This window comes from Eptatretus burgeri, chromosome 4 (genome assembly GCF_056783735.1).
Source record: "Eptatretus burgeri isolate ZD-2024b chromosome 4, Ebu_testis_v1, whole genome shotgun sequence".
In the NCBI taxonomy this organism is placed as follows: Eukaryota; Metazoa; Chordata; class Myxini; order Myxiniformes; family Myxinidae; genus Eptatretus; species Eptatretus burgeri.
This window is the reverse complement of record NC_140964.1, coordinates 34,789,856-34,857,355: the sequence shown is the minus strand read 5'-3', so window position 1 is coordinate 34,857,355 and position 67,500 is coordinate 34,789,856. Positions and strand designations below refer to the sequence as shown.

The 67,500-nt window shown below is 47.2% G+C and overlaps 1 protein-coding gene across 2 annotated transcripts; it reads right to left on the bottom strand.

The window, feature by feature from the left end:
• Window positions 1-8,939: 8,939 nt before the first annotated feature.
• On the bottom strand, window positions 8,940-52,861 carry LOC147027789 (uncharacterized). 2 transcript variants are annotated; one of them, XM_085877366.1, is made up of 13 exons: window positions 52,842-52,861; window positions 52,628-52,705; window positions 48,446-48,469; window positions 47,956-48,128; window positions 46,219-46,370; window positions 30,213-30,304; window positions 29,858-29,992; window positions 28,705-28,809; window positions 18,760-18,975; window positions 17,350-17,421; window positions 15,531-15,620; window positions 12,847-13,641; window positions 8,940-10,901 (listed from the first exon to the last, which is right to left on the bottom strand). In XM_085877366.1, exons 2-13 carry the CDS (start codon window positions 52,641-52,643, stop codon window positions 10,765-10,767), a joined length of 2,007 nt encoding a protein of 668 aa, XP_085733492.1. In that variant the 5' UTR covers window positions 52,644-52,705; window positions 52,842-52,861; the 3' UTR covers window positions 8,940-10,764. The 2 variants fall into 2 exon arrangements, with proteins under 2 accessions (XP_085733492.1, XP_085733493.1); XM_085877367.1 differs by lacking the exon at window positions 52,842-52,861 and adding an exon at window positions 52,814-52,832.
• Between the last annotated feature and the right edge of the window lie 14,639 nt (window positions 52,862-67,500).

The following is a 67,500-nucleotide window of genomic DNA, read 5'->3' as shown; positions in this document are numbered from 1 at the left end:
AATAAATAACCTATGGGCTGAGTTACTAACTAAACAAACCCACTCATTCAGACAACTTAAATAAAATTTCCGGCGCAAAGACACACATGCCGGGGGCGCACTCATATTTACAGTACATCTTAACTTACAAATTTACACTAACCATGGCCCAGGATCTATGGACTCTGCAGGCAGAAAACGTCAAAAGAAAACCGGTGCACAGGCCGCTACTGCAGGCCCGTGTTGTAGCTGCCAACAGGACAGTCCTTGCAAACCTGAACAATCCCGGCGCACATGGAAATGAACGGGGGGGGGGGGGCAAATCAAAACAGAACGGAGGCAAAAGATGACGAGGGCAGTAGGCATGGCATGGCAAAGGTGGACAGGCAAACAAAGCCGGCAGAACCAGGCCGCTGCAGGCAAACACAGCCGGCAGACGATCCGACCGGCACAGGCCTTGAAGCAACACAGCTGCTGACGATCCAGCCGGTACAGGCCTCGCAGCAAAACAACAGCCAGCAGACGAAGTTGGCCGGTTTTTCGCCGTGCAGTGCAGGTTGGTGGAGGGAGTGCGGTGGTGCTGGCCATTCAGAAGGCAGGCTCGGACCTACCTACCTGTCTCCCTCCCACCCTATCGCCTTTGCCTGTCACTGTACCTACCCACTCTCTTAATTTGTAACAAAGCCAATTTAGCCCCAGCTTTTTTTTTTTAAATTCCCCTCTATAAATCGTCCCCAAACCACTTTTACTGTCATTGTTTGGCTAACCTATCGTTTCCTAGCCTACTCCCAACCCCTACGTTCCCTTCCTGGAGGGAAATAAGGGAGAGCACGCGTCCAGTGTCAAGGTCCAACTCAAGCCTCAGGATGGCCTCCTCGGAGTTCAGCGATCTTAACCCAAAGTGGGTCCAGCGGCCTACAACGAGAGCGAAGGGATGGATGGTACGGAGGGGTACACCTCCGAATCTACCCTAATATTTATTGCTTAAACTACCCCGGGGCTTTCAACAAGCGTCTCTCGCTTAAACTATCGGTTCAAACAAACAAGATTCCCGTCGCCTGTGTTGGTGTCCTCGCAAATTTCGGGCCTTGCCCCCCCAATTCTCCTTCCGTGCCCTCACACGGTTTCATGGCTGGGACGCGTGGCTCCCTCGGCAGGCACTACCCTCTGCCGATTCTCCAGCTATAGCACCCCCGGGCACCACACTGCCTCCGAGCCTACCAGCTCCCTAAACACCGGGGAGTGCCCTCCCTGGTGACTCCCCTGAAACGCTCACGTTGCAGGCTGGCGCCCCGGGCCCCTTCCCTGGGTGCCCGTGCCCAATGCACTGCCCACGCGGCTTATGGCGCCTGAGCCCCCGCATCATGCGGGCGCACCCGTGCCCACTACGCTATCCCGGCCCCCCATGGGCCCTTGGCCTACCGCGGCTGACTAGCCCGGGGTACCCACTCAGCGATACTCACCTTTCGCAGCCACGCTCCCAGCCCGTCAACAGGGCTCCTGCACCCCTCCAAACAGGTATCGAGCCTACACTCCCACCAACAGCAAAACGACCTCCATTTTTCAATTTCGCTAACCCACTAACTCACTCTCCACTGACCCCGGGGTCCCTTGGGTGGGAATCACTCCTTCCCACAATCACTCATCGCACCATGCATTTCCCATTCGCTCCATACACACAGGCTCGCTGGCCTCACTCACTCATCATGTACTTTTCCCACTTCACTCTTCAACTCTCACACATCGCCGAACTCTGCCATCCTGCTGACTACCTCGTGCTCCCTCGTCATCTCTTAAACTATAGCACGTTCCATTTAACCTACGTAGCTAAGCTACGTCACCTCTACACATTCACAGTCTGTCACTGTCCTCAAAATGTTCCATTTTTCCAACCTAAATCTCACCTAAAATCCCTCGAACTAATCCATTCCACGGGCCCCATGAAGCCGGTATAATTAACACTAACCCTTCCCCCTAACGAGTGATCATCCTGTGCCCAGGCAAGGGGGTCTTCCACCCTTTGCCTGGGAATCCTGTTCACCCGAAGTGAGGCTTGCTTTTTTTTCAAATGCGCATCACCAGCGTGGCAACTCGCAACCTGCGCACCAGCGCGGTAATTCACAGCCGCGCACCTTTGGCGTGATGTCATGGCAGCTGTTCGTGTCCCTCGTCCCTCTTGGACGGCACCATCTGGCAGGGATTCATCCTCCTGCCGGATTCCAACCCTACACGCAGCAATGACGCCACTCTGCGCATTAAAAAAACAAGCCCCACGTTTCGAGGGGTTCCCCACGCGAACACATGTGCTCTGCCCGTTGGAGCTTCACACAAGCACGCGTGGAGAACCTGTCCAGTCCAAATCCGTCATCCAGCCTAACCTTTGTCTGTCCGCGGGATCGACAACATCCATCGCTGGCGTTTCCGGACCGGGTTTCACTCCCGTAAGCGCACACGTGGCGGCCTCGTGCGTACTACAGCACGGACCTCGCGCTCGCCGCTGGGTAAACCCGGCGCGGTCCCCGAAATAGCTACGGCCGCTACTCGGCCTTTGTCCCTCTGTCGCCGTCGTCGTCGTTCCACGCACACACTCCTGCGTGTTACAACGCTCAGACTCCACTCCCTGACATTCACCCCGAGAGACGCGGCTGCATGTTCGCACATGCCCACCGTCGTCTCCCTTTCGTAACGCTCTCTTACACACACTGTCTCCCTCACACGGACCCTCTCACTCACACAGGGGGTCTCACTCGCACAATGCGTGCCGGAAAGCACGCATCTCCGCACACTCGCAAACACACACACCTGCACAACCACACTGGGGATTCGTGTCCCCACAAGGGTTCCCGGGGCCTCTATACCCCCCAAGCTGCACGTGCACCCGTCAACAGCACTCGCCCCCTCGAACTCGCTCGACACGACCGAACCCACCTGGTCGTGACCAGCTTCAAGGGAGAATAGCGTCTCCCTCCGTTCCCGAAGGAGGCTATCCAGCTGCTTGCACCGGGTCCCCACACGTTCTGCCAGCTCGCCCCCATTATCCTCCACCAACTCCATGTATGTGTGTGCTCGTCCCCAACCCCGTCCTTATCGTGCAGTCTCTCCTCTATTTTTTCTATCTCCCGAGTCTCTATACATTTTATTTCTGTTGCCTCTTCGTGTCTATTAGTTTCTTCCTGGATCTTCGTCTCTGTTTCCTCCTTCGTTTTATTTAATTCATTCTCGACTCGGTCTATCTCCCGTGTCTCTGGCAATACTTCTACTTCCTTCTTTGTCTCTGTTGCTTCCCTCTTCTCCATTTTTATTTGTGTCTCCTTTATTAGGGTTGGTCCCAATTGTTCCTTCATCCGACGAGTGGTGTCGATCAAGTCCTGCACCACCGACATTGCTTCTTGTGGTGCTGTCACACATCCCACTTTATTGCGTTACTTCCTGGCTCCTTCTGAGTCGTTCCTCCTCTCGGAACTTCCTGAGTTCTTCGTTCTCCCTCCAGAGTTTTTCAATCTCCGTGGAATCCAATCTTGCTCCCCCCCCGTTTTAGTTGTTCAATTTCAAACTCACATTGTTCTTGTTTTCTACCCCACAGTTTCTCTCGTTCTTCCTTCTCCAATCTCGTTGTCTCCTTCAAATCGCCTGATTTATCCTTCCTGCTTCATTCCTTGCTCCTTCACTTTCTCCTCGTATTCCAACCTATTCTTTTCCTTTTGTCGCTCAGTTTCCAATTCATACTCTTTTTGTTTTCTATTCCACCGTCTCTCTTGTTCCTCATTCTGCAATCTCGTTATTTCTTTCAACTGACTGATTTCTTTCTCCTGTCTCATTCCTTGTTCCAATCTGACCTTCGCTTCCAGCTGTTCGATCTGTACAGTGTGGTTCCTTAACGTTTCATTCTCTGCTGTCGTTCTTTCTTCTCTCACCATCCTCAACTCATTTTGTAATTCCGTCTCTTTGTCTGTAAAGTTCCTGTAACTCCAAAACTTTTTCCCGTCTTTCCCTTCTGGCCTCATCACCAATTTTGCATGCTTCCTTCCAAAATTCGGTCATTTCCCTATTGGATTCTTTTAGTTCTTCCTGCCGTTCCTTTCCTCTTTCTATCTCCTATTCCAGGCTCTTTTCCGATTGCCTTTTTCTACCTCTCGCTCCAGTTCGCTCCTTTCTCTTTTTAACCCATAGGTACTCCGCCCAACTCTCCTCCTTTCTCTTTTTAACCCATAGGTACTCCGCCCAACTCTCCTCCTTTCTCTTTTTAACCCATAGGTACTCCGCCCAACTCTCCTCCTTTCTCTTTTTAACCCATAGGTACTCCGCCCAACTCTCCTCCTTTCTCTTTTTAACCCATAGGTACTCCGCCCAACTCTCCTCCTTTCTCTTTTTAACCCATAGGTACTCCGCCCAACTCTCCTCCTTTCTCCCTGTAGTTCTTCGAACTGTCTTGACTTTTCCAATATTTTTTGCTTTAGTTGTTTTCGTTCCAAATCGTGCTCCTTTTGTTTCTTTTCGAGCTCGGTTTTCCATTCTTTCCGCCGATGTCCACCTGCCTCGCCCACGTGGTTTGAAACGGCTGTTGGGAGCGCTCGCCTCGTTTCGCGCCATAAATAGCCGCTCGCTCCGTGCTGCGCTGAGGCGCGACTGCGCCGCCATTATGCGACTCCATTTGCCGGCAAAGTCCGTGCTCAGTAAATGGGGTTGAGCTTCCCCTTTGATTAAAATTACAAGTACCATCCCGGGCCATGGATTCTAAATTATTACACATACCTAATCCACCCGGCACCCGCTCGCTTTGAAACGCCATCTTATTTCACGTAAGCGGATTAAATTTAACTCGCTCGTAATTTGGAGGGAATCGGGGGTCGCTCCACTCACTCCTGAACCGATTCCCGTGAATTTAGTTGGAGACGGGGTGGATTCGAATCTCACTCCCGGACACCAGTGTTACGAGGAGGGGGATGACTTCGTATCCCACGACCTGACGCCAATGTTGCGAATTCTCGCCCGCCGGCGTGCGAGCGGCCGCTTGACTCTAATGGCGGCCGCCTCGCCCACCGGAACGGACAATTCAATCGTGACCCTCCTGGAACTACCGCCAGAAACCAGTCACGGGTGGGGGTTTAACCCCACCACCACCCAGTCCACAGTCTACCCGCGCGACTCGCCGAATGTCGATATACCTAAGTACCCGCGCGGGTAATCTGCAGAGGGATGGGACCACGCCACAGGCCGACTCCGGACACGAACCGCATTACAGGGATAACCGAGCGGAGTCATCGTCAGCCTTGACGGTTCCGATGAATTACCGGGTGTTTTAAAACCCACTATTAATCCCTTACGTGATGCAAGATGGAGATTCAACAAAGGAAAGGACGCAGCGAAACGGGGAACAATTGGACAAGCACACTTTTATTCACACTCAGACAAGCACGTATATCACTGTCATACAATCATGCAGTAATACAAAAGAAACAAGAGCAAAACGACGCAGAGTTAATACTGAATAAGACTTACACAGTTCTACTTTACAAGACTGGCACCACACACACACATTTACACAAAACCCAAAACACAAGAAAGGACTTCCCTTGGTGCGGCCGTCGAGTCCTCCTCCCACGACCTCAACTCCAAGCTTCGTCTTCTTCGCCGTCCTCCACTGCCGACTCGACCCGACCCGATTCGACGACACAGCTCGACTTCAACGAGCTCCTCGGGCTCCGCGAGTTACACGAGCTCCACACCGACGCAGAGACACCCAACCACGACGACACGGCTCGGCGACGACCCAACAATGACTTCAAACGGAGGCGAGTTCCACGAGTCAGGCGAGTTCCACGCCTTTTGCCGATCGCTTGCACGCACCAAGAGCCTTCAGCCTCCAACTGGGACAAGGGAACAACCAACCAACAACAACGACTCTTCACGCCCACCCTTTTGTCGGGGCCGGCTCCACCCTTCGCTCCGCCCCGCCCTGTTCTTGGCTCCTCCTTCCTTCGAGGCGTTTCCAGAAAGCTCTCGAAGGGGGGCGTGCCCCCACTCCGACCGCCTCACGCCGTGCATCCACCAATCGGGAGCGAGCTGCCACACCCTCCCCTTCACACCAAGCGTGGTGGGGGGGGATTCGGGCGGAAGAATCAGACGGGGAAATTAGGCGGGAAAAGCCCACAAGCGTTGTTGGTTTTTGTTCTTGCACGCACCCGCACGGTGCTCGTTGAATGGAAAGTGGCGAAGATGTGGTAGCGTAGTTGTGCAAGGTGGCGTCGTGTAGTGAATGGCGTGATCGTTGAGATGTTGGTTGTGGCGAGGTTCGTTGTTGTTTTTGCACCAAATTAACTACAGCAAAAGAAAAATGGCTTACTGAAGCGTCGCAGCCCGAATGGATCACATATATTCCCTCTATACAACGGGTTTGGGCTAACTACACATGAACTTACTGATATATCTCACCTGAAGACCCTTTATGGTGTAATGCGAATTTCCACAACCATAAGACTATATCTATATCTATATATATATATATATATATATATATATATATATATATATATATATATATATATATATATATATATATATATATATATATATATATATATATATATATATATATATATATATATATATATATATATCTTCTTCTTTAACGGCCACAATTATTCATATGTTGTTGTGGGGTTGGTCAAGGTTTGTTTGTTTTTGACGCAAGCCTTTCATGCACCAGCTGGCCATGCCTGACACTTGACCAAGTAATTGGGGCAAAAATTTCTAATTTGTCCATGGTGCCAGGGATAGCTCGCCTCTTCTTCAAGAACGACACCGTGGGCTCTTTTAGCGTCCGCCAACTAATGATGGCAGATGGGACACCAGATTAACGTCCATCCGTGGGCTGGCACACACATTGATGAATCACCGTGCCTGTGAAACACGATGACAGTTTATAGCTAGGTCGGGATTCGAACCCAAGCTAGACAGCTTAGACGTGAGTGTGGGTCCCTCTTGGAATCCAGGTCATGCTGCCAGCCCAAAGTCGATGAACTGATATCATGGATGTGTGGTATTTATATAGTGCAGGCGTGATGGACCCAACAGCCTTCTTCAGCGTCAAGGTTCTTTGATCGTGTACATGTGAAACACCATGTCCGATCACCCACCGAAGGTTTTTCCCTCGAAAATGGCCGATCGTTCAAGCAGTGCAGTGTAAATCCCGTACTGGGTTTTCGGTCTGTGACGGAGCTGGTGGCAATTCCTCCTTGCAGGTGTTTCGAAAATCGTGCCATTTTCACCGCAATTGCCACGGAAGGAACTCAAGCGGGACACGAAAGCAGCAAAGATCTGCCAAACTTAACGCAGCATCAGCTACAAGTGTGTGTGTGTGTGTGTGTGTGTGTGTGTGTGTGTGTGTGTGTATGTGTGTGTGTGTGTGAGTGAGTGAGTGAGTGAGTGAGTGAGTGAGTGAGTGAGTGAGTGAGTGAGTGAGTGAGTGAGTGAGTGAGAGACAGACAGACAGACAGACAGACAGAGAGAGAGAGAGACACAGACAGAGACACAGAGTTTCAAGGTAAACAGAATTTCACTAAAGATAACATTCCACCATAAATGACTCAAAGCAGAAGATTCCACATATGGGAGAAAAAGGGGGCAGAACACCATCTCCTGCCTTGACAACCCATGATCTTTTCTACACCCAAAAACCCTTCCTGGGGCAAACAGAATAGCTGAGAAATAAGCGCACTCACTTTTAAGCCCTCCACCTGGGTTGAAATCCCAACCCAGCTCGAAACCATCGTAACGGTGTTTCATCAATATGGGTGCCACCTCTCAGATTGACATTAAACTGGGAATCACATCTGCCGGTATTAGTTTGTGGCCATTAAAGATCCCACGGTGTCCTTCACAAGGAGTCGGTGTGCTTTCACTGGAACCACAGCCAAATTAAAAATTCCAGCTCTAACCTGCAGGGGGCACTACATCAGTGGCACAGCCACACTCCCAGCAAATGAAAGAAAGAAATAGAACCCTTACTAAATATGAACACGATCTTACGACCTGCTGGTGTTTCCTCCTTTCAATATTAACTACATTACTTATCCCACTGCTCCACCATCAGTTCATTGCCTTTTTGCCCTCATCACCTCGCTCTTCAACAACCAACATTATCGTATACAGGGTACAAGGTGCATAAGAGGTCTGGATTCAGGAATTGAAAGTAAGGCATCACTCAAGGCTGTATTCAGATGGGAGAAAGCCACAACCAAAACAAGCATGGCCTCCACCTCTGCGTCCTTGGATATGCATTCGTTCTGAGCATTGGACTGCACAGCTTTAAAAATGGCAGAGAGAAGGAAAGGACTCCAACCCAAAGTGGGAATCCATGCTACATAGTGCTCGAGAAAAATTAGCTTTCCCTGTTAAACAATTTTACATGGCAAGTCATCAATCAGTGCAACTCCATCAGAGAAATAAAATAAACCACCATTGTTTGGAGAGGGGGGGGGGTGGATGCAAGTTCTTCATTCAACAGTAAAAGTAAAAACAGAATGTGGATGCAACAAAAAATGATGCACCAAATGGACCTTTCCACATCCAGATTATCCATTCAAAGCATCACACACATTCCACATCCCCCCCTCCCCCAAAGAAAGCCTGAAACATGATGTGGGGACCTTCAATTTAAACAGTCAAGAGATGCATGATGGCTTAATAATAGCAGCAGAGTACCCACCCTATGGGAGATCTTCTTCCAAGCGTGCAACTCGTTTTTCTGACACATCCATTTATTTTGGCAGTGTATAGGCAACATACCGCTGCCTCGATTACTCAAAAAATTAAAATCAACCCTGGTTACGTACACGACGTAAAAACATCCGTACTGCTTATGTGCATATATAATGCATCGTGGTTATATAGCTCAGATAATTCCAATTACATGCACCCCCCTCACCCCCCCCCCCAACTCTTCCCAAAGGAAGAAAATGTCAAGTCGGGAATTTTTTTTATTTTTTTCAAACCTCGATGGAATCAAACAAAATTTGCACATGCACAACTCCAGGGTGTCCTCATTAATTCCTAAACGTTTCAGCTTCCTCGGTCAAATCCTCTCGGAGGAGTAGATGATACATACACACATGCATACTTTTCCTCGATGAAATTGAGAGATACCGAGTCAGCAGCCACTAATGCACAGCAACCCACGTTATAACCAAGTGCACCCAAAAAGCATCTCAATTTGAAGAAAATAAAACAAAACAAAACGTTTACCAGAATAGATGCTCCCTTTCGAGCCAATGCTCCTCGTTTTACCTTCCTCGAGGCTTAAGGTTGTTTGCCCACAGACTTACTCGTCAATGTGAATTTAAAGCTTACAGAAAAATAAATGAATGTTACAATGCAATCAATTTTGTTCATTCATTTTATTAACAAAAAAACAAAGAAACACTTTTAAAAAAGCATACATGACAAAAAAAGAAAAAGAGAAGAACACGATTTGAAACCTACACTACATACACATATATATTTATAGATAAATAACACATTCACTTCAGACTTTAAGTTTTATAACTAATAGACTGTTTTCAAAACAAAGTTTATGACATAGTCATTTACCAAACAGAGCAACACCCTGTCAAAACAGAAGGCATCATGGTGTGTTGTATTACACATGTACAACCAAACGTACAATTCATATATTCTCTGAAATTCAACAGTCTTTGCGATGCAATGGCAAGCCCCATCCCAACCCCTGCCCATCGCCATACCATCTTTGTTAGCAAAATATATTGTACACAATACAAGAAAAAGACGAGACCCATTTAACCTCAAGTTGCATAGTTAATTAAAGTTGATGAGAGAAATTCCACAGATACTCATGAAATTAAATTGGTAATAAATAAAAAAAACAAAAAAAAACTAAGCGGTTCCAGAGACTTATGGCTAAAAATCTGGAGGTGCCCTGAAGCAGAAGGTTAGGGTCAAGTAGTTTGAAGCTTGCAAGTCCCATGACCACCACTCACCGTTGAACCAACAGCATTGGCCCTCGGTCGATTCGGCCTCTGTCAAAAACTTTGGGAGATAGTTTCAAAACGAAAAGCCCTCGTCAATTGAAATAAGAATTAATTTATTTTTTTTTAAGAAGAAAGTGCTTTGTTAAAATATACTCGACTCGATATCAAAAGGGCAATCTCGAAAATAATCGAAACGAAGCATTGACATTTCGCATTCCTCCCTTCATCCCTGAAAAATAAAAAAATAAAAAAAATACCCAAGCAGAAATGGCTTAAGAAAATACTGCCCCCCTCATAGATGACAATCCAAAGCCGAAAAATGCAGTAAATTCGTTTAAAAATGAAAATAAATGATTACATTTTTAAAAGCAAGGCAAAAGGCCTGACTTCACAAAATAAATCCTCAACTTTTTTTGCCAAGCAAGGCTTTTTTTTCTCTCCTTTCTTTTCTTTTTACCAACGCAACATACAAAACAGGGTAACACGTTTATCCTCTACCACTTTAAACAAGTGTTGAAATGTTCTCAGTAATATGAGACAAAAACAAAATGCCAAGGCAAGAGACGTGGTTTGGAATTGTTAGACAATTTTATCCAAAATAAAAATAATAAAAAAATAAAATAAAAAGAAGACCTGGCCCGGTTTCCACGTTTTAAAAACTGCTTTGTCCTTTCTTTGTCCCTCGTTTGATGCGTTGCAAAGGGAGCAACAAACTGTCGTCCAGCTCTTCCACAGGCCAAGAAGCGTGCAATCCGGAAACAACGAAACTAGGCTCGGCCAAGGCCAAAGCTTTCGCGTGCTAAGAGACCCCGTTGCCAGGACCCTGATTACTAAATGGTGCCTGGCTAGAAGTTGGTACGTTGCCCATGGACCCTTCTGTTCCCTTGATCAGCCGTTCAAACTCCTGGCTCGTGAAATCCACCGGGGGGTCACCATCTAGAGCAAGAAGAAGCAGGAGATGAAATGAGACATGGATTAAGGACCACGCACAAAATACCTGATAAAACCATGCAGTTACAAAATTTTTAAAAAGCCATACAACTTTATTTGGCAAGTTGCAGCAATATTAATGTGCAGGGTGTTTCAAAATCTGGAATCATAGGAAATATTTTTGATGAAAAATTTTTTTAGAACTTTTTTGGTGCAGATGGAGAAAAAGAGAATGGCAAAAAGTAGATCAGTTTAGGGAGCAAAGTAGGAGGAAAAGAGGTAGACAGGTTAAGATGGGGAGATTTTGTGAGGAGAGGTATCAATAAGGTGGGCTGGTTGGAAAGTGCAGATAAATGGCTGACGAAAGGGGGAAGTGGAGGAGTACTGTGGTCGAGGCATGGCAGAAGCTTGGTACCGCTGCACTTCACCACTTACAAAAGGGAAGAGAAGGAGAAGGAGGATGCCTTTGAGGTGTATAGGACCTCATGGACAGACAGAATTCCCACTCCTTAGTCCAGATTTAATACCACTTGACTTTTTTTATTTGGGATACCTGAAATCATTTGTTTATACCAAATGACCACCTACTATTGAAGATCTAAAGAATGAAATCAAACGAATGTGCTAAAAACCGATGCATCAATGTTAAGGAACGTTCAAGGAAACCCATAAACAACTTGAAGGGCACTCGGAAGAACGCATACCTCCACCACGTAATGCCTGATCCACGAGAACATATTGGGCCCAATACATTTTTGAGATATCATGCTATACAGTACTATATCGTTTTTGGCCCAATCTCTCAATGGTGGAGAATCAATTTAAAAATTAAATAATTATCATATTCAGATCCGGATTTGGATCTTCACCAAAACTGAATCAATTTGTCCTTGTCACACACCCAACCTGTCCACCAAGTTTCATCCGGATCCGTCCACAACTTTTTGAGACATCATGCACACAAACAAACAAATGAAATTGCTCGTTGAGCAAGGAATTGCCGGAATAAACTTTGTCATATCTCCATGATCTCTGAAAAAACAAAAACCTGGAAATCAATTTGGTTCTTATAAGTCGATAGATAGTGCTACTGTTTAATGAGTTATAGCACTTAGTTTGGTCATGATCGTAACTTGGAAGTCAATCGGACTTGAAATGGCGTTTCTATCGCAATTTGAAAGTTTTGACCCGACCCCCCCTGACATTCGACCCCTGACCGCTAAGAAGGGTGTTGGTGTGACACCCCAATGAGACATATGGTGGGATGCAGAATTTGAAGATGCACATTTTGGATTTGGTTTGAAGTCGATACGACCATTTTAGCGGACGTGACTGCGAAAATAAGAATTTCGTTTTTTTGGTGACCTGGACCTTGACCTTTGACCGAGATTCACCAAAGATGACAAGTGTCTAAGTTGGACCATGGCCGACATCTGTACCCATTTGCGTCATGATCGCTGAAACGGTGTGGCTACTACAGGGTACACACACACACACACACACACACACACACACACACACACACACACACACACACACACACACACACACACACACACACACACACCCGACCAAAATAATTGCGGAAATCCGAAGGATTCCAGCAATTAATAAACAGACACAGGGGTGAAAACATAACCTCCATCCCCCTTCGGCGGCAGAGGCAAATGTATATCCCTATCATTCCAGACTTTTGAAACCCCCCATCCTTTATAATCAGAGGACGAGTTTCTGTCAAAAAAGCTCCCAACGTCATACAAAAGGTCCAAAAGTGAACAATGAAGTTTGTAGGAGTTTCGGCTTACACACTCCAACAAACCATATATTCAACACTCTTTGTACAATTGCTGGATCCTTGAAGCCAACACACCTATTACACTCGTTAAAATTTCAAACACAAACCACAGACCTTTCAAATGCACTTTCAGCAACAGCACACCAAATGCCTTACCCTGCGGCTCTCGCATTATTATTTCCCTCAATTCTTGACTAATGGTGGTGCTGTGGACTCTCTCTCCAATTGCAGCATTGGGCATCACGTGCTGCCCTGCTCGAGGTTCGATCACAGTCACATCTCCCGTGTATCCAAAAACAGGTGCGCAAACTTGGGGCACACTGTACGCGGAGGTACCAGAATACGGCAAGTACATCGGTGCTGCACTGGCAGGGATGGTGGCAGCCTGCACAGCTGAGCTTTGCTGGAGTGGGGATGATATATAGGTTGTCTGGCAGCCGGTGAAAAGTGGATAAGCAGAGCAGGCTGAAGGAGCAGTACAGTTCGGTGTTCCCAATGCTGTGACCATGACCCCTTCCAGATCACTGGGCAAACGACTTGTGGTTCTGCTCTTGGCAGTGTAAGGCATGGGTACATTGCCCCCATGCCTACTGCAGGGCTCCGTCTGAAAACTTGGAGCAGGTTCAAGCTTGAGGAGCTCGGTGAAGGTGCCCTCAATATTGAAAGACATGCAGGAATCATTCTGGGCCGAAGACCCAGTGCCGGTGAAGGCTCTCGGAACCTGTGGCTCTGAACTTGGTACAGGGGTTGGTTGAATCCCTGTATAGACGGAATTCATATGGCTTGCAGGTGGCCCAGGCATAGTGGAGCAATCCCCTCCAACTCCTGTTCCCATTCCAGGCACATTGTATTGGGGCATTGCGGTATGTTGGGTATGAACAGAGTGGATGTCGGGAGTGGGGTTCGACTGAAAGGTCATTCTTGGTGGCATGGGGTGTATATCAAATGTCACTGCAGCAGAAAACAAATGAAAATACAAATAATCAGAAGCACAACACAGGATGATGTGGTGTACCCAATAAAGCAACAACATACAGGAAATATTTATAGGTGAGACCTTGAGCAGTCTCGTCTGGATTCAGTTCTCGTCCCGACCACAAATGGTCATCCCCGTGCTTTTCAAGCAGGGCGTTGCATCAATCAATGAGTGTGCCGTCCTTTGGAGGGACGTTAAAGCTCAGTGTCCTCCAAGTTGGCACTCGCTTGAAGTTTAAAATCCCACTTTACCTTTCGAAAAATAAATCAGGCCATTGTGTGCTGTTACCCTGGCAAAATCTTTGCCCTAAGGCCAAAAAAAAAAAAAAATGTTGCATTGGCGTAACGGGTCACTGAAAAATAGGGTAGGTCGGTCGGGATCTTTTTATTTTTTATTTTTATTTTTTCCTAATAAATCCCTCCCAAAATCTCCCCCGGCTCGAGTACCACCCTTTTTGTCGGCGGGTTCTGTCCGAAACACTTCCGGGTTTTTGCGATCGCGATCGCAATCAACAAGATACTTGAAAACGATAGCAAAACAACAAAAATAGCAATAAAATAGGGTCGGCAAAATTTTTCGATAGCAAAAAAACAAAAAAAAAAACGTAGGGTCGGCGGAATTTTTAGGGTCGGGCGGGTTACGCCAATGCAACATTTTTTTTTTTTTTTGGCCTAACCTTCAGGGGGTACTGCATCACAGCAGCATAACAGTGTTCCATGTAATGCATCAAGAGTTCAAAATCTAATCTCTGTCAAACTTGTACTTCCTATACATGGAGATCTGAAAGATACAAGACTCAAGACCCACTATTTTATACATGGTCTAGGCTCATGAAAGAGCTCAGACAAAGAACATCAACTCAAACTGGTGAATGAATACAGACAGTGATGTTTCAAATCAAAGTGGAATTAAGAGATCAAAATATTCTCAGGCCCATTGGAAAACGCTGTCTTCTCCATTTCGGTTGCAGGTTAAAACAAAAAGCGTAAAAATGATGGTATTAGACGGAACACAATAGAGCGGGACGCCGCTCGATCATGCATCTTTGTTTCAATGTATTGAGAAAAGATTTTAAACATATAAATAAAATAAAAAGCTATAAACATTTTGGAAAAAACAGCACAAAATATTTTTTTGTTCCCCCCACCCACCCCCCCCCCTCTCCCATTTCACCTGTGTAAGTGACATGCACAGGTGACCTGAACAGTGCTCTCATCAAACCTCACCGACTTATTTGTGAATCAGCACCAAATCTTTCACATTTTCAACGACTATCAAATACCGCCCCCCCCCCATCCGGGAACAAATTCTGATGTAAGAAAGATCTTCCACAATGCCATGTGGGGATCTCTCACTCTTCTTATTTAAAAAAAAAAATCAAACTGGTTTTAACCCCTTTCCCCCCTCATAATAATCAGCATCACGTTAAAAAGGACTTCAAAGTGTAGTCACACCCTCAGGGGGCAAGGGCCAAATTTAATTGTGTCCATGGCTGGTTAACATGTAACCCTTCCCCAGCACATGTGCAAAACTTGCTGGAAACTGTACAAGTGGATACTCCAACCATTATGCTCCCTTTTTTTGAGTGATCCTCTAAGACAGATTTGGATAAGGCGAATGGCACTTTCATACAACATTCTTGTAAATTGAAAGGTACGACACCACTCCATCATGCAGATGTGTTCCTTGCTCGACACTCAGCATTTAAAGGATACCCCCCCACCCCAAAAAACCCACACCAAAATAATGTTTAATTTCCAGAATATTGTAGTGCAACTCCAATGTCCCTCCCCCTCCATTAACTCAGACGCAATAATTAAAATTCCTAAAACTCGGTAAATCTCCAGTGGAATTCTTTTCTCACCTGTTGGTTTGGCTGGATTCATCGGGGAATGACTTGGTATGGCCGGGTTATCCATTGGCCGTCTGACAGGTAGCTTTCTGCATAAAGGACCTGCAAAGAAAAGGAAGGAAAACAGATAATCGACCACATTGTTACAATTTCAAGTAAAGCGGAGAATTAAAATCAATCCCAAATCCCGTAGCATGCAAACAATCGCATAATTACACAATGTTGTAAACAGCAGAACAAATTCTCAGAAGCATGGGTGTGCGAGTTGTATACACCACCGTTGAGTCAAGGTCCGTTCTTGAAACACGTTTTCTCAAATACCCCCACCCATGACTTCATCTCAGCCACGGCTACAAGATGAAAATGACTCCCCCCCCCCATAAATACCTGTGACAAGCAGCACAGGCCATTCATCCGGCTGCATCATAACCGAATACAGGCAGCAAGAGCACTCCAAAATTCATTATTCACACATTGTGTACAGCTTTAAGGGCCTTTCCACAATTGGTGTGCTGCAATATAAATACTAGAATGGTACTTGATAGAGCGCATACCTCCGCCACGCAATACCCGATCCATGAGAACATATCGGGCCCAATACGTTTTTGAAATATCATGCTATACAGTACTATATCGCTTGTGGCCCGATCTCTCAATGGTGAAGAATCACTTTAGAAATTAAATAATTCGCATATTCAGATCCGGATTTGGATCTTCACCAAAATCTAATCAGTTCGTCCTTGCAACACACTCAACCAGTCCACAAATTTTCGTCCAAATCCATTCACAATTTTTTTTGAGATATCCTGCACAGAGACAGACAAACAAACAGACAGAAAGAGGTGAAAACATAACCTCCTTCACCTTCAGTGGCGGAGGTAATTAGCATTTCAAATCCATCACTGCACCCCATTTAGGAGTATTTAAATTGTTGGGACAGGAATCAGACCACCAAGGCTTCGGAAGGGCCATCTACACTGAAAACCCATCTTTCTACGATGCACATGGAATGACTTGTGATGAAGATCAACACAGCCGAATGAACCGACCCAAATAAAGGAAATCAGAATTCAGGAAGAGGCTGTCTACATATTACGTGGTACATGCAACAGAAGGGAGGGAAGGTTGTAAGAAGAGGAAATATTGGACAGACTGGTGTGAATATATGCCTGGTGTTGGCTTTAAAGGTTAGGGTGGTGGGCTTGGGATCCTGTGATCCTGAGTTTGAATTCCACTCGGCTGTTGAATTAATACCAGGTGGAATTGACTCTGCCTGTCATCTTTCTGAGGTCATCAAAAAGAATGCCCACATGCTGGCATACTGTGGCGACCCGTCCAGGATTGTACCCAATAGCCAAGGAGACTGCTTAGGCAGCACCAATGCTCTGCACAGAGTATGGTCCCAATGGATGGATGGATGGATGGAAGGATGGATGGAGCGAATATCACCATTTCTGTGTATACAAAATATTCTGATGGACTTCGATGCAGCTTTCACAGCCGATGTAATAACCAATGTTTAAGCTGTAATCCTCCAGAAGTTTCATGTTTCAAAAACTTTGAGCTACCACTCCCCCCCCCCCCGGAGTGATGGACTTCCCAGAAATTGTACAATTGTATGTAACGAAACAGAAACCACATGTCCAGCTCAAACCCAATGGCTCATTAAACAGCGATGGCATGGATCATCCACATCTGTGAAACATTTTGGCATGACACTTATGAAAGGAAAAAAAAAAAAAGACGAAAGAAAACTCAAGGCTCAAGTTTGATGCATCCCAAGCAAAAGTAAACAAATAAATAATGTACTATGGAGATCAACTCTACATACCAGGCATATCTTCAAGCCTCTTGGTGAAATCAATCATCTTCCGTTGGCGCTTTATGCCAATTCCAAATGGATCTATAGGCATACATGAAAAAAAAAAAGAGTATCCACCACAATTCCATGGTGTACATTCGTACATGACACCAAGGAAAAATAAATAAATTCATTAATATTACAAAATGTCAAACACATTGTGAGTAAAATGGGCCAAAAAGCCAGAAAAAAAAGAATCTTTTTTTTTTCATACGCAGCATAAAGCTGTGGAGTAACATCATTGGCCGAGGGCCGATTCAATGCCCTCCGTAGGTTAGGGCAGGATTTTGTAATTTCTTCAGGGTGCTGGCAATAGCTCGCCTACTGTTTGCAAAGGACACCTTGGGATCTTTAACATCCACCAACTAATGTCGGCAGACGGAACGCCCGGTATAACGTCCATCTGAGCGACGGCACACACCATAATAAATCACCCTGCCTGTGAAACACCGGGATGACAGCTTTTAATGAAGCCTGGATTCAAACCCAGGGTGGACAACTTCGAGGTGACTGTGTGTACCTCCAGGCCATCCTGCCAGCCCCAATAAAAGAACAAGAAATAAAGAACGTTTAAGGACCGTAGTAAAGGGGTGAATTTTTACAGCAGCTGATTGGAAAATAATTACAGGGGTGGAAAATAACGGTCAGAGCCGCTCTCGAAATATGGCTCCCCACTCTGGGCTGGCTCCGTTGCTTATAATCCGAGCTTGCGTACCTCCAAACGCTTTCCACTTATTCCAAGCTACTTGTACCCTAATCCATCTGCTCCTCGACTAACATCAAAGATGTACCTTAAAGGATAAACAACTCAGACGTAGAGGTATTCCCGAGTCTTCCACTTCCCTCCAAGAGTTCAATTTTGATGTCCATCACCTCTTGGACTCTCCCATTTTTACATCCACGGGTACAATACCCCCCTTTCATCTGCAACTTCTCACTCATGCTATTATGAACCTCAATACACAAACTTAAAAAAATTAAATGTGATTTAAAAAATAATCATTGAAAATAATAATAATTCATTAAACAGGTGTAATGTTTTAGCAGCAACTGTCATCAAATTTATAAAGCTAGTCACATTTTAAATCGTAACCACCAGTTTTGTTTCCATTTGTAGATGCATTATCTCACTCCCCACTCAGATGCAAATTAACTTATCCAGCTGTTGAATCATTTGCCACAAACACTCAAACCTAAGCCAAAATTAGTCTGTTATGATGCAATCATTTTGTTCCACTGCAGCATTTGAAACTTGAAAGGAAAATTTCCCCATTTTCAATTCAATTGAAGAGGTGGAGAAGGGGAAGGGAAAAATAATGTTACAATTACTTTGGAGAACAACAACAATAACTTGTACAAAAGGGTAGTGCGACGGTTCACCTCGATCTCTGGGCAGGTAACGGAAGTCAACCGACTCGCTAACCTCCCCATCAGAAGGACGTCGCAGCTGCATGCGTACTGTCATTTCATTATAAATGTTCTGGTCATGGAACGGCGGTGTGCAGAACACAATGGCCACCTGACGATGTACGTCTGTCTGGGAGAACGAACCCTTCGCTTCCCAATTGTCTATGGAGAAGCGCACCTCAATGTCATCTGCACACATGTGGAAAAATGTGAGGCACCTCAGTACTTGAGTATTTCACAAAAAAAATAAAAAAATAAAAAAGACATGATGATAAACGAGATTACAACAAAGCAGTAAATGACGAAACATTATTCAGATCCTGCCCACCAGTGAAGGAAACAAAGCACTGTGTGTTCACCACCAAAACAGTGGCCTAGCTAGGTATGAAATTGTGGAAAGCTACAAGATAAGTACCGGTGTACTGGTCGACCGACAGACAGACACACACACACACACACACACACACACACACACACACACACACACACACACACACACACACACACACACACGCACACGCACGCACACACGCACACACACACACACACACACACACACACACACACACACACACACACACACACACACACACACACACACACACACACACACACACACACACACACACACACACACACACACACACACAATTATACTACTTGTAGCCTTGTGCTGCACACGGAGAAGGAAGAGCATCCTTCAATGGCTATTAGTATGGCGATCAAGTTTTGCTCCATCTTCTTTGTAGAGACTATGCTTAAGTGCCATGTGCCAATGCAGGGACAACACACCAACACACACTCTCCTTTGCAGACACTCGGGCAACTTGCTTTTCATTACATTTCTGAATTTTTCAAATGCTGCCCCTCCAGCTCACGTACAGCTATTCACTATTTCAGTCGTTTGTATACTTGTACAATACATTGAAAATAAAAAAGTGAAGTTTCTTGAACTATTTAGTTCTCACTGAGAACTTATAAGTTTCTTATATAAAATAATTATTAGAGAACTTATATAATAAATTAATGAGTGCCAATGCAATGCCAACTGGTGTCCATTATAATGAAAAAGTGATGTTCTGATAGGGATAATTACTTTACTGTGGAGTATGACACAAGACCTCAATGTTGAGACCTCAATGTTAAGACCGCATAGTGACTTCAGGATGATCAACTCTCCTGAAAATATATGGTCTGCATATGAATGGGACTGACGTTTGTTGGAGATCGGGTGGGAGTGCTTAGTCACGCTCCACACATTTTGACCTGCATCTCCACCTGATGGCACTTGCCTTACAGTTTTTTTTTGCTTTGCATTGGCGGGAACAATTGTCTGGGTGGCAGACAGGCTTTTGTTCTTTGCAGATTAGGTTTGACTGTGTGAGACAATCTGCGGCTAACGCTCACCACTACAGCTAGAGGGTGCTAATAACATTTTAATATTTTTTTCTTTCACAAATGTATATCTTCTTCTTTCGGCTGCTCCCGTTAGGGGTCGCCACAGCGGATCATCCGTATGATCCGCAGTGATTTGGCACATGTTTTACGCCGGATGCCCTTCCTGACGCAACCCTGGTCGCCTCTTACGACACAGGGATATTCTTTCACAAATGTATATATACATGAATAAAAATAAATATATATATATATATATATATATATATATATATATATATATATATATATATATATATATATATATTAAAACACACACACACGCACGCACGATGGGCAGGAGATGCAGGAAGGACTGAGGGAGTGGAAAAGGGCATTTGAGAAAAATAATGGGCTTAAGATTAGTATGGAGAAGATTGAGCTGATGTGGGTCAGGCAGCAGAGAAAAGAAATGAATATTAGGTTAGAGGGGGAAAGAGATCAGGCAGGGAAATAGGTTTGAGTACCTGGGGGGAACGGTGACCAGGGCTGGTAAGCCAGAGGCAGAGGTGTGGAGGAGGATTCAAGTGGGTGTGAATGTGTGTAGGAGGGTGGAGGGATTAATGGCAGACAAAGATAAAGAAAATTGAAAGGGAAGGTTTTGATGTCGTGTGTAATGCCGGCCTACCTTTACGGCCTGGAGATGATGGTACTGACAGAGACAACAACAGAGGCTGCACGTTTGCAAGAACAACTGGGTCAGGAGGATTGTGGGAGTGAAGAGGGTTATTAAGAGGATGGATGAACTGAGGGAGGAGATTGGTGTGCAGATGAGCTTGATGGGGAGATTTGTGAAATGCCAGCTGAGATGAGCTGGACACTTAGTGCAGATGGGGGAGAGAGAATGGCAAAGAGAGCAGATAGGTTGAAGGAGAAAGGTAGGAGGAAAAGAGGTAGACTGCGGTTGAGATGGGAGGATTATGTGAGCAGGGATATCAGGAAGGTGGGTGTGGTTGGAGAGTGGACAGAGCTGTATGAGGACAGAGGGAAGTGGAGTATCGTGGTCATGGCAGGGCAGAAGATTGGTGCCACTGGACCTCACCCCTTATAAAGGGAAGACGAGGAGAAGAAGAAGGCTTTACAGAGGAAAGGTGCTGCTAAAGCAGTTTCTTGGTTGGTTTGCTATTCTTGCTTGGCTGGTTGGTTTGCGATTACCTTCCTAGCGTTATTTGTACATGTGCTATCCTTTTAAATGCTGAGTGCCAAGGAAGGAAGCAGCATGTACCATTAAAGTCTTTGTTAAGACTTGGTCGGAGTTTGTTCGTTCTACACCATGGGATCGGCGCGTTGAAAGTTAGTCCTGTTGAGTGATCAGCGCAGTCTGGGCATGTGCTGAGGGTTCATCTTGTTGGGCTCGTCTTGGCGGTCGCCATCTTGGTCGTCGTTCTCTTCCTCCTCCGCGGATCGAGCCGCTCGAAGGCCGCACGAGGCGGGCAGGTCCGAGACAGGCCCTGGCTTTCAGCTCGCCTGTCCCTCCGAGCTGAAAGCCCTATAATAGGCAACAGCCACCATTTCTTTATGTGTGTGTGCGTGCGTGTGTGGCGCCAGTCTGGTAAAGTAGAATTGTTGTTAAGTGCCTGTATATACTTGCATTCCGAATAGAACTCGGCTGTAGGCTTTTTGCTCATGCCCTGCCCCCATCCCCCCATTGACTGCTTACGTGCCGAGTGGAAATAAATGTCCCCATTGTTGAATGTCACCTGCTCATTGCGTCCCTTCCTACATTGACTGCCATGGAACATTCGGGATATTAGCTGGCTGATTACAAAGCCGATAAAATAATCTGGTCCGACAGGACTTGGCGATATATAACCGCTCGGCATTCGCATACGGAAAGTGGCTCGTTTTCGTGCAGGTCCCGTTGAGGTATAAACTCCCGGTATCTCTGTCTGCGCGAATAATTAGGTACATTGACAATTCGGCGATGGACTCTGTAGCGCGTGGACAGAGGGATTGGCTGGTTTATGGTGTGTTAAAAACACCCGTAGCTGGGTTTCGGCGTTGATCCGGAAGTGTCGACTGGATTGCGCGTTCGGTGGGCACGCACGGCCGCAATTGGGCTAAGGTGGTCGTCCGCATGCCGAACGGGTGGAAATCTACAACAATATATTTACTCTCCTTTAAGAGAAGCATTATGTCGTGCACAAATGGCTTGAACCCCAATTGCCACAAATCTTGGATCATATTGCCTACTGATCCAACGATCTTTGAAAGTTCATGATGTGAATCAAACTTTAAGATAGTGCTCCACCCGAACTTGGTGAGTTGCACTTCCAAGCCAAGCAAGGTTTTCCGTCAACTCGGAAAATAACTCTGATATTTTCCTGTCACATGAGATGAAATATGTAATTGCAGTATTTTGCAAGTGCGTGCGGTAAAATTGTGCATCATTATATGAATCGGATGTGCTTTGAAAGATCGTGTTGCTTCTGTGTGAGTTTTTAATACAAAATGTTAATGTAAACGGGCACTGTAACTGTTACCCGTCCAGCTAGCTATGCTATCTCAATTTCGTTACTTATTTATTTATTTAAAACATGGTCTAGGCTTGTAGAAGAGTAATTACACAGAACAAATCAGACCACAATATAACAAAGGGAACAGCATGAGAAAGGGGAAACACCAACAGCAGGGCAGAGGGAGAAAGTAGACGGAGACAGACAAACAAAGGATGCAGGCAACGATGAGAGGTAGGGGAGAACACAGGCGGTGGACAATATGGATACAGAGGCAAAATTGTGCTTGACCAGTTTGTGATTTTGTCGAGGCCCGAGGAGAGAGAAGAGGCTGCTGCCTGTCTGTCAGGAGGATGAGAGATGTCACGGCAGAGAGTGGAGTCATCAGCAAAGAAATAGAGGATTTTCCAGAGTGAGTGAGATCAATGATGAAGGTTAGGAATAATATGGAGCTTTATAACACTGCCTTGGGGTACTCCAGCCTTGACAGGGAGAGGAGATAAAAGGGTTCTGTTGAGAGCCACACGTTGTCTATGAGTGGAGGAAGTCAGGAATCCAAGAGTGGAGTTGGCCTTGGATTCCATAGGCAGACAGTTTGCAAAGCAAGGCAGGATGCCAGACTATCAAAAGCTCGAAATATGTCCAGAGATGGCCCTGATCTTATGTCTGATATTGAGGACCTCCACCATTGTTGGGAGAGTCAAAGCAGCATGTCCAAGGTAGAGTAACCAGGTCTATATCTGAATTGATGATCTGAGATGAGGCTGCTGGAGAAAAGGAATGATTTTATGTCAACTGCAATGATGGATTCCATGACACTGCTGATGATTCGAAGTACAGTAACCTAATTGGGCTGAAATTAAGGGGATCCGTTTTTGTTCCTTTTTATGCAATTCTGTGACATTGGCCGATTTCCAATTTCCCAGGTGGATATAGGAGACCAGTCCTGAAGTGTAAATAAATAAGAATAATTTTAAAACGCGAATACACGAAGCACAAATGGAGAAGCAGGTCATAATTTATGATCCGTGAATACGCAGGTTCTGCGAATAATGGTGTCCGACAGTAGTGAAGTTTATCATCACCCCATCAAAGCAGAAAACAAATAAACAAACAACAAAAAAACGCGATACAGTCGACCAGGTCGATCAATTACCAAGCAGCTTGTTAGCGCTTGCCAAGCCAGCAGTTTCTTATCAATGCTTTTGAAAGGAGTGCTTGCTTGAATGCTTAAAGGGGAACCCAAACAATGTTTTTTTTTCTGAAAACCATTGAAAATCATTAGTTACGGTCTAAATGTGAAGGTCACATCTTGAAGCCACCTTAATCCAAATGGCGGCTTTACATAGAGAATCAGTGCAGGTCGAGCTCAGGTTCCGATCCTGATTCCACAATCATTAGCAATTATGAAGATTCTCAGTATGTTGAAACTGATCAGTGGGATTTTGAATAAACTATTAGGAACTGAATTAGTGATGGGAACACTTTCAGGGGAATTGTGGAGCTGTATCGTTTTGAGCCCTGTGCGAGAGATTCAGAGGAAGGCAGAGGAAATGTTCGTGAAGATGAAAACGCTGGTTACATGTTCACTACAGATTGGTGGGTTTTGTTTTTCTGTTTAAATGACGGTTTATAAGGGAGGGATTTTGTCTTAATTGATAAATCGGTTTATACATTAGTCGAGCAGGAATACCAATCATCGCCCAACAGCCGACACGGCCCAGGTGCACTCAGACACCGTGGACAAAATGGGTGACAAATGCTTTGTCCCACCATCACAGGCTGACTTGGTGTCTTGTATGTTACGGGATTGTCTCACTTTCATGTCCGTGAGGTGTCGATGTCCCGCCCCAGTGGAGGGAGAAGTGTTGCTCGGGAGGGGGTGGGGGTGGGGGTGGGATGGTGTTGGGTATTGTTGATGGGGAGGGGGGGTGGTAGAGAGGGGGTGGGATGGTGGGGGCAGAGCTGTGGGATGGTGGTGGGTATTATGGGGGTGATGTTTGATGGGGGATTGTGTAGGGGGTAGGAGGTTGGAAGGGGACCCTGAAAGTTTTAATGTCTTCAGAAAAATCCTCTCAGAGGAGTAGATGATGATACATACAGTATTTTCTCTCCACTGTAAAAAGACAATGGTCCATTTGATTTGCAGATGTTTGTGTTGGTAAGAGAATTATTTTCAGGTGCTCTTGTGGTAACTGCTGGGCAATGGCAACAGGCGTTTGATTCACCGCTCAAACCGCCCGTATGCATGTACTGGTGGCTGGGTAGAGACGGTCTTACAGTTTTGAGCGACGGCTGTTTCTTCTGCTAAATCGTGGGGATGGCATCCTCTCTCAATCGTGGCAGATAACCACAAGATCTAGCCATATCTGTTGTTTCATAACAGTCCTCTGTAAAATGGCTCGAGCACAAAAGTGAACATTTTGTGTAAATTTGAACATTTTGTACCACACAGGTATTTTGGACAAACCTCATCCAATTTCTGGCAAACATAGGGCCTTTCGGTCATTGGTGTAGCATGAAACCATCTCGGTTTGTATTACTACAACCACCAAAGGCGCATTAACTCGGCATACTTGTGGAAATCGAAAATTATTCGCCGTTTTGAGTTAGATCGTACCGCAATGAAACTGGGAGAGAGTACGGATACAACGGTCAACTTCCTGATGCGGCGTCACAGCTAATCTGAAGAAGAATAAGAAGATTGACTTTAATTTCAAAATTACCAACTTTATAATTTGGAAATCGAGAAAAGACATCATATTTATATTGTAGTGTACTAAGGAGTAGATTAGCGTCGAGGTGGTCTGAGCGTTTGGGTTCCCCTATAAGCCGCTCGGCAAGCGCTCTACAAGAAAATTGGTAACTGAACACAACCCTGGCCTGAGCGGTGAAAATGAAGCTTTTCTCTCGACGCCCTTGTCACATCCTCACGGTTCAAGAGCCGCGTCCATCCGTCGTAAATCCACACCATCTGAGGTGCCAGAAAAATCTCTTGGCTTCTCAAAATGTCAAGCATTCAATTCCTTGCTTTTGCAAACCCTTCTGTGACATTTCCCAAGTCAATGTTCAACGTACCAAAAAACAGGAACAAATCCATGTCCTAATCGTCGCCGTGATGCATCCGGCTCTCAATGCCCAACAACCAATCACAGGATGCCAAATCTTTGGTGGAACATGCAAGTGAAAATTCAGGGAGGAGAAGTAGTAGTTTACCTTGCATAGCATCATGGCTTATGTTACCCTATCGAGCAGTTCTGGTGGGAAGAGGAAAATGATTGTGCGAACAATCAACCAAAAGATTGACATATATATATATATATATATATATATATATATATATATATATATATATATATATATATATATATATATATATATATATATATATATATATATATATCTTCTCCTTCTTCTTTCGGCTGCTCCCGTTAGGGGTCGCCACAGCGGATTATCCGTAATGATCCGCATAGTGATTTGGCACATATTTTACGCCGGATGCCCTTCCTGACGCAACCCTGGTCGCCTCTTACGACACAGGGATATGGTACACCTATTTTAACCGGGGTATACACCGGCCCAGTACACTGGTACTCACTTCGCCGACCTCAGAAGGATGACAGGCTGAGTCAACCCCCTGGTGTATTAATTCAGTGGCCCAACGGGGCTTGAACTCAGGACCTTTTGGATCCCAAGCCGCTGCCCTAACCACTGCGCCAACACCAGGATATATATATATATATATATATATATATATATATATATATATATATATATATATATATATATATATATATATATATATATATATATATATATATATATATATATATATATGAGACTGGAGAAGGGAGACGATAGAAATACGTTGAAGCGCGAGTACAACGTTGGATCGTCAACCATCTCTGACACCAAGGCCCAGGAGGACAAGTAACTGGAATTTTACATCAAGTCAGAGATAGACAAAGCTGCTGACAAACAACGTACTCCACACATGCCAAAGATGGAGCAGCTAGATAAAGTTCTGTATGAATGGTTTGCTCAAGTGTTCAGAGAGAGAGCGCCAATCTGATGATCGATGTTAATTGAGAAAGCAAAGTATTTTTATGATCACATGAGAGTCAGCGGAGTCCAACTCTACCAAGGGCATGGAGAAAGGTTTTGCCAAGCATTATATTCGTGGAAGGCTCGTCAGATGAGGGAGATTTTATCAGTTTCAATATCCCAAAGGAAGACATCTAATTGCAAATAAATTTCCAGTATGGTGAGGCAGGCAAGTGACAATAACCGAAATTGAAGAGCGGCGTGAAGTGGACCGACATGTTGAAGTGACCCGTGTTTTGACCGACTCCAAAATAATCGACAGTGTTGTTAGTCCACAGAAGGAAGTTGAACAAGACGACTTTTCAACTGAACATATCACTTGGTCCCATGCTGGTAACGGTCTTGACATGCTTGTGAACTTTGCTGAAAAGGCAGAAAGCTTACAGCACCCAGGAAGTGGTGCAGCTGCACCTCATACAAGAACATTTCATGAGGAAGAGGTAAGAAACAATGCAGCAGTCCAACATAAGGAAACTGTTCAAGAAAGCCTCTGGAGTTCGACAAGATGATGAGCCCGATGAGTCTGAGAAAGTTGACACTAGAATTTAGATCGTCCATCAACTTCAAAAGACGAGTTAACATTTTAGAATACAGGTACGTTATTGTTTTGCACAATTCATTGGTAATTACCTTTATACTCCACTGTAATAATGTTATTATTCAGTCTATTTTTTTTTTTTCACAGGCAAAGTTTAATAAGTTGCTCTTTTGTACCATTCTATGTAACATTTTGATAACAGGCATATTTGATTAATCGGCTGGGGAAAAGTCCCTTGGGTGTCGGATAACACAGCTTTGACCGCATTCTGTACTCCTGTGTCCTTATAAAGGGTCCCTGCTTTGGTAGAACAACAAATACTATCGTTCGAACTACTGCATGAATAAATCATGGGCACTTCTTCTTCAAACCCTTTTAAAACAGGCAAGTTTACGATTGAACAAACAATTTTTTTGTTCCAAGTAAATAGATTATTATCTTTCCAACGGTACCTTTGTAGAATTCTACAACAGCAGAAACCCTTTAGAGTTTAGAATGAAGTGCGACGGAAAAAAAAAAAACTCAGCTCCTTTTATCCCTAGCTGAGAGGAATGGAAATGAACTTTGCACGATCAAGTAAGTAATTCAACACGGTCATTTCCTGCGTAGGATATCTTTGTATTGTAATGCGAGCGGTGCTGTAACCAGCTGTACATGTCAAAGCAGCTTAGATTGAGGGCATGCGACTTACATAGGCTTGAAACAATGCAAACATCCGAGTTTCGAGCCCATCCAGGACCCAGCAATCTTTTTGCCCAAATTACCAAGCCGGCTCCTCCTCCAACTCCACGGATTTTCAACGTCTAACATGTCCCAAAACCACCGCTGGGAAAAGCTCACTCAACCAGGCAGTGCAGGGTATCTCTCCCACTCCCACCCACCCCCCCCCCCCACACCCGGGTAGCCCCTGTTTTTACTGTCTATATATAAAGCATAATTACACAACAATGGTAGGACAAAGCTTACGAAACAAATAAAAAGTGTACATACCATAAATTATTATTTAATGCAAGCCACAAAAGCATTCCCTGCATCTGTTATCCAAACCCCTCCCTCCAGTCCTTCATGAGTGCCACCCATTGCCACCTTATGCTTTATCTTATACCCACCATTGCCCTCTTCTACCCTTGCTAACCCTCCCCCCCCCACCCCACCACCACCCTCCTCCTCCAGCTGTTTTCCTTCCTGCAACTCAATCAACTCATGCAATTTCTTGGTCTCTCTCATGTACCTTTAATCATCTGCATACTTGGAAAAAAAATAAAAAGCAACATTCACATACATCGCTGGATTAGTAGAGGGTAGTCTAATAATGTAGCCATTTGCCTACAAGGACCGAACAGTTGAATAAATGAGCAGAGTGTGCAAAGAAAGAAAAGCATTCACCTCTCTGAACCTTATCACAGAGCAGGAACACTTCGTCCCCACCCTGCACGCTGCCCACGCTCCGACTAACGCGGCATATCTTCAACTCGGAGGTACTCGTGGCACCTGAGAGAGAGAAACAGCAGTCTGCTACACCATCCACCTTCCTTAAAATAATGCCACTATCACACACCACAAACAAACTCCTCCCAAACATCATTTACTCAACCTAAATGCCAGTGTACAGCAAGGAATGTGGAAGAGTCATGTCATGTGAGTGCTCCATTTCCTTGATCTCTCAAAATGCAAGTTTTACATTTCTCAATTTCTATGGGAGTGTATGGCAAACGACAAGCTCGTTATGAAATTTAATTGTCAAATACTGTCTCTAAACATTTGTTGAAGAATACAGCTCATCTGTTACCAAACAAAATTACACTCCTTTTCAAAAGATAGGACCACCTGTCCTGAAGCTCACCTAGATCAGGAGCAAGTCACTCAAACCCCCCACAGACCTCCTGAGACCGTGAATTTTTTGATGCGGTGAACAAACTTTGGTACATCATGGGTGATGAAGTTTGCAGTCAAGTTTCATCGAAATTGTGTGTGTAGTTTTCAAGAAGGGAGCAAATACCTATTTTTTGGGGGGGGGGTCAAAACCCTCCCATAGACCCCTTTATGAGTGCAGATTTTTATGCGGTCGATAAACTTTGCTACATCACTGGTGATGAAGGTTGTGGTCAAGTTTCATCAAAATAGTGCGTGTAGTTTTGGAGAATAGAGCAAATAGCTACATTTTTGGAGGGGGGTGCAAAAAACCTCCGTAGACCCCCTTAATGAGCACAGATTTTGATGCGGTCAATAAAGCTTCGTTCAGCCTCAGATATGACGCTTGTGGCCAAGTTTCATCAAAATTGTGTGTTGGGTTTAAGCAATCATGACTGAAGTGTTGACCAACTGACTAAAGTCCAGGTGAGCTAAATAACGATTGAAAGTAAGCATGGACAACAACACAGTGTAAACACATGTAACAGGTGCGGACACAAGAACACCTCCAAAAACTGAAGTGGTAAAACCATTTTGATGGTCAAACGCGACCCTTGCCGAACATCTCAAAGAATCATACATATGAAAAGGTAACAGCCCAGTATCCGAGAGTAAAGGATGAACATACGTCGATCACGTATCTCCTGTGTGACGATGGGTGGTAGAGCGGCCATATTGCCAGTAGCATCAGTGATAAAGGCCTCAAAGCAAAGTCGAACCACATTGAGGTCAATGTCCTCAAGGTTTAGTGCAGCATTTCCCACTACAGGCAAAGAGCAAAGCACGTGAAAGTCATCAACTTCAATATGTGAAACACTCGAAGCAGCAACAACCCATTCGTTGATGAATGGTGTGGGTAAAATTGTGACATCAGACAGGCTTTTCACCCACCTTGTGGTTAGAGTATATCCCTTCAAAGAAAAAGAAAAATCAAGAAACTGCAAAATTTGTGTCGCGCAGTGTGCGACGGTGAGCACACCCACCTTGGAAAGGATCGACATTCCGCTGTAGACGCAATCTCAACGAGTCCAAAATTTCTCGACGACGCACACACTGGATGCCCAGGTTAGGAAAACTGCAATGAGAAAAGTAAATAATTACAATGATAACAATAATAATAATAATATTTATAAATTTGATGTACTATGCTCCTGAAAGGCACTGTCACACCTTGATATTTTAGCCAGCAATGGCAACGTATAAAAATGTATGTAAAACGTTGGCTTACGCTGAAGTTTTGAGGATTTTTTTAAAGTTTTGGTCGTATTCATAACGTGTTGGTCGTATGCATAACATATTAGTAACAGGCACAGACCGTTTCGTTGTCTTATAGATAACTTATACCAACGAATGTTTAGCCTGTTGTCAGCGTTCACAACCTATGCCCAACGATAGTTTAACTTAGGCATAGCGCGCTGCACGTATCGCCGACGAGCTCGTGGTGTAGCCTGTTAAAAAGCTGCCGCACGCCGATTTAAATCATAACCGCCTGAAAATTGGAAGTGTCAACATCGCAGTCACACCTTGATGATTTAGCCAGCGTATGCCGACCTATGAAAAATGTCTAAAACGCTGGCACACGTCGAATACGGTATGGGTAAGTTGTGTATACGTTAGGAGCACGATGAAAAACAATGAAGTACGCTGTCATATTCCGTGGTACGTCTAGTACGTCGTGAAATTTCAAGCATGCTAAAAATTTTACGACGTACGGCTCACAAGTTCCGCATACGCTGGCATAAGTTTTCGGCACGCTCCGCGATCGTTGTCACACGTCGGACACAGGTTACTTGTAAGTTACTCATAAGTCGAAACACGTCGAGGTAATGTTTAGCATACCTGAAACTTAATTTTTAACCCATGAGTAACGTGCTTTGAACCTATGAGTAGCGTGCTTTGAACCTATGAGTAGCGTGCTTTGAACGCACATTGTCGTACGTAGACGAATTTGATTGATGTCTTCCGGACGACCACAGAACTTACTGAACGTGTTTCAAACTTACATCTACCGTATAATGGCGTATTGGCAGCGTTTAAGGGAATTGGTATATACAAATGGGCTTCACAAGAGGAACCCGTCAGTGTTCCAGACTCCATGTTGAGTAGATGTCAATGTCAGTAGTATCAGTCGTTGTAGTATTAGGTGAGCGTGTCAGTAGTATCAGTAGTAGTATTAGGTGAGCGTGTCAGTAGTATCAGTAGTAGTAGTATTAGGTGAGCGTGTCAGTAGTATCAGTAGTAGTAGTATTAGGTGAGCGTGTCAGTAGTATCAGTAGTAGTAGTAGTAGTAGTAGTAGGAGTAGTAGTGAGCGTGATTGGGGAGGGTGTGGGTGGTGATGGATCCTCGTTGCGTCCACGAATAGGAGACTGCTTTGCACCATTGTTCGATGTTCTTTTTGGCAAATTTTTTTTTTTTCTCATTCCCACGATGAACTATTTTTTTGTTTCAGTTTTTAAAGTATTCAAAACAACTTGGACAAATGCATAATATACTAGTAATGAACACAGAACGCTTCGATAACTTATAGATAAGTTATACCAACGATTGATTAGCATGTTTTAGGCGTCCACAACCTATGCCCAACGATAGTCTAACGTATTGTTGCGAATTCGCGCCCGCCGGCGTGCGATCGGCCACGTAACTCGAATTGCGGCACGTCGCCCACCGGACGGACAAGTCAGTCGTGACCCTCTCGGAACAACGCCGGGAGCTAGTCCCGGGTGGGTCTTTCGACCTCACCACAATCGTGCCAATCGGCCACCCGCGTAGGATAGGGTTGTTCGCCAAACTCGACCTACCTAAGTACCTAAGCGGATGGTTAATCGGGCGATCGTACCTCGCCGCAGGTTGACTTCGGACACGAACCGCTTAAGCGGTTCGTTCCGTACTGCAGAGATAACCGAGCGGAGTTATCGTCGACCTCGACGGTTCAGATTAGTTACCTTACACCCACTACCAATCTCTTACGCAATGCAGGATGGAGAGTCAATAAAAAGAAAGGAGACGAAGCAGAGCGGGAACAGTTCAACAAGCAAGCATTTTATTCACACCACACACACACACACACACACACACACACACACACACACACACACACACACACACACACACACACACACACACACACACACACACACACACACACACACACACACACACACACACACACAGACTAGCACGTATATACAGCCATACAAAAATGCACAAAAAGCAAATGTAAGAAAAGCAGTTAAAACCGAGTATACGCGTACACACAGCAACACACAGCAAATAAGACTTACACACGGCAACACTTACACAGTTCTACTTGAAAGACGGCGCCACCGCAAGCATTTACGCAAAAAGCAAAGGAAGAAAGCCACCCTCACAGGCAAGGAGGCAGACAGGCCCGTAGACCAAACGTAGATCCTGTAGGATCCTGTAGGATCGGTACGTGGATCCTGTAGGATCCTGTAGGATGTCACGTGCTCCCACGTCATCCCATAAACTACAGCACGTTCCTTTTAACACTACGTAGCTAAGCTACGTCCCCTCTACATATCCAGAGTCTGTCACCGTCTCCAAAATCTTGAATTCGCTGGGGTGGGGGGGATTTCCATCCCTCCCTAATGGGCTCGTGAACTCGTTGCAAGGCTCTGCGAGCCTTGGGCCTCTGCGGGAGCAGCTGTTCCAGCACCGTCTCCTCCGGCAATACATGTCCATGAGGGCGTAAGGTCGCCCTTGTGAGGTCTCAGGCGGTCCGCGTGGACTATTCGGGGAAGGGTCCATGGTCCCATTTTAATTCTCAGGACCACGTCACTGATTTGCGCCAGGACGACCCCCCGGGCCCTGCCAAGGTGAGGTGAGCTTCGGGCATCTGCCCTTCCTCCGCCGGGGGTTGAAGAACCAAATCTTTGCCCCCGGTGGGTACTTGCTCACCTGGCTCCGGTGGTCATACCTGCGCTTCATCTTTATGCCCGACTGTTGGAGCTGGTGTCGTGCGAAGGCATGGACCTTCTCCATGCTTTCCTCCAACCGATGGGCATAGCCCTCCCTCGGGGGCCTATCAAGCCGCTCAGGCGTCGGACCGCACAATAAATCGACGGGGCTTCTCAGCTCCCGTCCATACATCAACAGCGCCGGACTACACGCGGTAGACCCGTGCTGGGACGCGCGATAGGCCATCAGGAGGTGTGGGAGATGTTCGTCCCAATCCTCCTGGTTAGCGGCGGTGAACAGGGCCAATTGTTGGACCAGGGTCCTATTGAACCTCTCCACCATGCCATCCGACTGTGGTCTCAGGGGTGTTGTTCGTGTCTTTCGAATTTCCAGGAGCCTGCACACCTCTTTTAGTAAGTCGCTCTCAAAATTTCGTCCCTGGTCCGTGTGCAGCTCCTGCGGAATCCCATACCGGCATTTAAATCCTTCTACGAAGGCCTTTGCCACGACCCCTGCTTCCTGGTTGGGAAGGGCAAAGGCCTCTGGTCATTTGGTGAAATAGTCGATAATTACGAGGATGTACTTATTACCTTGGCGAGTGGGGGGCAGTGGTCCCAAAATGTCCATAGCCACTCGCTCAAGGGCGGCCCCAACCTGATGTAGTTGGAGTGGGGCCCTCATCCTCTGTGGCGGTCCCTTTTTCGCAGTACAGGCGTTGTATGCTCAACACCAGTTCTGTACATCGCGCCCCATGTTAACCCAATAGAACCGCCGGCGGACCTGAGATTTTGTTTTGGTCCTGCCCAAATGCCCGCCGGCGCGGGTACCGCGCACCCGTTTCAAAATTTGGGTCTTAAACCCATCAGGGACTATCAGCAGCCAAGAAGTTTGTTCTGAAGGAATCTCCACCCACTTGCGATATAAGATGTTGTCCCTCATTTCTCGGGTCCTCCACTGAGCCCAGTATGCTTTTGTTCACGCTCCGAGTGGGGCGATCTCCTCCCCACTGGGCCTCCTGTTTTCCTGGACCCATTTGTACACTGGCCCTATCACGGGGTCTTCCCGCTGGGCCATGCTCCATGCCAATCCACCAAATTCCTCTCCCGCGGTTAGTGGCAAAGTTGGGCCTACCACCCAGGCCGCACGGACTGGGAGTTTCGGGGAGGTGTCTGCCAATTGGTCCCTCTCCTCATGTCTCGTGCAATATCTGCAGTTTTCTCACAGACAGGGGCGTCGAGAGAGCGCATCGGCATTCCCATGAGCCTTACCGGCTCTATGAACCACACTGAAATCGTACTGCTGCAACTTTTCCAACCACCTTGCAATCTGGCCTTCCGGTTCATTGAACCGTAAGAGCCATTGCAAGGAGGAATGGTCAGTTCAAACCAAAAATTTCCTCCCGTACAAGTACGGGTGGAAATGGCTCACCGCAGACAGCATAGCCAATAGCTCCTTGCGAGTAACGCAATAATTTTGTTCGGGCCTACTCATGGCCCGACTGTAATACGCGATCACTCTTTCCATGCCCCCCTGTGTCTGAGACAAGACTGCTCCCAATCCTTCCTGGCTTGCATCCGTGTCCAGGGTATACATCCCGTCATCGGTGGGGTACGCTAAAACGGGTGTGGATGTCAAACACCCCTTTAATTTGAGGAAGGTCTCCTGGCATTCCCCTGTCCAATTAAATCTCAACCCCTTCTCCATCAACCGGTGAAGGGGCCTGGCTATCTCCGCAAAGTTTGCCACGAAGCGCCGGTAGTAGGAGCAAAGTCCCACAAAGCCCCTTACCCGTTTGACAGTTGTATGTACGGGCCACTCCTCTACTGCTGTAATTTTTCCGGGGTCGGTCTTCACCGCCTCGTGGCCTATCACGTGTCCGAGATAGGCCACCTCTGTCGTGAACAAAGTGCATTTCTCCGGGCTCAATTTTAGCCCTTATTCCTGAGGCGCCCAAACACCTGGTCCAAATTGGCTATCTCCTGGGTGAATGTTTTAGCGTGTACCAGGACGTCATCCAGATACACCAGGCATGATTGCCATGGCATGCCGCCTAGCACACGCTCCATCAATCTCTCAAAGGTGGCGGGGGCGTTACACAAACCGAACGACATCACAGTGAACTGTTACAGTCCCTTCCCTGTGGAAAATGCCGTTTTCTCCTTCCAGTCTTATCCATCTCCACCTGCCAATACCCACTCTTGAGTTCCAAGGTTGAGAACCATTTGGAGCCTGAAATGGTGTCGAGGGTATCGTCAATTCTAGGCAGGGGATAGGAGTCTTTGAGTGTCACATTGTTCAGCTGGCGATAGTCCAAGCAGAAACGCGTGGTCCCATCCTTCTTTTTGACCAGCACAACCGGTGACATCCAAGGACTTCCCAAGGGCTCAATGACACCTGCATTGAGCATCTTTTCAACCTGTTCATCAGCCTCCTCTCTTTTGCTCCATGGGAGCCTTCGAGTAGGCTGACAGACATGCCGGGCCCCATCGGTGTGGATCTGATGTTGCACCAGGCCCGTACGTCCAATATCCTCGGGTGACAAGGAGAAGATCCCCATGTGTCGGTCAACCAGTTTGTATAAGGCCTCCCGCTGGGCATCCTCCAAATCTACACTCCTCCGATTTACCATCTCGCAAATGGGATCGGGCCAATTCCTAGTCAAGTCTAGAGACTCCCTCTGGGGCCGGTCCGACTCGACATTATCGTCCCTCAGCTCTGCGACCTCTTTTACTGGGGTGCAATCTGCCACCTTCGTGCCCTTCCTGATAGTGCGTGGTTCCGTGCTAACATTTATCACCCGAACGGGCACTATTGGCCCGTCGGTACTTACCAGGGTGCGGCCCATGACTAAACCCGGGGTTGATGGCTCTGCCGGTAGTTCCGCCAGGCCGCAGGAGCCCTGCCACGTTGGGTGTGCTCACTTCCGGGCCGGGACCACCGCCTCGGCACCCGGGGGAATGACCACGGAGTCAGGAGCCTCCAGCTCCACCCTCTCATCCGTGCTCACGCCCCCTAACGGCAACTCCTCACCACCCAACTGCATGACCCCCCGGCCCAAGTCGATCTTCCAACCACCGGCCGTTAGCACATCCAACCCTATTAGACATGGTTCGCAAACCTTTGCCACCCAAACCTCTATTCTTGTTTTCACGGTGCCCAATTTAAACGACATGAAACCACGTCCTATGATGGGGGCCGTTGCCCCGGTAGCTCGCTGCAAACTATGGTTTTGCAGACGGTGGATCTCATCCCAACCGTCGACACTCGAATCAAGGACCACAGGGCTGATGATCGTGGCGCTTGCTCCTGTGTCCACAACGGCGTCTTCCCCTATGCCGGCAACTTTGCAACGAATTGTTAAGCTATCATTGCCAATTTGGCCACAATTGATGACCTGTCGCAGTTCTCAGGGCTCTTCTCCGTCCGAGTCTGCCAAACACGGCCCTACATGTTCGGCACTTCTTAGTTTCCCGGGGACTGGTGGGAGGCGGGGGGGGGGGTGATGGTTGGGCCTGGCTATCCCTATTGGCCCGGGGCGGAGTTGGTGGTCTGGGGGGGCCGTGGCTCTTCCCTTCGCGGGGGCCTTTCCCTGCGTGGGGCGTTACACTCCTGCTGCAGGTGGTCCCTTGCGCCACAATAATAACACCTCCTCTGGTAAGGTGTTTGCCTCCGGTATGCCGAATTATACCCGCCTCCGTTCCGAATTGGGGTACCCCCTGATGGCCCATCCCCCGCCCTTCCTGGGCCGACCGCCTCGGTCCAGTTCTTGCCAACCGGTTATCAACCGCGTTCTGGACCATCTTCTCGATGTTCACACGGTCGCCCATGGTAGCCACCCTGGCTTCCCTCGCATTGTCGTTCACGGGGCCCACCTGCCGGACTGCTACCGCATGCCGCCCAGCCCCTTCCAACGGCGTTCTGGCTGCCTTCCAGCAGGCGGCAGTATCAGCCGCCTTCTGGAGGTTGTCCGGGCGCCATACGGTCAGCAATGCCCCGGCATCGGTGCCCCCTATCGCTCGGAGAAAATGGTCCAGGGCAATTTCCTCCCGGTACTCCGGCGGCATGTTGGCGTGCGCGATCCCCACCAAGCGGCGAATGTCGTGTGCCAATTCTCCCAGTGGTTTCTGGGAGCGTCGTTTGCGCCCGTTGAGCTGAGCTTTAACAAGCTCGCTCTGCTGGTCCATGCCAAATCGTTTTTTTAGGGCCGAATGGAGATCCTCCAGAGTCACCCCCCCTCACTGGGTACCGTGGTCAGGACTTCCAAGGCCGCGCCACGCAGGGCCGCCGTGAGCTGTGCCACACCCTGCACCTCGTTCCAGCCTCTGGCAACACACTGGAACTGGGCCATATATGCCCTCAAGTCCGTCTTGCCATCGTACGGGGGTAGCGGCACCCTTGGTCCTTTTGAGCCCCCCCTTCAGTTCCCAAGGGACTCCTGGAGGGGTGTACCTCCCAAGTCCCAACGGTGCCTCATTCCCGCAGGGTCCGAGCCATTTGCCCGGGGGAATTTACCACCCCTGTCCGTGCCCCACGTCGTCCCGCTTACTCTCCAAAGCCATCGGACTCGCACTCTGCACACCCACTGGAACAGTCATACTGGGTGCCCGCATTAGGCCAAAAGACCATGCGGCCTCTATTTTCCCCAAGCTCGGCATGCACACCCCCGCATCGGGCAACCCTCCTACTCTGCCCTGTGATGCTGGCCCCACCTGGGTATGATCCGCCTCAAGGGAGTATATCCTCTCCCCCTGTTCCCGAAGGAGGTCACCCTGCCTCTCACACCGGGTCTCCACACATTCCGCCAGTCTCCTCTCCATTTCCTTTATTTTCCCCTCTATTACCTCATTTAGTTCTCCCATCTCCCGTTCGCCTCCCTTTTGCGTCCCTAGCGATAGTTCCCAGACTTTCTCTCTTATTTGCTCCACTTCACCTTTTACCTGTGTCACCACTTTATTTGTCTTGGATATTTCCTCCCCCGTCATCCTAAACTGCTCTTCCGTCTCGCCCTCGTGTTTTTCTATCCGTTTCCCCAGTTCCTCTGTCTTTTCTTCGGCTTTCCGCTCCATTTCCATAATTACTTCCTCATGTCTCTTTCTACATTTATCCCCCACGGCCCTTAATCCCTTCTGTGTATCTGCTTTTACCTCCTGTCCCAGTTTTTCAACTCTCTCAGTCATGTCTCAATGTCTCCTTTCACACTCCCCTTTTATTTGGTTTTGTCCTTTTTTTACTTTTCCCATTTCTTCCGCGACAGTCACCATTTTCTTTTTTACGTCTTTCTCGCCCGCTTCCACCGCGGACCGCACCTCTTCTATATTCTTTTTCAACCCATTCACCTCCGCTCGTATTGTGCCGACCTCCTCTTTCAGTTTACCCTGCAGGCCAATACCCATGCTCTGCATCTCACCCCGCAGTGTTTGCGTATTTGCCTCCATGTTGTTTTTTATTTCTTTCTTCAATTCTTCCTTTATTTCCTTTTTCATTTGTTGCATATTCACATTCAGTTTGTTATTCATCCTGCATGCATTTGTTTTTATTTCATTTGTGTTCGTTTCCATTTTGTTTTGTATATTCGCATTCAGTTGTTGCGCATTCGTATTCATCTTTGCCAGCATGGCAAATAGCTGGGCCATGTCGAGTGCACTCGGCTGAGCCGATTCGGCAAGGATCGGGGGGTTTTGGTGGAGAGGGGGAGGGGAAGTGTCATATGCCGCGGCCGCGCCCATTTCGGGCTCTGGGTCTGTTTGTGGGGGGAGAAACTGTTCCTGCACAAAAAACATTTCCTGCTCGGGGCTTTCATCCTGGGCCATGGATTCTATACATTCTAAATCCAGATCTACCCCGGCTCCCGCTCGCCTTGAGACTCCATCTTATTTCTCGTAATAGATTAATTTAGTACGCTCGTAATTTGGAGGGAATCGGGGATCGCTTCGCACACCCCTGGTCCGTTCCCCGTGAATTTAGCTGGAGACGGGAGAGTTTGTTTCCCGCTCGCTGACACCAGTGTTGCGAATTCGCACCCGCCGGTGTGCGATCGGCCACGTAACTCGAATCGCGGCACGTCGCCCACCGGACGGACAATTCAGCCGTGACCCTCACGGAACAATGCCGGGAGCGAGTCATGGGTGGCTCTTTCGACCTCACCACAGTCGTGCCAATCGGCCACCCGCGTAGGATAGGGTTGTTCGCCAAACTCGACCTACCTAAGTACCTACGCGGATGGTTAATCGGGCGATTATACCTCGCCGCAGGTCGACTTCGGACACAAACTGCTTAAGCGGTTCGTTCTGTACTGCAGAGATAACGAGCGGAGTTATCGTTGACCTCGACGGTTCAGATTAGTTACCGGGAACTTACACCCACTACCAATCACTTATGCGATGCAGGATGGAGAGTCAATAAAAAGAAAGGAGATGAAGCAGAGCGGGAACAGTTCAACAAGCAAGCATTTTATATACACACACACACACACACACACACACACACACACACACACACACACACACACACACACACACACACACACACACACACACACACACACACACACACATATACAGCCATACAAAAATGCACAAAAAGCAAATGTAAGAAAAGCAGTTAAAACCGACTATACGCGTACATACGCGTACTTACACAGTTCTACTTGAAAGACTGCGCCACCACAAGCATTTACGCAAAAAGCAAAGGAAGAAAGCCACCCTCACAGGCAAGGAGGCAGACAGGCCCGTAGACCAAATGTACATGGATCCTGTAGGATCGGCTAGGTGCACGAGACCGGGGAGGTCTTACCCGCATCCTCGTGACGCGATGGTGGGCAAGTCGCAATGTTTGCGCCGCTGCGCCCCGACTCCGTGCCATGGCGTGGTCGGCGAGTCCTCTCCGGCGTGCTCCGCGCGAGCGGTCCCGTTGGCACCACGTTTAGGGTGGGGGGGGGGGGAACGGGGTCTCCCCTCGGCACTATCTCAGCGCGAATGGGGGGGGGGAAAATCGTTGATGCTCAGGGAGAGGGGTATGGCTGGCCGGCCTGGATCTCGCGACGAGTCGAACGACCCCCACACCATGACCTCGTCGCCGTCCACCGTCTTCCCTGCAACTCCTCCGCAACTTCTCTCCAAGCTCGACTCACCCTCTCTCGGTTCCACTCAGCTCTGCCCCGCTCTTCTCCCAACTCACGCTCGCGAGTCGCCTTGCGCTCCTCTCTTTATAGGTCTCAGGAGGAGCCAATATGCGGATCAAAACGCGATTGGAGGCGGGGCCACGCCACCCTCTGTTCAGCCATTGGTCGGGCAAAAAGGGGCGTGAACCTCCCTTGATCCGCATATTTGCATAAACGGACTTCACATACACGCGCTTGGAGGCGGGGCCAAGCCGCCTCGCGTTCGCCCATTGGTCGGAGGGGGAGTGGGCGTGAAGCATTTTGGATCCGAATTTTCCCCTCAGAAAGGCCGCCATTCGCGTTCGCGGCTCGGTGTGTTTGGCACCAATCGCCGAACGGGCCTTTGACAGCCCGACGTTCAGTGTTCACAGGTGGTGCGGTTGTTGGTTGTGAAAGAGAGAGGCGAAGGTGGTGGAGGGTTTTCGGTGGTGGTTTGATGGTTATGGTGTCGTTTGGGAACGGCGGTGAAGCGATGTTTGCGGGATGGAGTTGTGAAGGTAAGGGTAGTTGGCTGTTTGCCTTGTTGGCAGCTTAATGGTCGAAAATAATAATAGAGAAAGAAAAAATGGCTAACTGAAGGATCGCAGCCCGAATGGATGACATAAATTCCCTCTATACAACGGGTGTGGGCCAACTACACATGGACTTAGAGATATCTCACCTGAGGACTCTTTATGGTGTAATGCGAATTTCCACAACTGTAACAGTATACATAGCGTGGCAGCGTATCATCGACGATCACGTGAGGTTTTCTATTCATAGGCTGCAACTTCACTTTTAATAAATGCCTGTCACTCGCCTATTGTTTTTGGACGCTGGTGCTCGGCAATTGAAATTGTTGCCATTAAACGAGTTAAATCGCTTCCACTGGACTATTGAAATGATCGACACTGAACGACTTAAATAAATGGCTGTCACTTGCCTATTGTTTTTGGACGCTGGTGCTCGGCAAATGAAATTGTTGCCATTAAACGAGTTAAATCGCTTCCACTGGACTATTGAAATGATCGACACTGAACGACTTAAATAAATGGCTGTCACTCGCCTATTGTTTTTGGACGCTGGTGCTCGGCAATTGAAATCGTTTTCATTGAACGAGTTAAATCGCTTCCACAGCACTGCAGTCACGGCACCAACAGCAAGAGGCTCAGTACCAGCCTCATGCCAGGCTCAAGCGGATCCTTGTAGAAGGTGTACTTCCCTGCAAAATGCAAAAGGTCTGCTTGGTTATCCTTGGACCCACTCTGGCTAGCAGCTTGTCGAACATCGCTGGGGACATTCGCAGGAAGTTGATGAAGGATGCATGGTCCTCGTTCCGGAGTTCCACCATGAGCTGGTCATATATGCCGTAATGGCGTCGCCTCCCGATCCATGGTCTGACCCAGTTCCTTCTCCGTTCACGTCTTCTTCTCCCAGCTCTATTGGCACGCAACTGGTGCAGTGTCAACTTGATGAGGTCAGGTTGATGTTGGAGGACAGGTTGGTATTGTCGTCTCAGCCTTGCCGTATCCTCATCTCTCGGAATGACATGGACATGTACTCACCACGAAGTCTAAAAAAAAGACGGGTTCCTCCTGCGAAGCCCCTTTTTATATACCAATTCCCCGAATCGCTGCCAATACGCCATTATACGATATCTGTAAGTTAGAAACGCGTTCAGCAAGTTCTGTGGTGGTCCTGAAGACGTCAAATACGTCTACATACGTATTTGTGCGTAGGACATGCTTTACAAATAATTCCCAAGCACGTTACTCATAAATAAGTCACTGGTACCCTAAACATTACTTTGACGTGTTTCGATGTATGAGGAACTTTCAAGTAACGTGTTGCGAAGTGTGAACAACGTTCGTGTAGCGTAATTACAAAACGTTACTCATAGGTTAGAAATAAGTTTCGGGTACGCTAAACATTACCTCGACGTGTTTCGACTTATGAGTAACTTACAAGTAACGTGTGTCGACGTGTGTCAACGATCGCATAACGTGCATACAACTTATGGCCAGCGTCGCGGAACGTGTGAGTCATGCGCCGGCATACGTCGTAAAATTTCAAAGAATGCAAAAATTTGAGGACAACCCAAAAGTACAACGTTTAAAGCCAGCGTACTACGACGTATGGCAGTGTTTTTCAGCGTGCTCTTAGCGTATACAAAACGTACCCATAACGTATTTGACGTGCGCCAGCGCTTTAGACAAATTTTTCATAAATCGGCATACGCTGGCTAAATCGTCAAGGTCTGACAGCGGCTTAAAGAGCAATGATGCTGCCGAAGCAGTTTCTTGGCAAGGGTTATTTATACTGGGTGGTTTGCCATCGCCTTCCCAGCATTGATTGCCCGTGCTCTATCCTTTCAAATGCTGAGCATCAAGCAAGGAAGCAGCACCTACCATTTTTAAAGTCTTTGGTATGACTCAGCCAGGGATCGAACTGCCAACCTCTCAGACTCAGAGTGGATGCCCTATCCTTTACTCCATCAAGTCTGGTACACAAATACATATTATGTATGCAAGTTTTTAGCATTCTTTTCAACCATTTATCTTGGTACCCCCAGTAAGCAAGGGGCTCATATCAGCCTTGATGCTTTGGGACTTTCCTTCCTTTTAGTGAGCTTCCGAGGAAGAGCAAGTCATGAAACGTCAGCGCTTCTAAGTTTTTCACAGCGGATAGCCTAAACAGCTTCATTATTGTTTTGTTAACTCGTGTCACCAATATAGACCAGTAAACTACTGTCCATCAGCACTGTCCAACAAAATAACAAATGCTTCTATTATACACAATACATCACCACCAAAAGGCTTCACATATGCTTCGGTGGCCAAACAAGTGTTCCACAATCACACCAAAATTCCACAATTTTCCAACACATACCTAGGCCGAAAGCCAAAGCAAAGGAGGATCATTCAAAAGCTGTGACCAGTACAGCATTTATCGTTTCCTTATTTACATGCCTCACCTAATATAATAAATTACCGTTACGTACCATTGCGGTTCTAGAAACCGCATCCCTCCAAGGCAATGGCATCCATCATACAGTGATCCCCAGAGTTATTTCATTAATATACGCACAGTTCGACCTTTCCCTCATGTCTAATGGGTCAAACGGGACAAGTGCGTTGTGTGGTTCTCATAGTTAGGTCTGATTATATCTCTATCTTCATTCCAACTCTTTTCCTCTTATTCCTGAAATAAATCTAAGCAGGCACTGCACTCAGACGGCCAGCTGTAAAAACTGCAGCCACACACTTCACGATAAGAATGCGTCTTTGCGAAGGCCAACGGAAGAAGCAAACAATAAACAACCTCCACCCCGCCATACAGGATGCACGCGGCGCGTTCTTTTCAACCCATTTCTGCATCTAATAATTTTATCAAATCCTTTCCTTCAATTCATGACACAGATCAAGGCCGGCACCGCGCACGCCACCGCCTGTGATAAGTAACCGCATACTCGATGGCGGACCCGCGTGCGACCCCATGATTACAATGGCATTTTATCATCACACAGAATGGGGCACGAATAGCACACATCTTCATTTGGGTCTGCGCGCTGATTACAATGGCATTTTATCAACATATTGTACGGGACATGCATGGCGCACATCTTTGTTTGGGTCTGCGCGCTGGTTCAGGACGGCGTCTTACCGTCGATTCTTCGCTCACCACCACGGCCAGCAATATCTCCCACGGACGGCAGACATCCTCCCGCACCTCCGCCCGACGCAGCTGCCACCAAGTAGAAGCATGCTGTACGGCCCGGATCGCCTGGGCCGCATGGCGAACGGACAAAGCAAGCACATTGATTAGCGCCAACCGCAGCACACCAGTGGTGCCTGAGCAGGCATGCGGGACTGGCGCAGCCCAGGAGTTCGGTGCAAGGCGATTCATATTGCGTTGTTCAGAGCAAGACAATTCCGCAGCTCCGCTATGTCTCGCCACATGTAAAATAAGGCCGCATCCGGCCATGACGGTCGGGTCGTGTGGTGGCCGGGACCCAATGCGAGCGCCCAATTCGGGTGACGACGCATCGCTTAGGGGGTGGCGCCCCGCACCACGGGGTCTATAAAGGACGGATCACAGAGCCGTCGAGAATCGTCAGTCGTCGTTGTCGAGTCGTGGTCATACTCATCTTCCTTGCCTGGTTTTGGATCGGTCTCTGCATGCGCCTGCTGCCCAGTCTTCTTCTCCACCGACTCGCTGCTGGCTCCACCCACCCGCCTGCTGCTGGCACTCTGCCCACTCGCTCTCAACTCCACCTTCTCCACCCACTCGCCGCTAGCTCCACCTAAAGTCCCTCACTCACGCCTGACGGTCGTGCCCATTCTCTGGATCGGCGCAGACACTTCGCTGCACCGCAGCCAAGCAGGAGACGATGCGCCACTATCAAGGAGGGATAGTTCAGCGGAGCATCCCCCCCAAACATATGGGGTGGCGCAGTCAGTCAATTGTGCAAGGTATCATGAGACCGTTAGCCTCATCTCCTCTTCTTTTTGCTCATTCATCTTCATCAGGGTGTGTGTGTGTGCGTGTGCGTGTGCGTGTGCATGTGCGTGTGCATGTGCGTGTGCGTGTGCGTGTGCGTGTGCGTGTGTTTGCGCCTGTCCTCGCTCAAGATATATCGGGATAAGTCTGCTTTTGTAAGTTGCTTGTTTTGTCGTCGCACCACACATTTCTTGCTATCCCTACTTACACACAACAATAAACTACATTCACTGTGCCACATATCTCTCCTCGCCTGCCTGTAATAAACGCTTATGTAGAAATGTTCCCAACTTGTTTTTGTCTTTTCTTTCATTGATCCAGCATGGTCCGTATCCTAGCCCAGCCGGGACTTTATTTCCAACAATCCGTTCTTTTATTCGGTACGTCCTTGGCAGTGTCGCTCGGCTGCATCTAACCTGAAAGGTGACCTGGTTTGGACAAGGTGTACCGAGGGCGTGTCCCCCGGTAATTAGGTCAGATGATTATAATTAGGTACCCAATTTAGACGGAGGACCCTAAGTCACGTGGTTGAGTTATTGGCGTTCACGGTCGGTTAGCGACCAGCCGCGTCACGGAGTTATCAGTGTGCGACAGCCTGCGATTCCGGGGAGTCAGGTGGGAACCAGAGATAGCACCTCCCTCCTTGGTAGTCTTCTCACCCAGAACCCCGGCCGCAACAGTACTCTTACAATGCAGCTCATACTGAAAGGACTCTATTTGCTTCGTTCAGCGTCATTGTCCATGCTGCTACTTTTAACTTGCTATGGGGGAGGCCTAAACGAGAATGTAAGGAAGTTGTTGCATTGCATTAATGAGGATAATAATTATTGTTGGGAGCTGGCAAGAATGACGAATACACCCTGATAAATATTGTATAAGTTTTTAAAAATAAAAAGAATTAAGCAGCACATGCATTCTGAACCTCAAAATCAAATCAAACTTGAGGTTTGTTTATATTGGAGGAAAAAATAAAAAATGTTTTTAGAAAGGTTGAATGGTACCGATATAATACACTAGACTCTCCGAAAGCGAGGTTTTTGTGGTCCTATGATGATACGAAGGTCGCTGGGGTGCCACGGTTGCATTTCTATGGGCAAATGGCCATCCTTTAGAAGGGGGGATGGGGCTTAAGAAGAGTGCTAAACAAAACTGTCAATAATGGTGAAAGTTATTTTTAATCTCTGTATAAACCAAGCAGCAAAACCAAGTGATACATCTTTTTTTCTGCTGTTATTCTGCTTCAGTTGAAGGCTAATGTAGAAGTTAATATTCAACATCTAAACATAAATTTGAGGTCAAGATTTGCTTCCTTGGTCAGCCTGACCACAAGAATTTCATGAAATAAAAAAAAATAAAACAAGAAAAACAATTGTAACTGTCACACGTACATGAAATAAGAGACGGAGGGAATTTACAGACTGTTTATACTTACTAGGCAGTAGTAGAATTGCCAGGCAATAACTCCATCTCACAGATGCCATCCTTGCATTCTCGACCCACCAGGGAGTGTGGGTGGGGTCTTGGTGGATTAGACTTGGTGACAAGTGAAACACGAATCTTGGCTGGGCCTTTGTAGTTTTGAATCTGTGGGAATAGAGAAACAAACTTGAAGTGAAGTGAAGTGAAACAGATGAGCAATCCTAGGAAAAAAAAAAATTCACATTCTTAACTTGCCAAATATTTAGTGCACAAATACCAACTACTGTAGAACCCAAGCTAAAACACAAACTGCTCAGACATGGCATTTGGATTAAAAGCTCAAACAGAAAAAAAAATAAAGAAAGACAATTAGTTGATAAACGCTTCTGCTCATCGATATAGTGTTCTGAGAAAAAGCACTGCTATCCATCAATGCTGCGTGCGGACGTGTGTTGGTTGCCCTTTGTACGGAATGGTCATTCTCACGTCTACTGGTCAATTAGTTTTATCATGCAAAGACAGAACCACACCGAGACAGCCAGCAATGTAACATGGTGTCAAGGAACCTCCAAGAAGACCAGACCACTTGCTACCCACAGTCCAGGCAAGAATTTATCAGGCATTTGTTCAGGGTGCACAAGATAACTCGCCCACTTTACGGGAAGGGCAATGTGGCATCTTTAACGTCCACCAGCTAATGCCAGGAGACGGGATGCCAAGTTCAACCTCCATTCGAAGGACGGCATACACATTGATGCCACACCCTGCCTGCAAAGCATCAGGATGAGAGTTTATAGCTGGGCCGAGATTTGAACCCAGGCTACACAAGTGAAAGGCGTCCAAGTGATCCTGCCAACTCTTTACCAAAGCTGCACAAATTATGGCAATGTTGGTATTGTCATTAAACGGTGGCAAAAATGCAAACATCGTCTAATAGAAAGGCTACATCTGGCGAATGCACTGGTGCAGAGGCCTCATCTTATGAAATTCAGTTTCACCAAAATGCAAATTCTAGTTTGTCACCCCTGAACAAGACAGGTTTCACAATGCAGCACCCTTTGCTGGCACCCAACCAAACAACACATTCGTTTTATTGAAACACAGAGGATGAAGCTTATGAATGAGTACAACAGACTATTAGGTCGACAAACTGACCCCAGAATGCATATTTCGGTACATTTCATATCCGACATTAAATTGAGAAAAAGAAACCTCACTACAACCAATGGAAATGCTATCAATACTCTTGTAATGCATAGGGTGTTAAATAAGTTTGCTACTTCGACAATGAAACCAAATAAGGATTTTAAAAAACCGAAACCCGCCCCCCCCCCCCACAAAAAAGAAGAAAGGTATGCCAAGGTATCAACAAGTGAAGTTCTAAATCCCAATTCCAGGTTCACAGATCCTGATCCAGAGCCATTCACTGTTGCCATCGTTACAACAGCACTCTTGGCTGTTACATATTCTCATCATGTGATAAGCCAGTGAAATCCTGAGAAGCACTTGGTACAACCAAACAAAACAGGAAGTCAGTTTGACGATGACAGGGCAGCAGCAAAGCAGACTTTGGCATGTCTGATCCGGTTACAAAACCAAGTAAGAAAGCCAAAAACTAATGGAAAAGTTTGGAAAGACTTGGCTCCAATAAATTAAAATTAACCACAGCCAATATTTCCACCCCCCCCCAACATTAAACAAAAAAAGTGCACAAAAATAAACAAAAAAAGGCAAAGGGAGTGCTGCAAACCTTCACAGCAGGGTAGGTGCGATTGGTGTCAGTGCTGCGCTCTCCAGGAATGCTTCCAGCTGAACGTCCCTCACACTCATAGCGGAATCGCATGCCACGCTGCTTCGGTTGCTCCAAGATCTCGAGGCATGGATGCAAGTCCTCAAGGTCGTGAAATTTAGACCAGAGGTGTTCTGCAAAAAAATAAAAATAAAAATTAATAATAATTAATAAACGCCGAGCACATCCAACAAAGCATATTCAGGTACTTTCCAAATCCGGTTGAAAGGCAGAGTCACAATTTAATGATTCATGGCAGTGTGATAAGGAAGCAAACAAGATGGGAGAGCCACGCAAGTGTCGGCAGAAGTGACTGCGAGAATGGCCGAGACAATATCACGTGAACAGAGGGTACCGTTAAGGTAGATATGGTTGGGAGAAGGTTACAGAGAGTACCACAAAAACCCATTTGTTGTCCCAGTTTGGATTCAGTCATGAATGAAATACTTACCAATATCCATGGAAGGAAATGTTTCTGCAAAAATAAATAAACAAACAAAATAAATATATAAACAAAAAAACAAATAAATCACACAAACGTCAAATGAAATAGATTATAAAACCTCAAGTTTGCATCCATTATTCATAAACTTCACATGATAAGGAAACATTATCAACATTTCTGACAGCCGTGACACGATACCGTTATAATTCAGCAGATGTTTGGGGAGCAAATGATAAAACAAGGTTCGGTGAGAAAGCAATTAATTCACGAACCTTCCATTTCAATGTCATGATCATCTTAACTGGATAACTTTCTGAAAAGCCAATTAAAGTCGAGCATCGATGACTGGGTGATGAATGGACAAGACCCAAGTCAAATCCCCACAATATCACCGGAGGGGGTTACGTATTTATTATGTACGCACCAAATATAAAGGGTGAAAACAAAATTATGATTGGGAAAAATAAGATGAAAAGTAATTTGAGAAAGAAAGGAGGATGTGAAGACATAGTCCAAGTGAAAGAGAGAAGGTAAGATGAGTGTGTGCAAAAGGAAATAGTCATTCTTTCCCCCCTTCACTTTGCAAAGCTCTTCCTGCCCCCCCTTTTCTAAATCACTCTTCCCCACCCCCACAACCCTTAAAATAACCAACGCTCCCCCCTTTCCAATCACTTCCAATTGTTCTTCCCTCAACCACCCCTCTTCCCCTGAACCTCCAATCACCTTCAGCAACACTACGCCCTCCCCAACCACCACTTCCACACCCCGTCACACTTTCAAACCACTCTCGCCTTTTCTCATCCCCTTCCACTCTTGCCACCGTCCCCATTTCCACAAACACCAATCCCCCTTTGAGCCAACCGGACCCCAATACCAATCCTACTTTGCACTGAATGGACCCCCAAAGCCCACCATCTCCCCCATCCACCAACCACATCTTGATTCCCCCTTTCGCCGACGTGACCACATTACCAAGGTCCCTCCTTCCATTGACCAGACCATGGTCCCATCCCACCTTCTGCCAACCCAAACCACTCTTCCCTCCAACATGCCCTTTTCCGCCGAACCCGACATGCCCCTTTCCACCGAACCGGACCCCGCCAACCCCCTTTCCGCCGAGCCGGACCCCGCCGACACCCTCTCCGCCGAACCGGACCCCGCCGACCCCCTCTCCGCCGAACCGGACCCCGCCGACCCCCTCTCCGCCGAACCGGACCCCGCCGACCCCCTCTCCGCCGAACCGGACCCCGCCGACCCCCTCTCCGCCGAACCGGACCCCGCCGAACCCCTCTCCGCCGAACCGGACCCCGCCGAACCGGACCCCGCCAAACCGGACCCCGCCGAACCGGACCCCGCCGAACCGGACCCCGCCGACCCCCTCTCCGCCGAACCGGACCCCGCCGACCCCCTCTCCGCCGAACCGGACCCCGCCGACCCCCTCTCCGCCGAACGGGACGCCGCCAACCCCCTCTCCGCCGAATCGGACCCCGCCGACCCCCTCTCCGCTGAACCGGACCCCGCCGACCCCCTCTCCGCCGAACCGGACCACGCCGACCCCCTCTCCGCCGAACCGGACCCCGCCGACCCCCTTCCCGCAGAAACAGACCCCGCCGTCCCCCTTTCCGCCGAACCGGACCTCGCCGACCCCCTTTCCGCCGAACCGGACCCCGACGACCCCCTCTCCGCCGAACCGGACGCCGCCGACCCCCTCTCCACCGAACCGGACCCCGCCGCCCCCCCCTCCGCCGAACCGGACCCCGCCGCCCCCCTCTCCGCCGCCCCGGACGCCGCCGACCCCCTCTCCGCCGAACGGGACGCCGCCAACCCCCTCTCCGCCGAACCGGACCACGTCGACCCCCTCTCCGCCGAACCGGACCCCCCCGACCCCCTCTCCGCCGAACTGGACCACGTCGACCCCCTCTCCGCCGAACCGGACGCCGCCGAACCGGACGCCGCCGACCCCCTCTCCGCCGAACCGGACGCCGCCGACCCCCTCTCCGCCGAACCGGACCCCGCCGACCCCTCTCCGCCGAACCGGACCCCGCCGACCCCCTCTCCGCCGAACCGGACCCCGCCGACCCCCTCTCCTCCGGAGCCGGACCCCGCCGACCCCTCTCCGCCGAACCGGACCCCGCCGACCCCCTCTCCGCCGAACCGGACCACGTCGACCCCCTTTCCGCCGAACCGGACCTCGCCGACCCCCTTTCCGCCGAACCGGACCCCGCCGACCCCCTTTCCGCCGAACCGGACCCCGCCGACCCCCTTTCCGCCGAACCGGACCTCGCCGACCCCCTCTCCGCCGAACCGGACCCCGCCGACCCCCTCTCCGCCGAACCGGACCCCGCCGACCCCCTCTCCGCCGAACCGGACCCCGCCGACCCCCTCTCCGCCGAACCGGACCCCGCCGAACCCCTCTCCGCCGAACCGGACCCCGCCGAACCGGACCCCGCCGAACCGGACCCCGCCGAACCGGACCCCGCCGACCCCCTCTCCGCCGAACCGGACCCCGCCGACCCCCTCTCCGCCGAACGGGACGCCGCCAACCCCCTCTCCGCCGAATCGGACCCCGCCGACCCCCTCTCCGCTGAACCGGACCCCGCCGACCCCCTCTCCGCCGAACCGGACCACGCCGACCCCCTCTCCGCCGAACCGGACCCCGCCGACCCCCTTCCCGCAGAAACAGACCCCGCCGACCCCCTTTCCGCCGAACCGGACCTCGCCGACCCCCTTTCCGCCGAACCGGACCCCGACGACCCCCCTCTCCGCCGGAGCCGGACGCCGCCGACCCCCTCTCCACCGAACCGGACCCCGCCGACCCCCTCTCCGCCGAACCGGACCCCGCCGACCCCCTCTCCGCCGGAACCGGACGCCGCCGACCCCCTCTCCGCCGAACGGGACGCCGCCAACCCCCTCTCCGCCGAACCGGACCACGTCGACCCCCTCTCCGCCGAACCGGACCCCGCCGACCCCCTCTCCGCCCGAACCGGACCACGTCGACCCCCTCTCCGCCGAACCGGACGCCGCCGACCCCCTCTCCGCCGAACCGGACCCCGCCGACCCCCTCTCCGCCGAACCGGACGCCGCCGACCCCCTCTCCGCCGAACCGGACGCCGCCGACCCCCTCTCCGCCGAACCGGACCCCGCCGACCCCCTTCCCACAGAAACGGACCCCGCCGACCCCCTTTCCGCCGAACCGGACCTCGCCGACCCCCTCTCCGCCGAACCGGACCACGCCGACCCCCTCTCCGCCGTACCGGACCCCGCCGACCCCCTCTCTGCCGAACCGGACCCCGCCGGCCCCCTTCCCACACAAACGGACCCCGCCGACCCCCTTTCCGCCGAACCGGACCTCGCCGACCCCCTCTCCGCCGAACCGGACCACGCCGACCCCCTCTCCGCCGAACCGGACCCCCTCTCTGCCGACCCGGACCCCGCCGACCCCCTTCCCACAGAAACGGACCCCGCCGACCCCCTTTCCGCCGAACCGGACCTCGCCGACCCCCTCTCCGCCGAACCAGACCACGCCGACCCCCTTTCCGCCGAACCGGACCTCGCCGACCCCCGTTCCGCCGAACCGGACCCCGCCGACCCCCTTTCCGCCGAACCGGACCCCGCCGACCCCCTTTCCGCCGTACCGGACCCCGCCGACTCCCTTTCCGCCGTACCGGACCCCGCCGACCCCCTTTCCGCCGAACCGGACCCCGCCGACCCCCTCTCTGCCGAACTGGACCCCGCCGACCCCCTCTCCGCCGAACCTGACCCCATTCCCGCCGAACTGGACCCCGCCGACCCCTTCTCCGCCGAACCTGACCCCGCCGACCCCCTCTCCGCCGAACCGGACCCACAAACTTGACTCCCATGTTACAGATTACCAAGCCTTTTCCAGGTGGACTCATGCCGGCCCAGGTGAGGCCCCGATAGGAGATAATGTCCGGTCTGATCCACCGACAAAGTCCGTCCAAGTTAAAATAAATAAATATATATATAATAATTATTAATAAAATAACACCGTAAACTCGAGTCGCCCGTCCAGTGATCCACAGTCCACACACGACCGACCGATTACCACATCATGACCAAGCGAGGTTTACATCTCCACTCATAACCCACTAACCCCCCCAATGCAAACGACGAAACGAACGAAGCACAATCACATTCGATCAAAGCAGCAAACTCGCCGTAACTCACCGTCTGTCGAGGCCATGGCGGCGGCGACAGCGAAAGAGATAAGGAAAGTAAATTAAAATCAGACACCGAGCAAGGATTCTGTAAGTAAGAGAAAGAGAAATAAGAGAGAGAGAAAACACAGAGTAATAATGAAATGCAGTGCAAGACCGACGTGAGGAGAACAAATTAAATGAACCGAACGCGCACAACACTCAAGCAAAACCCCTAAACTCGCCCCCGCCTGGATTTTCCCGTGATGCGCCGTTTACGGCATGACGTCACACGCACGACCCATTGATGCGACGTTTACGGCATGACGTCACCGCACGACCCATTCACACGTACATATTTCACACTCGAAAGGTCGAATTTATTTAATTTGAAGAGATTTTTTTAAACTTGAAGAGATTTTTTTAACCTTCGTTTCTTTCAACAAATCCTCTTTTCAGACGTTTGACAACGCCCTGGACGAACGATGCGAACAGCCATTGCCGCCGTGGGAGTGCTGCTGCTGCTGTCGCTTTTCCCGCCACAAAACGAAGCCGCTCAAATTAACATTTGTTCGCGATGTCCATTAATAGTGGTTGTAAATAGGGATTTCATGTTACACTGAAGTACAGCAGGTGTGATGGACATCCGTGAAGTCCCAACTCGATGTCCCGTTGTCGGTGCTGTGTTTCTGACCCGGAAATGGAACAATATCGTCAGGACCTGAAAATACATTGTGATGTTTTGTTGTCGTTTAGACTTTCGTTTACTGCGCAGGTTTAACACGATTGGCTCCATGCTTTTCTTGGACTTACTGATACTAGAAAATTAGTGTAATCTTTACTACTACTATTATTACTACTACTATTACTACTACTATAACTACTATTACTACGACAACGCTACTACGTGATTACGACTACGCTACAACTACTACTGCTATGCTGCTGCTGCGACTACTACAACTCTACTACTACTACTTCCACTTTATGGAGTTGGGCACACGCGTTTTTCTTTTGCATCCTCTCTGCACCCCACCCTGCTCATATCCACCCCGATCACCCACTCCCGTCCTCAGTGAGGATCTGCCCCATCTCCTGCCAACTACAGCCATATGAAAAGGCCCTCCTGAACACATTTCCAAATTAACACAGACACGCTTTCTGTACCATTCCGCCCATGTCTCATTCCTGCCCACCTGCTGATATCCCCATTTATGAGTCCCCTCCCAGTTTCACCGTCGATCTGTCCGTCCCACCGGTAGTTTTTCCGATTTTATTTTTTCGCATGTACTCTTCAACATATTCAACTTAAACTTGGACCATGGCTTTGTTATAATAACTTACAGACCAAGTTCGAGTTTCAGGGCATTTTGTCCATTTTTCATGCAGTTATGCCCTTTTTTAGATTTAGAAAAGATCACATATTATACTGTACGTGGGTCAGTGTTCAGCTGGCCTGACTCCACCACAATAAAATCACGTGTCACCACTGTACGAAACAGCACAGATCAGCAGGCCTCGGGCCTTGCTTTTGGGTGTTAGTCCATGTCCCAGTGCAATAGGAATGATCCCAGGTAAGTATATAATCACCATGTATTATATATGCACATTAACCACATGCATGTTTTGCTCCATGTAGGTATGTCGAGTTATTTTTAATATGAAAGAGAAAACCTAGAAATGAACAAAACACAGTGGCCTACAGTTTCTTCTTCTTCATTTTGGTTCCCGTATCGGCTTGAGCGTGCGTTAAAGTAAACAAATTTTTATCTCCGGTTTGTTTTTCGAGTTGTCTTTATTGGTTTCTCGTCTACAAAAGATATCAGGAAATAAAAATTGTTTTTCCTTTTATTTTGCCAAATCGACCTAAACACGGTGGGTAGTTTCTTCTTCCTCTTCATTTTTGTTCTGGCATCGGCTTGAGCGTGCGTTAAACGCAAACAACTTTTTGTCTCCTGAACATTCATTGGGACCTGGAGGGGACCTTTACTGCAAAGCCATTCTCACTTTTGTTCTCTCAGTCTTCCTTTCATTGAGAGAGATCCCCACCAGCCCTCTTAGTATCTCTATCTCCACCCCCTGTGGCAATCTCTCCTCTTCTTTTCTCAAACAACCCAGACCCTAACAGCCCGGTTCATTTCCAATAGCGCTGGTGAGGCCGACCTGCCACTCTGGAGTGTGGACTCCAGAGGGATTGCCGCATTTTCTGGGGGACAAATTTGGGGGTGGGGATCTCCGAGTATTACCAGTGTCGCTGCCGTGACCCCCATTGAATATTCCTGAAAATAATCACTTCCCTCAATATCACCCTCCTGGACCATGGGTTCCTCCTCCATATCGTCATCCTCATTAAAACCCACCTGGATAATCTGCTTGCCTTGGTGTGACATAGCTGTACATTTACGTTTTAATTAAAGTGTGCACCATAATCATGCTCCGTCCGTCACAATTTCAAATTTGCTCAATCCTGACTCCCGATGTTACGGAGTCCGGGGGTTTGAAAGATCCCACTCCAAGACGCCAAATGTTACGGCCCTTGGTTCGGGGTTCGCCAGGAGGGGAAGCCCTCGGGTTTCTTATGAACGCCCGGTCCTGAGGCCACCAGCCACAGATAACTATGCAGTTCGGTGGGTTGCTGAGCAACCATGAACGTCAATTAACCTCGTCAACTTGAACATAGTTAACCATCGAACTCTTTACCTGAGGAGGTGACTAAATTAACTGAGTTTCATGCTCTCAGCACACACTCGGGTTACTGCTGAACGATACAGTGAGTGTACACTGGCTCACAAGAGCAAATCACATGGGGTACAACTTCCCATCTAACTATAACAAGGTCCGCCAACAACCCCCTTCTGGTAGACACTGTGTCAGACCAATGGAGGAAAGGACAACCGAGACAGATTTGAAAGAACAACTAGCGTTCTATTCATTTACACACACACAATGGTGAAACAACATTTACAGGTCATTATTCACAAAAGCAAGCAATCATTAAAGCGAGTATTTACAGGCAAAAGGCACAGAAAAGCAGACAACCCTAATACGTATTCTTAGCCGAATATTATTTACACAAGACATATGGCCATCATTCAATCCAGGAAGAAGAAGAAGAAGAAGAAGAAGAAGAAGAAGAAGAAGACAAGAACTGAGAGAAAAGAAAAGTACAAAGCATGGGGTCGACTCCTTACCCCACCTCACACAGCCCAACGGGGCTGTGCCGGTCCAAATATACTGTATACTGGGTGGGAGGATGGGGAAGATGGACGGTGGAGTCATGATGCGGTGCAATGGGATGTGCAGTCGCGTCCTTGAGGTGTCCAGCACCAGAAGGCAAGTACCTCTCCGGCATCCCAGATATGCCAATGACACGCCGCTCCATTTCTGCTGTGCACACTGGCCAAACAGCTCCACATGCACCAAACAACATTCTGGCCTTTATATTCCTCTCTCCTCTACACTCTGCGCTCCTTTCTGCTCCTTGCCGGACACGCTTTTAGGACAAGGACATACTCTGAGCTCCTTTCTCCTCACAAAACATGGATTTTTATCATCCCTCTCATGCGAGTCTCTCTCTCTCTCTCTCTCTCTCTCTCTCTCTCTCTCTCTCTCTCTCTCTCTCTCTCTCTCTCTCTCTCTCTCTCTCTCTCTCTCTCTCTCTCTCTCTCTCTCTCTCTCTCTCTCTCTCTCTCTCTCTCTCTCTCTCTCTCTCTCTCTCTCTCTCTCTCTCTCTCTCTCTCTCTCTCTCTCTCTCTCTCTCTCTCTCTCTCTCTCTCCCTCTCTCTCTCTCACATTAGATGCGGGCGAGTCCATGATCCAGCTTGTGGAAAATACCACTGTTCCTGAGGGAGCCTTCTAGCACAGTCCTCACCCTGCCCCTCACTCACGAAAGATTTGGCAGGTGCCCCCAGTCCCTCCCTGTGCAGGCAAACATCATTTGTACTGTACGTACTGTTCGCATGTGAGAAGCACCATACTTTATTGCATATGAGAAGAGCATTGTACCTTATTATGAATGCAACAAGACACTGATATGGCTTCTGCTGTTGGTTGATATCTCCATTTGTGTATTTCAGGAGGTAGGAGGAAGTTCTCCCAGAACTGAAAATGTCCACCTCCTATTTTTTGGTAAAGGATCATGATTCACGAACCAAACTGTGAAGTTTCGTTCTCATAGTCTCGTTCCAAGGGCTCTTTTCAGAATCTTCACTGAACTGATCTGACAACCACCACCTGGAGCTCATTTGTAGTGATATTCCCCGGAATGATTTCAAAAAAACTCAGCAAGGATTTTCTTCATCGTTCCTGTAGCTCCAACTATCACTCGTATAATTTCAGATCTTCAATTTCCACATCCTCTTGACCTCATTTTTCAGATCCTGGTATTTGGTCATTTTCCTGGTTTTTGTGGCATTTAGTCCAAAGTCATTGGGAACTGAAATCTCGATCAATAATGCTGACTTTTCCTTTTTTTGTTTGAGCACCATGTCTGGACGCAATGCTTTGTTTACAATGTCCACACTTAATGGGATCATCTTGTCATGCGTGAGTATTACTTGTTCATTTTCAAGGATCAGATTTGGTTTGTGTTTCCATGATTGTTCTGGGACCAGGATGATGAAATGCTTACAGATGTGCCAGTGGATTACACGACAGACACTGTCATGTCTTTCTGTGTACAGCTGTTCCGACATGAATTTTTTACATCCCGAGAGGAGGTGATTCGTTTTTCTGTTTCCACCCCACAAAACCTGCATTTATCCGATTGGCTCAATCTCACCACTTTCTTCAAGGCATTAGTATAATGTCCTTGGCCTTGGGCATTGATGATGACTCCTTCTCCATCCCAACTAATTTGACCTCTTCTTCGCCATTCCAAAGAGCCTTACTTGTCGATCCCTGTCCTGTCAAGTTCTTTTTTCAGTCTTCCTGCTCTTTTGTCATTCTCCCATTTGTCAGGCTACAGTATATCTGTTGATGTTTATTTTGTGCAACAAACATGTGAGAAAACACACACACAGTACATAAAATGACAACCACAAATGTTTACCTTTAAAGATAATTATTTAAAAGAGGAATTCAAGTGGAAAATTAGCGATATTCAGTTTTGAAATACATACATCAAACTACATCCATCCATTGAGACCATACTCTGTGCAGAGCGTTGGTGCTGCCAAAGTAGTCTCCTGGGCTATTGGGCACAATCCTGGACAGGTCAGCACTCCAACACAGGATACTCAAATGGCTCAATCACTCCAGCAAGATGGCACTCATTTTGCCAACCTCAGAAGGATGACAGGCTGTCAACCCCACCTGGTATTAATTCAATATCCCAGCAGGATTTAGAACTCAGAACCGTAAGATCCCAAGCCTGCCACCCTAACCATTAAGCCAACACGAAGCATATCAAGTTGCAGAGAACACAAAATTTCAGTCTATGCTTTGCACAGCTCGAGCCAACACGACGGAACTCCAAACAAGGTCGATAGACATTATTTTAATATGTACCTATATGTCGAAGTGACTGGTGGTATAATGAAAGCAGATCACACAAAAAGGTGAAACAAAGCAGTTGTGTAAAAAAACAATTGCACAACATTTTCAGGGGGCGAGGCACTGCCTGACACCATGGGGCCCAACGCATGTAGCTGGGGCCTGAATTTTGTACATCGATCAAAGTATTTTTTGTTGTGTTCAGCAGAGGCACAGTGCAGACTGACAGTGTGGGTACTTTTGCCGTGTATTACCATGGCTTGCAAACAAACAACCAAGCAGCTTGTAGAGTGCTTGCCAAATGGCGTAAGCACTGAAGCAAGCACTCCAACGAAATGGTTGCGAAGAAACGGCTGGCTTGACAAGCAAGAGCAAGCTGATTGCTATCTTGTTTACCCTGTGTACCCGCCCCATCCCTCTCTCTCCCATACATCTCCTCATGTCTGTTCCCCACTGTTTTTTCCTTCCCTCTCCCGCTCCTCTTGTCTCCTGCTCCCTTTTGTTGTACATTCTGTGTGTTCGCTCTCATACGAGGAAACATCGCTAATCTACTATAAATTATTGAGGGGTGTGTGTGTGTGTGTGTGTGTGTGTGTGTGTGCGCGTGTTATGCTTTTTGTGTCTATAAATTACGTACACCTATTAATTAATTATGCACTATTGGAATGTACCTTTGACCCTTTGGACTGCTGAGACCCCTTTGACCTTTGAAGATCCCTTAAAACCCCTAAGACTCAAGACCACCAAGACCCCAACACATGGTATACCACGGTATAACTCGATAGAGGTATACCTGGGTATACCCCGACGAGGCTCTGCATTGTTACATGCTGTATTGTTTCTGCTTTGTTCTCAATTCGAATATTCACGGGTGGAGGAGCAGGGTGTTTGAGTGGTGGGGAGGTGGGTTGGGGAGGCAGGGGTTTGGGGAGGGAGGACAAGATTAATAAAACTGTTATCTCTTCATGGATCTGCTAATTCCACTATTTTGTCATGACAAATGTGATGTTTATCATGAAGTAAAGTACACGTTCTCTATTTTATAATCCACGCATCCTGTTGTGGAACATTTGGACAACCCCCCTTTCTCGACTTTAAATGACCTTGTTGAAATCTTCCTGTGAAAAGCAGGCGTAAACAGTATCTTGCTCGAAATGCTAAACTGTTGGATTGTCCACAGATCTCTTGGGTTTCACCTGAAAAAAAATCTCTCACTTCTTGCAAGTCCTTTACATGGTTCCAAATAATGATCATGACAACCTTTGGCAGGTAGTTTCCCTATATCAATGAACAAGTTTTGCCCACAATCCATTCCTTGATAGACTTCCTTCACTGCACTTCCAGTGTTCACTCATTGCTCAATATATGAGTGTGTTTATTGTCTTGTTTGCTTGAGCCAGAGTTACCATGTACGGATTTTCAAAGAAACTTAATTTGATGGCAACCTATTCGAGTTAGGGATATGTAGATCATTAATTAGCCATTATTTTGGATATTGTCTTTTTCGGATATATATATATATATATTTTTTTAAATTGTAGAGTGTTGTGCATCTATCATCAGCGGAACAAGCCTGGTGTTGGTTTAGTGGTTCGGGTGGCTGGCTTGGGATCCTAGGGTCCTGAGTTCGAGCCCTGTTGGCTGCTGAATTAACACCAGGTGGGGTCGACTCAGCCTGTCATCCTTCTGAGGTTGGCAAAATGAGTACCAGTGTACTGGTAGAGGGGCACAGCATCAGCGGCACAGCTGTGCTCCAAGAAATGATAGCTACCTGGCAGCCAAGCTGCCATCAGCAAGAATAGAGATCATCAGTGGAACAGCTACACCCTCAACCAATGATGTGACTCCACAGCTTTGTGCTGCTCATATTAAGGAATAAGAAGAAGAAGAAGAAGAAGAAGAAGAAGAAGAAGAAGAAGAAGAAGAAGAAGCATATACCACACCAATCAGCAAAGGATCTAAAGGAGGCATTACATTTAAACTTAAACCCACAAGTAGAATTTGTCTTGAGAACATGAGACCTAAGTACTATAAATACACTTTCAAATAGTCTCTCTGTCTTCTACCACCTCCTTTCTCATCTTGCACCCTCTGCTCTTTCTGTGCGTTGTACCCCCCCCCCCCCCAAGATTCTACAGGGTGCATGTAGCATGTAGTCCACCATTAACCCCCTTATCGTGAAACTCCTAAAATCCAGGATCACTGCTTACCTCCACTCAATCGTTCGGTTCCTCAGTTTTTCTTGCCTGTGGAACCAACTTCCACATTCTCTTCAATCTCATTCTTCTCTCCAGGTCTTCAATGCACTTGTTCACCACGATCTCAGGTCATCCTCCATCTAAAACCATGATCTTTTCGACATCCGTTAAACCACCCTTCCCCACCACCTCCAAACTTGCAGTTTTTCCTTCCTGAGAGTTTGCTTCTGTGTCCATCTTGTCCACCATATGCGTCTTCCTCTACCCCTCATTTGCCCATCTCCGTCTATTTTGTCCCTTGGCCGTCCTGTAGTAATTTCTCCATTCTCTCTTTCTTCTGTTCTTTTTGTTATGTTGCGTCCTGATCGGTTATGTGTTCTCACTCTTCCACGAGCCTTGACTTTGCATACCAAAAATGGCATTATGGGACATTTGTAAATATTTAATACAGACAAGGCCCATGGAAAAGGTGAACAACATAAAGCAACTAAATGACATTCACAAGTAGCGATTGCTCACGAACAGGATAACCAGCCGAGCACACACCCTTTGGAGAGTGTGCTCTGCTGGTTGCACTTTCTGAGATACTCTATGATGCAGCACCACCAGAATCTCACAATTTCAACATTCAATTGTTGTTGGGGATACAGCACCGAAGTCGAATGGGCATCGCCATCTATCCATGACGATAATCTACTTTCAGAGATTTGGTTCACCCAAGTTAAGTCGTGAATGTTTCTCCAAGTGAGAACCAAACTCCATCACACAACCGTAAACATATTAGAAGGTATCACAGAAGTTATGACTGCAGGGAAGACAATAAGCTATTGAAAGTCCTTGACCCTATTGAGCTTTTATGGCTGTGAAAGATATTTTCCATGAAGCTCAGCTTTCTAGCACATGAGGCATTATTAATGGTTAAATTAATATTTTCCTATCCTTGTATGAGGTTTTAGCCTCCTTACAGGTGAGTAATTTGAACCCATTGGCTGTCAATGAGATATGTTGTCATAATATCAATATAATTTTATTTTGTTCGACTTTCTCATGTTTATTGTTGCTGGAGTGGTGTTTAATTGCTGTTTATTGCCTTGAGAAAGTAAGACCTTTGGTGACTGGTCAAGGGTCAAACAAATCGATTTTGCTTGCTTAGAAAACACTTTTAGAACCAAAGTAAATAATTTCAAAAGTACAACAGGAGTGCTGGTTGAGTTAATGAATTTAAAATGTTATACTATAAAGAGTGAGTCGTAAACGTGAATGGAACCTAGATCAACAGACTATTATTACTAGACTCGGTGGTTTAATGGTTAGAGTGTCCACTCTGAGTCGGGGTGGTCAGAGGTTCGAATCCTGGCCGAGTCATACGACACATACCAAGTAATTTAAAAATGGTTTGCTTGACGCTCAGCATTTAAAAAGGATAAAACCCGAACAAACAATCATAGGTTGTCTATCATAGTGCAGGCTTGATGGGCGTTATCGGCTCGTCTTGTGTTGAAAGTTCCTTGTAAGTGAACTCATTAATATGTGGCTTGAGCATTGACTGATGATGGAGGATGACTTTTTGTCGCCAGCTTTGCTATAGAAAATGTCAATGCTGACGGTGAGGCCTATAAGTTCCTCGAGATCGACTGAACCTCTTCCAGTAGCTGATGATGGAAATAGATAGGTGGGTTCGTTTAACGATCCTTCCAGACTGACAAGATGAGACTGACATTTTCCAGGATTGAAGGACATGTCCCATTGATCAGAGCAGTATATAATCAATTCCAGATCAGGTCACGTGTCCGAGTCAAGCAATGCAGGTATATCTGATCAGAGCCATAAAATTCAACATTACCAGCTGTGACCAAGTACCTGAGCCATGAGATTGACAGTTAGATACATATCGCAAAACATATTCACTCTATTCGCCCCTGCCCTGGACATGTGCGAAGTAGACTACAAAGGTGCGTAATATCACATATGTGTCAAGGTGTCATGCAAATGAATGTGGCATATCGGACACGATTCATAAAATCTAGCTTTCCCAACCCACGCTAGGTAATAATTTGTATCTCCATGCTGGCGGGCAACCTTCGGCTGCTCAAGTGCGCAAGGGGGAACTTTGGAAGTGTGTGCGTGGTGGTGGAGGAGTTCATCCCACCCTTCTAGAAAGACTCAGTGTGAAGCAAGATACTATTGACTCGCTTTAAGTTAACATAACTCAGTTTTCCAATTCTCATGGTCTTGTTACCTTTTGCACTTAAGGATGTTTTTTTCCTGTTCAAGATGGTTCTTGTCTTCTTGACAGCAAAGTTGCTTGTTAAATCGAAGCTGCCTTTGTGTAATGTTGCAAAACAAGTGTAAAAGTCGAATGTTTATGAGACGGGGATTCCTCACCTACGCACAACAACTTGGAATTTCTTCGTCTGACGTATCATTAAAATAATGTCTGGGAGATCCGTTTCACAGTGGGCATGGCTTATACGGGGATCTGCTCGGCACTGATAACGCAATATCAAGACTTCTTTATCATAGCGTGTATCGTTTGTTTTATTGCATTGCAATCAGTTGTCTATTTTCATTGGTTTATTCAGTTTTATTTTGTAACTCCACACTGGATTATTGATCTCAATTAAATTCAGTGCACTTTGAAACAAAAAAAATTAAAATGTATGAAATAAAGTATGAAATTTCAATTTTTCTTTTTATGAATATTGAATTTCAAATGCGTCGTAGTGTATTGAGGATATTTCTAATGCCACAAACTTGATAGCAGGATACTGATTCGTTGCCTTAGTCAGAGTTCAAATGAGCAGAAAAAACATCTATAATATACAAGTTGTCCACACAGTCTTTGTGAACAACTCTTTGTGCCACCCTGTATAACTAAGTGAACTTTGGGTTTCACTACAAATACCTGATCAAAAGTGCTGCCGCTGACCCAAACCATCATGCCAGAGACATGAGAGCAAGAGAGAACAAAATAATAGCAGTTACTGCATGCTCAGATCCTTCAGCTTCATGTCCTTTCGATGCATAGCACACACACTGACAGATTATCGACCTGTATGCGAAACACAAGGGTGACAGTTTTGAACTGCATTGACATTAAAATCCAGGCTGGACAGCTCAAAAGCCAGTGCACATACCTCTAAGCTATCCGATCAGCCCTATTCATGTTTACAGAGAGAAAAATAAGGATTAAAAAGTTGGGAAACCCTGAGTCTAGTGAAAATAATACACTAACTTTTACATGCATTCATATTTGTCAATAGTTTCAAATGAGCCCATCTGTCTGATTTCCTCATTATATTAATATTGTTCAAGCAATATTTATTTACAACCTTCTTGTAGATCCAAAAACAGTTAATCAGGGATGCCCTATAGAAAAGCAGAAGTGCAAAATATAGTAGGAAACCCAAAAAAAAAAAAACTGACAAAATAAAAAATAATGAAATGGTTGCATGCGTCATGACAGAAATAAAACACTATTGGCTATGGGATGATCTATTCCACATTAGGCTATCAAAATAAAGGAAAGTTCAATTGATATTAAGTAAAGTGCATGACAGCGATCTTAAAATATACATCACATCATACAAGGCTTTAAATTAAAGCCCAATAAATTTAACTTTACATGAACGTTAAAAGTTATACAAGTAAAGAACAAAAGTAATTATAAATGAGTGAAAGTATGTATCAATAATTTTTGCTGATTCCGTGTAAGTTACACATTAAAATGAAAAATCTTTGTAAACAAACCTGCACTATGTCACTCATGTGCCAGCCTCCGCCTATAGTGAAATGCCACATTACTCATACACAAACCGCAAAGTTGGAGGAACTGTGGCCTTTCCATTCTGCAGGCAGAGATGTAAAACGCAACGGTTAGCATTCAGGCCTCGGCCCACTCACTGGTTTGACGTAACATTAATCGGTTTGATTTTTACCAGGGATTTTCAGATATACCAGGAATATTATTTATACAAGTGTTGAGGCTCATCAAGGAGCTAAATGACAAAGGGAAGCTGGTTTACAAACTACCATAAGGCAATGGGGAAGGGAATGGGCAGGAGACGTACAAGAGGAGGAATGACACAAAAATGATAACATGGCCTGGAGAGGAACAGAATGTGAAAGAATCAGCGTATGTAGAAAAGAGCGTAGATGTGCATAGGTTTGCGCATTGGGTCATGATTGGCAGGGCATTTGAATGACTGAAGTGAGGAGGTTGAGATTATGGACGCAGGGCCATGATTCCACAATTGGGAGAATAAGGGGACAAATTAATACCGGTGGGCAACCAGCCTGGACTTCAGGAGATCATGCAATCTGGGATGGTTTGGGAAGGGAAAAACTATGAGAATACCCAGATGGTGACTACTCTTTGATGCTAGTTTGGCGGTATGATCCAACGAAAGGTGATGTCAGGTAGTGAGGTCGAAGGGTTCTAGAGATTGCATCTCTTCCAGTATCCGTCCAGAGAAGTGGATTGGATAAATTTGATTGCTGATTCCTGTGGAGAGACTGTTGAGAGAATATGACTTGCCCGAAATAAACGTCATGTTCCAAGTAGCTGAACAGAGCTTATCTTGTCTATATTTGATGAAAGAGATTCAGCAGAAGCCGGTCTTTCACAAGAGTGGGTGTATCATTCTACACAAGGCAGGGTCAGTGGCAATATGGTAAAGTTGGTTTTTAAGAGAATCAGATAAATCATTGATATATATGAAGAATAACATAGGTAGTAAGATGCTGCTTTGTGGAACACTACCCTGAAGGGAGAGATCACAGGAAAGGACACCATCAAGGGCCACCACAATGGCAGGGGAGAAGTCTACATGCTGTTGGGAATATTCTATAATGGGGGAAAGGGAAGGTACAGGAAGGGATGGATTTGGGACCTCGGTCTTTTGAGTGAAGACAAAGTTCAAGAACTGCTTTTCTTGAGCAGTTTCCAACGTAACTCCATCTTTTAGGAGGGGAGTAATAAAAGTGAAACGTGTCCCAGAGACAGACCTGTCCAGCTCCAATTAGCCTTTGGAGGATGGTGAGAGGCAGGAGAATTTTAATTGCAAGTGAACCTGATGTTTGGCCCTGGCTCTTCGCAGGACAAATGGACAATGGTTCTAATCTGTGAATAGATACTGCAGGTTACTATCAGGAGGGGTTGCCTTCCAGGAGAGTGAATGCAAGTTATTTTTTTGCGATGGATGACCTCACCAAACACGTGGTGTACCAGGGTTGAGATGATGGAAGAAAAATTGAAGGTGAGATCGGATGAACTTTTGAAGAAGAGAATATAGACTGCTCTTCATCGAAGAAATCTAGAGTCGAGAAGAAAGTTTTGGAGCAGTCAATTTTAGGAGCTGAAGTGATGATGGACCAGTCTTGGCAGTACAGAGAAGATTTAAAACGACACAAATCACCTTTATCAAATTGCCATACACCTTTGAACCTTGGTACTTCTTTAATAACTGCAATGAGGCGTCCACTTCTATCAACACATGGTCAGAAGAGTAGAGAGGAACTGAGGAGATACAGGACAAGTTTGAGGAACAGTTTGAGTTGACAAGGCCCAATAATGAATGGCTGTCATTTTGTGAGATGTGTATTGGATAAGGGCAATGCACTGAAGTATGTGAACCAACACCAAGCCACCTGGCATGGTGGCAGTGAAAGCCTCCACAGATTAGGAAGAGCGAACAGGGATGAGCAGAGACTGGGGTGTAAATTTAAAACAGAGAGAGCCATTGTATATGGAGTCATCAGAGCTGGGAGGACTCTTGGGAGGAGGACCTTTGTCCACACAAATAAACAATTGTACGTCATTGTGACAGAGAAGCACACAAAGACAAATGTACTCCATAAGGTTGGGAGTGTCCAGTGAAGGGCAGGGGTAATGGGGCGAAGGAAGGAACGATAATACAGTGACACCAGCACCAGTGCAGTAATTATACAGTAGTTGTCAGAGCGGAGGAGACAACAACCTTGAAGACACACAGAAGAGTATTGGAATATCATGTGAAAGAAATGTTTTCGTGACATACACTATCTAGATTAGCTGTGGCAGCGTGGATAGATAAATGTGTAAGAGTGGATTGCACACATCTGATGTTGATGGACAAGAGGGTTAGAGAGGGGGAAGCACATGCAGGAAAACACTGGTGGAGGGGAGCAGGGACTGGGTGAGCAGGAATGGGGTGAGTAGTGACCAAGTGAGTAGTTCAACACACTCCATGCAGCAATATCCCAAATTATTCACAAAACCAGATTTGGTGGTATAATGGTCAGAGTATCTGCTCTGAGTCTGGGAGATCAGTGGTTTGAACACCAGCTGAGTCATACCAATGACTTCAAAATGGTATGTGCTGCTTCCTTGCTTGATGCTCAGCATCTAAAAAGTATGAAGCACAGAAAGCAACCATAGTACAGGCTTTGATGGCTCTAATAGCTTCCTCCTGTTTTGAGGTTTCTTGTAAAGGAATTCATATTATTATTATTATTATTATTCTTACTAGTGGGTACTCCCACCATCCACACGGGAGTACCCTACTCGGCCCACCTTCAGTACATTCTTGGAAATTTACTTTATAATTTTTGATAGAAATTTTATTCATCACAACATATCATACTCCATTGCATAAGATAAGTATCTATCAATCTGTATGTCTGTCTATGTGTGTGTATCTATCTATCTATCTATCTATCTATCTATCTATTTGGCTGTCTATTGTAAGAATGCCTTTGTGTCACGTCTCTGTGTAATGCAATTTTTATTGTCTGTCTGTCTCTCTATCTATCTGATTTAAGAACGTGCATTCACTTTACGAGGGGTTGGGGTGTGGACAGGCAGTTGAGATTTGGAAGGGGTGGGGAAAGCAGAAAGCAGATTTGGAAGGGGTGCGACAGAGTTGGGAGGGGGAGGTTGAGACTTTGGTGGGGGGTTGAAATTGGGTGGGGGTTGAGGACTTTTGGTGTGGGGGGGGGGGAGTTGAGGTGTTGTGGTGGATATAGAGGGGTGTGGGTGTTATGGTGGGGGTGGAGTGGTTGAGTTGTGGCGGGGGGTGAGGGGAGGGGTGGGAGGGTGTTTGAAGGCTGGGCGTGTGGGGGGAAGGATGGCGATTGAAGCCTTCAGGTTGAGAGGTGGAGGTTGATGACTTGGGGTTTGTGAGGAGGGCTTGAAGACTTGGGGTTGAGGACTTGGGGCTGGGATGGAGGGAAC

Excerpts from the sequence above, each read along its gene's own strand:
- LOC147027789 (XM_085877366.1), bottom strand. Across the intron at positions 28,810-29,857 it reads ACAGGAGATACGTGATCGAC|GTGCCACGAGTACCTCCGAG; the intron begins GTATGTTCATCC and ends TCTCTCTCTCAG. Across the intron at positions 15,621-17,349 it reads GAGGCTTGAAGATATGCCTG|GTCCTTTATGCAGAAAGCTA; the intron begins GTATGTAGAGTT and ends TTTTCTTTGCAG.